The sequence below is a fragment of the Cupressus sempervirens genome, chromosome 3, assembly GCF_028749045.1.
Source record: "Cupressus sempervirens isolate cs-2001-9-10 chromosome 3, ASM2874904v1, whole genome shotgun sequence".
Classification (NCBI taxonomy): Eukaryota; Viridiplantae; Streptophyta; class Pinopsida; order Cupressales; family Cupressaceae; genus Cupressus; species Cupressus sempervirens.
In genome coordinates, this window is record NC_143120.1 from 769,114,324 (window position 1) to 769,186,412 (window position 72,089).

Here is a 72,089-nt window from a genome sequence, read left to right on the forward strand (position 1 = left end):
AAAGTGGAAAATGATCTTGTGTCTTAGTTTGGTTTGGGTATGTCTAAGTCTAGTTCTTTCCCCTAAAGTGGAAAGTTTCTCCATTGAGTTTTTCACCTTCTCTTCTCCAACGTTACATAACCGAGTGGATTTTCCTTGTTGTCATGAGTTTGTGGATAGTCTAGAACCTAATTCAATAGAGATTCTTGGGTCATATAATGATTTTTACAAAGTTATTTTTGAGGATGAACTTGTTCATGGCTTATCATAGTTTTCACATATAGAAAATGAAGTTTTTGAAAAATCCAACATTGCCTTCTCCTCGGTAGACTTTCAACCCATAAAGGCAATTTTTTGCAAAGGTCAAAAAATGAGGTTTACACTCTAAAGCAAGGAAGAAATGAGTTTTTTTTATAGATAGATCATCCCTACATTAAAATATTCCACCTTATGAGTCACTTAGGATTCATCATAGTGCTTAGAATCATAGCTAGTGGAAAACTCTGAAGTAACTTCTCCACAGCGGGCTATCGACCCACGGAGTCAATTTTCTGACAAAGGCATTTGTGAGAGACAAAAGTAAGTAAGTGGGTTCCTTTTTCACTTTTGCAACCCATTCTACATTTTACAAAGCCTAGAGACACATTGGATTAAAGGGTAAAATGAAAATAAAGGCAAGGGTGGAAAAATAGAAGTTGCTTTCTCCTCTGTGGGTTTCCAACCCTAGAAGGCAATTTTCTGCATCCATTGAAAAATCACTTCTACAAGCATGTTGGACTTCTATAAGCATGTTGGGCTCATAGATCAATCACAAGATAAATGAAAATGATAATGGAAGCAAGTTAATCACATTTGGGAAGGTTTTTTAAGAAAAATATGGCTAAGCATATTTTTCCTTATGGAGTACTCCGTTCTTAATTCTCTAGAACTTGGTGAAAATGGGAAAGTATGTAATTAAAGAAAGTTAACATTGGGCCAATGAATATAGTGAATAGACATGGAAATATCTATTACAAACCCCCAAATTTACTAATCTAATGGATTTATCCTTTAATTCACTCGAGTGGCGTAAATCTTGAAGATTAACGGGTGATTTAGGATTTCTATACAGAGATGAACATAACAGATATTCAAATTACCACTTTCTCTATTGAACTATTATGTTGTTGAATTGAATAGTGTCTTAAAAGCTCTTATAGTAGCAAAGTTCTACTCTCTATGCTGCTTCCAATTTTAAGGTTTCAATTAATCTCTATCACATATTAAATGGCAACTAGATTTGCTAGTTTCAATGGGATGAATGGAATTAACTTAATGTTGTAGAATGTTACAGACATATCACTCCATTTCTTTGACATGCAAAATTTTCAAAGGAGGCTAAGGATAGAGCCAATTCACCATATAATAGAAAAGCTCTTGGAAAGCAGGCTAATGGAGGTAGCTGGATTTCCTATGGCAGTTCAAGCTCTTGAACTGATTGTTGAATGCATAAATCACTACAATCCAGACACTAAATTTTTTTTCCTACCTGATCATACAATTTTAATCTTGATTGATAGGAAAATTGTAGTCAATTGCCTCCAAATTCTAGAGTGAGAATAATTTTCTAAATTGACAATAGGAGCCATGTCCAAGTTCTCTTTGAAGAAAATGGTGTGGAAAAAGGAAATTATGAGGTCCTAGTTCCAAAAGCCATGGGGAGCTAAACGTAAGGTTCCTAAGACTCTATTTGGCACCAATCTCAACCCTGAGATTATAGACATTCTGGTTCTTTTACATCAATTGAAAGGTGAGGTAGAAGCACTCAATTTTGTTGAATAGTATTTCATTTTGGTACAAATCATCTATTTAGATACAAATTATGTTTATTGGGAATATGAGGTAAGCGAGCATCTATCCAGAGCCCTTAGTGCTACAAAGTTTTACAATACCTTCTACATGTATTTTTCCTAATTTATATCTTATCCTCTCTACAATTGTGGCCAAGCCTTCCTAGAATAGAGAACTTACCTGATGATGTGAAAAGTTATGAATTTTATCCATGCTTGCAATTACAGAATAGTTATGTAGAATATGTCAAAGTTAATGACTCATTTACAATGAGGATTTGCAGGGAACTCCAAGGATGCCCAAAGAGGAGGTTCATCCTAGAAGTAATGGTGGTCATCAGTTAATTTGGTAGCTACTTTATTTAGTTCTCATCCTTTTCATATTCGCATCTTGCAGTGTTTGATAGATTTCCTTTGAAGCTACCTAGGTACCCAAGTGATCTAATCGTGTTGATAGAGATTGTCAGGCAAGCAATCTAGGTGAATGTGTTGAGTGCAAGTTTGAAGAAGAAAGGGTATGAATTCCCTTTAAAGGTTGGAGCTTATAGTTGCGAGTCTTGGTTTGATGCCAAAAACATGATCAAGGCATAAGAGAATAAGTACAAGTTGGAAGAATATGAGGTTGTGAGACCCATGTTTGATCCAAATGGATATGCAAGAGAGGTGCTACAAATTGGGAGTGTGATCAAGAATGTCATCACTATAGAGGATTATTGAGCATATTGCAAGGATGAGTTGGAGAGCTAAGATCGTGCTTTCACTAGGCTCATGGTGGAATAAATGAAGACATATGTTATTGATCTCAATTATGAAGGATTGGAGGATGATAGTCAAAATATGTATAGAAACACCTATTTGACTAAGTTAAGGGGGATTCCAATCAATTCTAAACCATATGTGCATGTGGAAGAGGATCATGATATCATGATGGCTAGAATCATAAAAAAGAATAGGGAAATGGGTTGAGTTGATGACCAGGAAGAGTTAGAGCAAGGGTGCAACCACTCAAGCTTCTCTAGCCACTGCAATGCCTACTTCATCCCAAAGTGCTTTAGTAGGTGTGACCATAGCTTCCACTCAATGGCTAGCACAACCTTCAAGAGGAGGTGATCACCCTTTGGAGAAGAATGTTTCTATAGACCAAACTTATCATGATGGTTCTCTCCTAGTTATATGAACCCAGGTTGGTACTAAGGAGAAGAAAATGGAGGAACCAAAGGATAGTGTCTCTACTCCAGTCCCATCCCCTCATACTACTTTGGTTCCATCTCCTCACACTACCCCTATTCCTTCTCCACATACCACCCCAATCCCATCTCCTGACCATAGCCCCATTCCATTAATAAGTGCTTCACTATTGAAGCCAAGTGGTTCTCATATATAGATAGTAGACGTAGGGGATGGAAAGAGTAGCAGTAGTGAGCCTACTGAGTTAGATGAGGAGATAAAGAAGACTTAAAAAATGGAGAAGGGCTAGACTTCTTCAAGGTTCATCTCAAAGGATTCAAAAAATCCTTTCTCTTCAACTACTATAATTATGACTCCAGTGAAGAAAAAGATGTTCAGTGTTGAATCACTTGGAATGGCTTCCAAAGTGATAGGAACATATTCCTAATTGGAAGATACTTTGGAAAGGAAGAGAAAGAGAAGGGATGAAAGTGTTTCTACAAAAGATATTGTATCCCTCGCAGTTCATTTGGGGACTAGACTGACAAAGGTTAAGAAGCAAAAGACTTTGTCAATACTTGGGAAAGATCTAGAAATAGGGCACTTGACAATGGAAATAGCCAAGCCAAACAAAGGAGGGAGAATAAAAGATATGACACCTGATGATTTTAATTTGCATTCAATCGATCTTGGAGAGACCAGACATGATACAAAAGTTGGTTTGTGGAGATTAAGTAATGAAGTAATAGAAGGACAATTTGAAATTATTAAGTTATCAAAGATCAAGATGAAAGCTAAGATAGAAGAATCGAACAAATTTATCAAGCAACTAGTAACTCCACTAGAAACTATCTTTGGTATGTCTGTGACCCAGACTCCTATCATAGCTAAAGTGCAATCCCTCATTTCCTAGCTCCAACAAGATAAGCATTATGGCCAGATTGGTAAAGAATGGATTGAGAGACTCAAATTAGAAGGAGTTTCTCTCATACATCAAATTGGAAATGTTATCCTCAGATTGGAGATAGAAAATGACATGTTGTCTAATAGTAATACTCTAGCCAGAGAAAGGGTCAAATCTGATTATTGCATCTCCCTTTTAAAGATGATCATCCAAATGAAAGTGAAAGAAGTAGTTGAAGCAAAGATTCTGAAGAAAGGAAATGAACCTTTGTTCAAATGGCTCCAAAGTATGTAGCTCAAGCTAAAAATGATCCAAGTAGTTGAGAACGGACTCAAGGAAATGGAGGATAAAGCAAAGAAGACTCAAGATAGAGGATTTGAACTTATGAGAGGGCTACACACTAATTCACAAACCAATGGTAAAAGAAAAGCTCTCATTGGAATAGATGAAATGAAAAATAATTTTTCTACATTTCTAGATAGTCTATTTGGAGTGGCTTCCAATAGTCAAAATAGAATTGCAGAACTCTAGACACTCAATGGTTGTATACATGTGGCCACGGAGGAGTTTCCAAATTAGTTGAATGTTGTGAAAGAGCTGGCAAGGGAGCATTCAAAATGACTCTTGAGATTCACTAATAAACACATGCCCAACCATGAGGAGCCAATTCTAGTAATAGTTGCTGCTAACGCATATAGAGAAAAAATAGAAAAGGGGAAGAAGTCTAAATGATTTATATTATGCCCTCTTTTCATTTTCTTTTGTAAATTTTTTAATACGAAAAACTGGCATCTTCCCATTTGTCACTTTTAGAAGATGAACTGATTAAGCTTCCATTGTAATGGTCATCTCAAAACTCTATATGTATGAATTGAAAGATTAATTAAAGGTCAAATTTTTTATGTACTTTTTGTTATAGAGACAATTGAATGGTGTTTTATGTCAATCAGTTTTTGTTCCAATGGATGTTATATTTAGTTTAAGTTTTCTCTTTTGTTTGAATTGAGACAAGGGAAAAATAGAGTTTTACCTCCCCTGTTTTGAGGAAACAAATGAATGTAATAGGTGTTGTTATTATCCATTCAAAGAGAAACCCCTTAAGTATTTTTCAATTTATTAATCATAGTTCATATTCAAATTTTCTTAGTTTAGTATCCACTATTGTTTAGTTAAGTTTTATTAATTCATAAGATGTGTGAGTGCATAAAGCCATTTTGGTATTGAGAAATTTCTATTCGCCTGAGTTAGATTCTATTTAGGTCTAGCTTGGTTATACCTCTTCTATTCTCAGGTTAAGAACATACCCCCAAAGTAATTTAGGAAGAAAAACATAATTCACTACAAATCCATTTTAGGGAGCTATACCTACCAATTAAGAGGGAAGCCAATTCCTTCACAAGTGGCTTTCCAACTTTTTCTAATCAGATATTGTTCCAAATTGGGCATTTAAGAGTTAGAATTTAAAAGAACAATTATATTTACAAACAGAACTGAATTTCAAATTTTTCATAAACTTATTCCTCAATGTACACTAGAAATACCCAACATATTTAGTATCTCGATCTAAAACTATACTCTTCTACATGAACAACATTGCTAGACTTCTTATAAGGAATAAAATGTGCCATCTTTGAAAACCTGTCAACCACCAAAAAAATAGAATGATGCCCACAGTGTGTCCTCAATAACCCAAGAAAAAAATCCATGTTGTCATCCTCCCATGACTTCTTTGGTATAGGTAAAGGCTGATACAATCTTGTATTCTGCTTCACTCCTTTCACCATTTGACATACTTCGCAATTTTGTAAAAACATCTTGTTGCAACTATGGCCAATAATAATTCTTAGCACCCAAAGCTATGGTCCTATCTCTGCCAAAATGTCTAGCCATTCCTCTACTACGATTCTCCTTGATGAGATTCTCTCTCATTGAACTTCTAGGAATGCACAACTAGCTTCCTTTGAACAACATACTATCTTGGATCATGAATTCACACCACTTTGTCATGTCAAGGGTAACATATTTTGTACAAGGCTTCCACACTTCACCAAAATTAGGATCACCTAGATACAAAGTACTGAGTTCTTCAAACACAACCACTTCTATCTACATTTTTATTAGCAAAAGTTGTTTTCTACTAAGAGCGTTTGCATCTCTATTAGATTCCCCACTCTTGTACTTCAAAAAAAGTGTATAACTCTACAAAATCTCAACCCACTTCAAATGTCTTTGGTTTAATTTTTCTTGACTATTCAAATATTGCAAATATTAATGATTAGTATACAAAAAAACTCCTTAGGAAGAAGATAGTGTCTCCACTTCTTCAATGCTTGAACTATAGCATAAAATTCTTGATCATAAAGAAAATATTTTATTTTTTCATCATTCAACTTCTCACCAAAATAAGCAATAGGTCTACCTTCTTGGCTCAAATAAACTCCTATTGTAGTACCACTAGCATTATAGTCTACTTGAAACACCTTGTAAAAATCAAGAAGTGTTGAAATAGGTTTCTTAATAACTTTCTATTTCAATAGATTTAAACTCTTATCTACTACTATAGTCCACTTAAATTCTTTCCTATCCCCTCTCATTGTTTTAGTCAAGGGTCTACAAATACTATTAAAACCTTTTATGAACCTTTTATAAAAACTAGCTAGTCCATGAAAATATCTCACCTCAGTAGCACTCTTTAGAGTAGGCCATTCAAGGATAGCATTCACTTTCTATGGGTCCATTTTTAGACCTTCTTCCAAGACTAAAAATCCTAGGTACACCAAATCCTTTACAAAATTGCACTTCTTTAGGTTTCTTGGTAACTTTTCTTCCCTCAAATTATCAAACACCTTGCAAATATGGATTAAATGCTCTTCTAATGTATTACTAAAGATCAAAACATCATCTAGGTAAACAATGACAAACTTACCTAGAAACTCCTTCAGTACCTCATTCATGAGCTGCACGAAGGTGCTCAATGTATTGGTTAGTCCAAAAGGAATGACTAACTGATCATACAATCCTTCTTTTTCCTTGAAAGTAGTCTTCCACTCATCACCTTCTCTAACACAAATCTAATGGTACCCACTCTTCAGATCTATCTTTGTGAAATACTCAGCTCCACTCAAACAGCCCATAATATCATCCATCCTTAGCAATGGAAATCTATACTTGATTTTTATCTTGTTGATAGTGTGAGAATTTGTGCACATCCTCCATTCTCCATTCTTCTTTGGTGCTAATACTATTGTAAAAAACGTGGACTCATACTCTCTCAAATCAAACCCTTCTGCAATAACTCATGAACTTTTTTGTTCAACTCATTGCCTTTTGCTAGTGACATTCTATGCACTTCCTTGTTTAGAAAACTAGCTCTTGGAACTAGATCCATTTGGTGACTAATCTTCCTCATTGGGGGTAATCCATCAAGCACATCATCTAATACAATATCAGAAATATCTACCAACATATTTGCAACTTCTGCAGGTACCTCCTCTGCTTCTTCTTTACTATCTTTTGGAATTATAGAAAAACACATATGTTCATGCTTCATACCTTTGAGAAACTCTATTCCATCAACAAATTTTTTTTGGAAGCACTACACCCCTTTTCTTCTTTATCCTTCAACATCTTGAACTTATGTTTCACTCCATCCTTGGTTAGAGTGTAGGTATTTTCTTACCTATTGTGTACAACATGCCTGTCAAATTTCCATGGTCTATCCAACAACATATGACATATGTCCATAGGTATGATATCACATAGTACCTCATCCTAGTAGCTTCCAATCTTGAACTTCATTGAGCACTCCTCATTGACCATGACCTTGTGGTTATCTTGCACCCAAGAAATATAGTATGGATGTGGGTGTTTCTATCTCTTTAGCTTCAACTTGGTGACCATCATTTTTGATACTAAATTTTTAGGACTTCCACCATCAATGATCACATCACAAAACTTATCTTCACATCTACACCTTACGCAAAACAAGGTCCTTCTTTGATCAGGTTCATTCTAACCACTCTATTAACTAGGACTTCTCCTCTTTCAAGATCTTCAAAATGTGATGATCTGGCATCTTCATCAACATGTGAAACTCTGGCCTGGTCTTCTATTCTTTGATTTTTTATTTTCTTGGTAGTAGGTACATTCAAATGCTCTATGTCCTTCTTCTCTACAGTGAAAATTTTTCCCATGGAAGCCTCCTCTTCCAGATCCTTGTCCTCTACCTCTTTCTATTTGATCTTTATTGTTTTAATCATGGAAATGATTGGGATTGTTTCCCCTTTGGTTTTGACTACTATTTCCAACCTAATCCTTGTTCTTCTAATCATCATTACAACCACCATAAGATCATTTTCCAGATCATCCATCATGACCTCTTCCACTATTCTTGTTATCAAATTGCTTGCTCAGTTTCTCCTCAACTCTTAGGGAAACTGGTATGACTCCTCAATACTATTCATTATAGCCAGACTTAGCTTGTCCTAAATACTTTTCCTTAACCCATTAAGATAATGGGCCACTTTCTTCTTATCAAATTCTACATGGTCGACTCTAATGAGAACTTGATAGAACTCTTTGGTATACTCTTGAATAGATTTTCATGCTTGCTTCAACCTTTGCATTTTTTTCAATAGATGAAGCTCATAATCCACGTGAATGAATTATCACTTTAGTTTAGCTATCATCTGATCCCATTTGATGATTTTGTCCTTTCCCTTTCTATTTCACTCCAACTAAACCTCTTGCCACTGGATCTTTTCATGTCCCTTTAGTTTTTCCTTTGCAAACTTAACCCTATCGAGATCCTCAATATCTTCATACTCAAAGTACTCCTCTAATTCAATGATCCAATTAATCATCTCCTCTAGGTTAAAATTTAATAAAAATGTGGGAACCTCAAACTTAGGTTTTATTTAAATCTTTGAGATGGTCCTAAAAAGCCTCTCTTCCTCTAAGTTTATAACTGCCTCTACTTAGGCATTTTCTTCTTCTTCATCCTCCTCACATTCATTTCTTATAGGAAGATTTATTCATTTATAGATTTGTTTTTCCAATGCTTGCATTTGTCTTTGGAGGGCTCTAAAACTCTCAAGTGTAACACCTATAACTCTTTTTCCATACTCTCTTCATGGAGACATTTGCATGATTTCACTAATATCCTAGTAAAAACTACCTCTCAATTAGTGATCTACCTATATGCTTAACCCAAACCATGGTCTTGGTGTGAACTACTTCATAGTGGGTGATCTATCCACACACTCAAGAAGTCTAGCTCTAATACCACTTGTTCAAGGATGTTCCCCTTAAAACCATAAACTCATAATAGAACCAAGGAAATAACAAGAAATGCAAGAACAAAATATGGACTTCTTATTTGTGCCACAAATGCTAAATTATAGAATTCAAAAGCATACTATGCTTACCCACATGGGTGCCTTCATTATATTAATTTACAAGACAAGCTACTAACTATCACCCAGAAGTATTCTAGAAAATGTTTAGGCCTTTCTTAAATAGGTAATTTTATGTCCCTTGGGAAGGTTCTAGATGCTCAAACTTAAAATGTGGGGCCAACAGACCCTAAGAATACATATAGAGTTGGCCAAATACATCTTTGATAATTATTTTACAAATTTTGGGTAGCCCAACTTCAGAAGGCCATAACTCTCAAACCATTGCTCCATTTAGCTATTATGACCACATTTCAAAAATGTCAGCTCCTGATCTACATGCTTGATACTGCCCTTATGTCAAGTTTTTAGACCTCATCCGAACACTTTAAGGCCTCCAATTGTAAGCTTGAAGATTTTTCTGCAAATTTTCCCAATGAAAATCTACAATAACTTCTTTGATACTTAAGCTGGATCAATGAGATTTTTATGGCAAGCTTTTAACTCTAAAATGAACCTTCATGTAGAAAATGAGAACATTCCAAGCTCGTATGCCAAACTTACTAAAAATAGCAAGTTCCCATAAATAGTAACCACCCTGTCTACTAGTCCTTATTAAAATAGAAAAGACTGAAAATAAAATATTTTTGGGTGATGGAAAATTTCTCTTATGCATCAAAATCTAGGCTATTATGAGAGTTATTTTATTTGAATCTTGAAAAAGATGAACAATATTTAATGTAAAATAAAGATTAAATGAAACCATGATTAAACTAGGATGCAAAAATTACCATGATTATGCTATTGAATTGATCTAATTAAGATGCAAAAATATTCTAAATGATACTAATACTAGAGTATGGTGATCTATGAAAATGGCATTAATTTGATGTGATGACTTGAATCATACATTGTTGATACAAAAATTGGGATCATTTTCCTTCAAAATAGAGGCATATTTATTTATAGTTTTTGAAGGTGTGAATAGGTTTCATACTTCAACGATCAAGATGAATTTTTTTAGATATAAATCTTTGAGATGCTTCTTTGTAGAGAAAAAAATGTTGTGATATTCCTTCCAACAAAAAAGGTGACAAGCTTAAGTTGTTTAGGCCAATTTGAAGTCACCTGTCCAAAGAGGTTGCAGAGAGTTTGGATTGGAAGACATGTGGCCTTAGAGTACAAATGGTAAAAAAAGTTGGTTGAAGAGAAAAAAATATCATTGTCATGTGTCCTTAGTGATTGAGATAAGGAATCTCTACAAGTTGAAGATAATACCCATTATTAATTAGAAATTTGAAACTACATGTGATAAGGTGAGGTGGTGATGATGATGTGGAAGAAAGAGATGCGATGGAATTTAAATTATTTAATGTGAGGTGGAAAATATTAGGAGATATGAACTTTTAAATTTAACAATTAAATTTAACTATACAATAGTGGAAATTGGTTGGATAAATGGGTATATAATCTTGTTAATGTTCCTTGATTTCAAAATCTATGGATTTTATATTATTTGTTGATTACTTTCTTTATTTTTACATAAGGAAAAATTATTTAGTAAATTTAAGGAACTTATGATTCTTTGTGGATTAAGCCTATAGTGCCTCTCCCATTTGATTTCTATAAGTCATCTTGATGGATGCAACCTTGTAGATCTCTCCTTTAGAAGAGATTGTGAATGGGATGATGAGTGGTCTACACCCTTGAGATGATTGGATTTATGTTACTATATTAGTTGCTTTGATTTTACTTATGGCTAATTATGAGATTATAATGATGTGTTAGATAGTTCACTGAGGTTTGTACTAGTGGTTACTAGGATCGATGTCGTATCATGATGTTATTTCATGATTAACCTAAGATGAGTGTAGAGTTTGCACTATGTACTATCATCTTGCTACACTGGACTAGGTTCTTATAGTAGTGATTAGTCATGTATTTGACTGTGTTCACTTATGTGTTTTAAGTGCCTTTTCATGTTGTTTAATCAACCATTATTAAATGCTTAAATAATTAGAAATGTATTATCCATTTTAGATTAATATGTTGTTCAGTTTTTTATATCTGCATGATGATGCTTTCTTTTAAGATGCTAGTATTTTTCGATGATATTTGGTTATCTACTATTTGGACATATCTTTGATTATGTTAGATGTGGATTTAATGCTATGGTTATTTACTTCATTCTTGCTTTGTGATGCTTTATGCGAAAGTGAATGATGTAAATAGATTATTTTAGTATAATTAAATAAATGGTTAAATTAGGTTATTTAATGCATTTATTACTTCGGCTATGTTATTATATTTAATTACACTTGATCATGTTGTTTAGTGTGTAGGATTTACATCCCTAGAAGAGGCACATAGAGTTAGTGATTCAGCTATTCATATTCAACCAATGTCATCCCTGTATGGACAACATATCCTATTTAGTTGTTTAAATTAAAATTTTTGATGATTTGATAAATCTAGACTCATTTGCATTATGTGATTAGACCTATGAACATGTCTATGCATATAGAGGTTTGCATTATCACAAAATTGTTAAGGCCTTTTGTGATTTTGGTTTCAGGATTTTTGGGCTTTATTTAATTGATTTCTAATTTCTAGCAGGCTTTGTTGTAGATGAATTCCAATTACTTGGGATAGCCTATTTTCATTTTGGTTGATTCAAGGTTTAACTAGGTTACCTAGTTAAACCCAAAATCATCTTTAGGAGGAATTACTATTCTATTTGTTGTGGGAGTTATGGGCATGGGATCATCACAAGATTAGTCTCATTGGATCTAGCTCAAGGAGACCTTGGATTTTCATAATTTTTGGCTGCTTCTATGGGATTTTTTATTTTATGGTTCATGTTCCCATTTTCCCCTTTTGGCTATGAGGTAGGACTCTCCCATTTTAATGTATCAGCTTTGTTTCTATTTTTTTTTTTGGTATCCATTTGTTAGAAGGTTGAGAACTAGCATTCCCCTTCATTTCTAATAGCTAATTCTGCCTAGTTGGTTAGGTATGAACATTTTCCTATTTTTTGAGATAAGGGTTTGGGGTTTTGCACCATTATGCTGGCCATTTTTTCATATAGTGTCTGAACCTAAATTTAATTGGATCTTTATAGCTTTTTTATCCTAATAAAAAATGGGTTTAAGTTTTAAAGTTTTTGAGTTGTGGGGTTTTTACCTCAATTTGTGTGCTGCCCTATTTTCTCAAGTTTTCTTGGCATAATATTGGTCATGGACCTAGATCATCTATTGGGATGCCAGTTAGGTCATTGTTGCACTTTTATGTTTCATTAGGATGCATTCCACATTTTCACTCTTGACTCTTTGTTTGGTTGAGTGATTTATACTTGGTGTTATTGTTTCTTTTGAACCCTTGTTTTTATTTCATGGACAATAGGATTCATTTAGAATCCATACTCTCAAATTGAGGCTAGTTGAGTGAGTTCATGATGTTTGGTCTTGTTGCATCATTAGGATTCATGTAGAATCCATACTTTTAGATTAAGACTAGTTGAGTGAGTTTATGATGTATGATTTTATAATCCTTTGGGATTAATGTAGAATCTATACTCCCAGATTGAGGCTAGTTGAGTGAGTTTCTAATGTATGGTTTTATAGTTCTTTGGGATTTGTGTAGAATCTATCCTCTCAAGATGTTATTCAGTTGAGTGTTATGTTTTACTTGTGTTCTCATTTAGTCCTTGTTTTATGATCTTCATAATGGTAGTGTACCACACACAATCATGTATGCATGCATTTGTTAGGTGACTTAGGAGTCCCGATCTTTTGTGGTACTTCTAGGAGTTATGATCATTTGGACTTGGGTTGGGAATAGGCATGCCTACATGCACTCATCATTGGATGAGCATGGATAGGGTAGGGTAACATATGGAGGGGGATTCTATCTTGTAGCTTAGTGATCATGGCACTATAGGTTGGCAAAGGGAGTTTTAATCAAGTGATAACTAAATAAAATATTGGGTGGTAACAAAATTTAAGATAGTAAAATGTGTGAGCACCCAATTAAGTTTATGGATATAGTGCATGAGCCTTCCATTAGGAAGTTGAGTTCATACAATTTGAGCTTGGGCTTTTTAATTCCAAGTGACTCTCCATGATGTCAATCCCTACATAGTAACGCATTGAGTGTCTAACCAGGACTTGTAGTACTTGCATTGTCTCATGTTCTTGGTTTTAGTCATCATTATTGTCTAGCCTAAGTGTTAGCTATGGACATCTATTTTATATGTGATTTTGGTTGGATCAATATCTCCTTTAGCATGGTAGGAGTGGACCTATGAGTTTCACATGGTTGGGAGGCATAGCTACCTATACCACTACTGGAGACTAGTGTATAGAGACAATCTATTGTTCTAGTGCAACCAGTGCTTGATGTTTCCCTTGGTATTTTAAGTTTCTAGAGTATGTTTCCTTGTGATTTATGCTTTTATTAGAAAGCTTGGATATCATGTTTTAGATGATGTTAGTTTATTAATTGACATATTCCTATTTTGTGATGTTTATCATATGATTAGATGATGTGATTTTATTAGTTGGATTATCTATTGCTTATTGGATTAGCATGTTTGATTTCTATTCTTATGATGTCATTACACTTTAATAGTGACATCCTCATAAGAAAAATTTTACTATCTAGTTGGTAGTTTGGGATGTTATGCATGGAGGATGGCTAGGACCTTCAAGGTCTTATGATGCTATTATGGTTGGGAGGAATTGCACACAATTTTTGGTTGTGTTGGTACTTTATTGTTTATGTTTTTCCTTCTTATGATGTTTGGTTTATGAACCATGTTTGTACATTGTGATGTTTCTTTCCACATGTTCCTTCATATGCTATTATGGATTAGATGCATAGTTTTATTCTACTCCCTATTTCATGGTGTTCTCTATTTCTTGTATTTGAGTATCCAAGCCTCGATTGGTGGATCTAGTACTCCCTAGTGTGGAGGAATTGTCTTTTCTAGATTTTTATCCTTTTTGTTTCTATTGCATTGCTATGGTTCCTCGTGCAAGACTATACTTCCTCATGTGAGATTGTGGAATTTTTGTGCAAATTCATGCATTTCCTCATGTGGCTCTTGGTACTTCCTTGGACAAACCTTAGTACCTATGCAATGCTTTTGACTACTGGTCCTGGCATTTCCTTGCATGAGATGGTGTTTTCTTGTGTGGCTTTGTGTACTTCCTCATGCACAATTGTTAGTTGTAATTTATCTTGCACTAAAAATGAGGGGCATCTCTGTTATTTTTCAGAGAACACAATTTGGACTTTTGAGTCCCCTTTAGGAATGCTAGTTTTTCCATGCTTCGATGGATCAAATATTTTAGGTTTTATTATCATCTTGAATTTTCATCGTCAGCTTGAGTTTGTTAGTTTGATTGTTGCATTTGGAGATTTTTTTCTTGCTAGGATTATTGGTAAAATCCTCCATTATGATCTTTGTGATCCCAGTATGATGTTTTCATTTGCATTCATACTTGTTATATATATATATATATATATATATATATATATATATATATCTTGGCTTTTATTTATCCTTGTTCTAAGGATATTCAAGCAAGACATTACAAAGCCTGTATAGAGATTAAGTGTTTGAAGACTAAAAATGGTGGTGAGTTTTTCTCATGTTTCAACAGGTCTTGTAAGGACCATGGGATTGAGAGCCATATGACAAATCCATAGACCCCTCAATAGAATGGATGTTTAAAAAGATTAAATAGGAAGTTGATGAAGATAAATAGTGTTGGAAGGATTTAATGGGAAACAAGATAATGAGAGGGGGAGTGTGAAAGAGGATCTTAAACTTTTATTTGGAATTTTTAAAACTAATTTCACACCTAATACATCTCATATATTAGATCTAACATCAAAACTATAATTTTGAAATTAAAGCATCAACTCCATGAAAAGATTCAACACATAACAAAAATGATTTGATTACCCAGAAACACTTCAATGTGAAGGTAAAATTGTGGTGGGGATTAGACCAAAAAATCTTCACTATTGCAATACTAAATATAACCTATTAGGGTTACCATGTTTGATCATAATATATGATTTAGTCTTCCCTATTAGAAGCTTTAAGACTATTAGGTCTTATCTTGTTAAAGGATTTTTAAACTGACAAAATAGTAAGGACTATGTTAGGAGATTCTAAATAGACCTTTTAGGATCACTCTGTTAGGAGATTTACCTTAACTCAATCTATTAAAATTGATTCAGTACCTGACTCTCAATTTTCTTTGTAAGCTAATTTTAGATGTCCTCTAGTCAATGTCTCAATCTGATCTCTTACTCTAATATCTTTGTTCTACCCTTCACTACTTCAATTTCTCTGTCTGATCTCCTTTCAAACCTAGACTTGTTTTCTCTATTCTATCCTTGCTCACTCCCTTACTTATGCATTAACCCATTCATTACTCATCCATTTACATGCACCCACTTCTCTCTTGATCCTAGGGTTAGAAATGTTGATCATTTTTGTGCCCTACCAATATTCAAATTTTAAATGCTTACCTGCCAACGGCTAGTTCCTAGAGTTAATATTATTTTAATGCCTAAGAAACATCATAAAAAATTTTAAAAAATAAAAAAATCAAACTTATGATATGTTTTTGTAGGCCCGCAAGTTCCTCATCGTTGGATCAATTTGGATCGATGGTTGGCACTATGTCGCTCTTGAAAATTGCACGATGTTTTGCATTAGCGACATAGCTCCCTTTTGTCATGTGTTAGGTGGGTCCCTCTTTCCTTGATTATTTCTCTAGTGTCAAGTTTTTCTAGTTCCATGGTGGGAGCCATGGCACTATCAAAAAAATTGAGCTTCTCTCCGTCAGCGACATAACACCCGACCAAAAAATGATACAGCGACAACATTAGGCAATTGCGGGTCCTACTTCCCTTGGTGAGCCACAAATGTAGATTTTTTAGATAGGTGGGCTTGTGGCCCATCCTCATTGGTTGGTACACTGATAGGTTAGATCCATCTTGCTCGCTGCCAGATTAAGGAACATCTACGGTAGGTGTTATGTCGCAATGGGAAGTTGCACGAAGGATACCCATAGCGACATAACACCTTGGTGACGCATGTCCTAGGTGACATCATGATAGATGGTTGCAGAGGTTTTAGAGCATGGATTTTGATCACCATCAAATTTGAAAGGATCAGGGGCTAGTGCTTTCCTGCATTATCAAGATGCAAAGATTTTAAATAATGCGAGAATACACTTTATCGTCGAGTGTCCCTGTGGAGCCGGGCTAGTTCCATGGATCATCAAGTGTTGACAAGTGTTGCCCAATGTGGTACAAATTACTAAGGTGGTGCTAGGTGTGATGGGCTTGGGGGTAAGAACAAGTGCAGATCTTCCATGATTTTTGATCTCATGGAGATCAACGGTGGGTGCTATCTCGCTATGGAAAGCTGTGAGAATTTTAACATTAGTGACATAGTGCCTCAGTGACACGTAGTAGGGTGGGGCCAAGTATTATGAACCATCAAGATGGTACCAGTTTGGGCTAAGTTAGATGCTAGGTTGTGCCAAGTGTGCTGATAGTGGTCTGTGGGCCCAGAAGTCTTAAAGGTAATCGCAGGTAACGGTGAGTCTTCACGATCGTTAGATTAAGGAAGATCTACGATGGGCGCTATCTTGCTATGAGAAAGTTCTTGAAAGATAACCATAGCAACATAGTTCCTAGGTGACACATGTCCCAATGGGTCCAGTACAGGCAATAATAGTTTGCAGCTGGCAGTTAGTATAACGTCGCGATCAAGATTTTTCAGAGAAAAGATGCCACAGTTAGTTAAAAAGCATGGTCAACTCAGGAAGACCTTGCGAGGTGGTAGAAAGAAAGGAGGTTCATTAGCCCATGTGCCTCCTCTTGCTTATGGGTCTCATTTGACTTGCTGACTGTGTTGAATCCCAATCCAGTAATAAGGGAAATCAAGAGTTTTGCACGAATCTGATCTTCATGATCGATTCCAGCTACTGAAAGTGAATGTGAAACATACAGGAACACTCTACCCTCGACCCAACCTATCTACTTGGTGAGAGCACAATTATGGTGCCATTTCTGTCTTCTCAAGGAATTATTTGACCCAAAAAAATTAGATTTCTTCACATCCCCATAATTGTTCTCTATAGGACTTAATGGGAGGTGGTTGGGGAGTAATTATAGTTGGAGGGAAAATCTTAGTTATGCTTGAACTATAATTCAATTTTTGTAAGTTTTGAAAAGATCGATCTTTCTCTGTTTTCTCTACTATTGCTTTGTAATTCTAGTGTAAATTCCCCTGTGCCTCTGAACTGTATGATTCTCTACTTTATCTCCTTCAACCATTGGTATGAAAGTGCAAGAACTCTTTGCCTTTGCCATTTTTTTGTGTAAGTCTATAATCTGCATGACTGTATCTCTTTTGGCTTGTGAATGATATATAAGTGAATCTTCTCTTTCCTTATGTCATTCATTTTGGTTTTCTAATTTGCATGTGATTATTAGATTAAAGCAAGTTTGAATGTGTACATCCTTAGTTTCATTCTAGTTCAACAGTGCATATATGGGTAGAGATTGGTCTGAGCACTCTATTTTGGTGCATCACCTCTTTAGATTAGGTTAGGTAGATTTTCTTTCATGCTCTCCTTCTCCCTTTTCCTCTCCAAGAGTAGTTAGATGCACCCTAATAGTAAGAGGAAGCTGACCTTCTCTAGAGACTCAACCTCACAGTTCAAGTCCCACAGCTTGGAGGTTGTTTCCATGTTTCACTAGGTTGTCCTCACACATAGGCTCTGGACAAGGGTGCAAACCTAAGTGACAACAATTTTTGGCACACCCAGTGGCACAAACTTTCAAAAAATTTCAAGCCTATTGGTGTCAAAAGAGAAGATTTCAAGACCAATATTGAGGAGATAGTACTGGCTTTAGTGTTTAAGCCTTCAAGAGGCTCATTATTCAAAGTACTTGGCGACTCTAAGCTTCAAATATATATCTGGTTCCAGACCAAAGTTGCAATGATTTATGCCCAAAATTGAAACAAGGGCATCTTCTAGAGGTAAGTTTTAGTATCAAGAGCTTTCATTTTCAAACCCTAGAAGAAGGAAGACTAGAATATCTTTATCACCAATTAGGAGTGCAATAGTAACAAATACACCTACAAGATCCATCTCTACTCCTCCTGCTATTAGATCTCAGCCTAGACTGCCATCCATACATATTAATAGATCACTTATCTATATGGTGTTGCTTAGAGCTCATACTTTTGCCACCTTTAATGGTGGAAGCCCTCTCCTATTAGCCCAAAGACATGATATAACAGTGGCTGCCCTTAAAAGTATACCAGAGTTTACTGGTGAAACTTCTATCTCCCCCTCAGAACACATTCAAAAGGTTGCAAATGTCTGCAATATCCATGGTATTATAGAGGATGATGTTGCAGTTAGGCTCCCAGCCTCATCCTTGAATGGAAAAGCACTACAATGGTATAGAGGTCTAGCTCATGATTCTATAATAGATTGGGATGGATTAGGAGCAGGATTGTGCAAACATTTTAAGGATAAAAGTGACTATTTGTCACTTTTAGAGCAGTTAACTACTATAAAAAGAGCCCCCCATGAATGTATGACTGATTTTAACTATAGATTTCAAAAGACATGGAATAGAATACCTACTTCAGTGAAGCCTACCCCTTGTAATGTCTTCTTGCATTACCTTAGAGCTTTTAATAGTGATATTGCCATTACAATCCAAAGTATGGGAGGAGATACCTTGCCCGATGCTTATGACATAGTAATAAGGGCAGAAAATATATTGATACAAGGAGCTAAGTTAGCTCCAAGGCTTCCTATGCCTTTCTTCCATGATGTCCCAAATCATCAACCAGCAATGGCTGCCCTTCCCACAACTTCTACATCTCAATCCCTTGTCCCAGTCCCCCAAGCTTCCACATCTTCAAATGGGATAGATGAAATCAAAAAAATGATGCAATCTCTGATGTAGAACATGGAAAAAAGAGAGAAGTACCTTGATAAAAAACTACAAGATCAAGGGAAGAAGTTAGAAGATCAAGGAAAGAGGCTAGAGGATAATTTCTCTATGATGTAGAAAATGAGCAACAAAGTGGTGACTTTAGAAAGAGAGAAAGCTCAAGGTAGTAAGCCTCATCAATTGCAATATCAAACTCCAAGAATTGGTAGGCCTCCAAATCCTAATCATTGGAACAATTCTTTTGATCAGAGTAGGCAGAGTGGCCATGCTTCAACCTCAAGTGTAAACCAAAGTAGGGCCATAGTCGCTCAAAACAATATGGCTCAAGATCAAGATTTTTATCCATCCTGCAATTACTCCTATTCCTATTGTATGTGACAAAAGGCTGAATCTTTTATGGCTTTGATAGTCCAAGAACCTACAACAAAACAATCATACAAGGAGGACCAATTTAAGGATGCCTCAGATATGCAAAGATAGGGTGATTGTTCTTTTATGAATCATCAATTGGGGGAGCATTGTAATGTAAACCAAGATTCCATTGCTCATAACACTAGAAGAAAAAGAAGAGCTATGGAAGATTTTGTCCCTCCTCCTCCTAATCAGGCCTCAACTTCAAGTGCAATATCTCATGAGCAAGAAGCAAATAATCAATCAAGTAGCTTTCAGCAGCAAAGGCAAAACCATGGCAGAAAAGATACAAGTGATCCTCAGGTTATTCCATCCCAACCTCATACAAATGTAACTCCCAAATTTTCTACCAAAACACCTACTATGCCATTCAGTGTGGTAGAGAAAATGAAGAAGACAAATGTGAATATCTCTATGTGGGATGTTGTTGCTACTATACCTATGAAAAAGAGGTTGCTGCAGCAAGAATTGGAAAGAATTGAACCAAATGATTAGACACCTAGTATGGAAAGTGCCACAAACCTAGTACAACCATCAAGGGAGGTAGAAACAAGCAAAAAGGTTAGACCTCCTCCATTCTACATTTCTCTAATTATAAGGGATAAACTAGTCTACAATTGCATGATTGATTTAGGGGCTAGCAGTTCAATGATGCCTAGGTGTGTTGCTGATGCTTTAGAGATGAAATATGATCCCATTGTTAAGGATGTGTTATAGTTGGATGGTAATACTATAAAGACTCTAGGAATCCTTAGGAATGTGGAGATGGCCTTGCATGCATGCCCTAGTTGTACTATAACCCAAGATATCTCTGTTGCTGAGGTCAAGCCATATTTTTCCATCTGTCTGTCAAGAGATTTTACTGCCCAAATAGGTGGTTACATATCTTCTAATTGGTCATATATGTCTTTTAAGATGAGATATGGACCAATGCTTCAATTAGAGCAGAGCCTCAAGCCCTCCATCGCACTGGACCCGACACCCCTAATCTCATCAACATAAATTGTACTATTCTAGAGATTGATGAGAATGACATAGTGAAGGAGCCCACAACTCCCTTGGCAGAGATACCTGATTTCTTCTTGGATGAGTGGGATAATGCATATCAATTTGACCCTATGTTAGAGATCCTTGAGATAGGTCTCAGTACATATTGTATATTGGAGAAAGATGCTCTAGTTCCCAATCTTGTGGGTACTAAAGAAGATATGAGTGGGATATGGAGTATGTACTTTGATGGATTAAGGAATAAGGATGGATCAGGGGTTGGTGTGATGTTAGTTTCTCCTGCACAAGCAAGGTACTACTTCTCCTTTAGGCTCCAATTCAGTTGCACCAATAATGTGGCCGAGTATGAATCCTTGATCCAAGGTTTCCTACTTGCTCAAAAAAGAAGAATTCAAGCCTTAAGGGTGTATGGAGATAGTGACTTGGTGGTTAATCAAGTGAGAAATCAGAATACCACCAAGAATGGTTTGCTCAAGTCTTATAAACATAGAGTATGGGATTTTCTTGAAGGTTTTAATGCATTTAACATTCAAAGCATCCCTAGAAAAGAAAATAGACATGTTGATAGACTTGCAGCAATAGGTGCATCTTATGATGTGCTAGGGAATCTTGAGGAGGAGAAGAAGCAACAAATGAAAGTGGTAGTAAGGCCTGCCATCCCTACTAACAACATCCATTGGTAGGTGTTTGAGTTTAATGAGCAAATTGTCAGCTTCTTGCAGAATGAGGCAAAATTTTTAGAAAGAAATTAGTCAAGGCTTCAGGATCAATATGGTGATCGGATCATTAACCTCAGTTCCAACAAGCTGCCTAAAGGTCTCATTACTCTAGAGAGTGTTTTTAATACTGATGACCAAGAAAGAGGTAGAGGCATGAACCTAGCTACTGATGAAGATGAATACACTCCAGTCATGGTTGCTGATGGAAAATCCTTGAATGTGGGGAAGGTATGTTCTGAAATTTAATAAAAAAAATTTATTCATCTATGTCAAGAATTTAATGATGTATTTAATTGGACATATGATGATTTAAAGGGTTTTGACCCAAGGTTGTTTTAACATACCATAGGTCTGGTTGACGATGTAAAACCAGTAAGAAAAAAACATAGACCAGTGAATCCTAAAATTGAATCCTTAATGAGAAAGGAGTTATCCAAATTGATTGAGGCCAACATAATTTTTTCCATCAAATACTCATCATGTGTAGCAAACCTTGTCCCTGTTAGGAATAAGAATGGAGAAATTAGATTGTGTGTGGACTTTAGGGACCTTAACCAAGCTTCCCTTAAAGATCACCATCCTCTCCCTTCTATGGAGCAGATTTTGTCCAAGGTTAGTAGTTCAAAGAGGTTTTCATTCCTTGATGGATTTTCTGGTTACAATCAAGTGCTGCTTAAGGAGTTTGATAGATACAAGACTACTTTTGCCACTAAGTGGGGTACCTATGCTTATTGTAAGATTCCATTTGGGCTAACCAATGTAGGTGCTACATTTCAGAAGCCAATGGAGATGGCCTTCAAAAGATTGATTGACAAGTTTGTCTTAGTTTACCTTGATGATATCAGTATGTATTCAAAGGATGTATATGATCATTTTGATCATCTCAGACAGCTATTTCTAAGATGCAAAGAGTTTGGGGTTTCCCTTAACCCAAGAAAGTGTGTCTTTACTACTAACCAAGGAAAATTATTAGGACACATTGTATCTAAAGGTGGCTTAACATTGATCTAGAGATAACAAAAGCAATACTTGCCCTCCCTCTTCCTAAACACAAAAAAGGGCTGCAAAGTTTCCTAAGCAAGATAAATTTTGTGAGAAGATTTATCCCAAATCTTGCTGCAATGGTGAAACCTCTTACAACTATGCTCAAGAAAGGTATGGTCTTTGCATGGACCAAGGAAGGGAAGGAAAGTTTTGAAGAGATCAAGATAGCCATAACCTCAGCCCCTACTCTCATGAATCCAAATTTTTAGAAGGATTTCATTCTTTATACCTTAGGTGGTGAGTCAAGTATCTCTGCTATCTTGACTCAAACAAATGACAAGAATGAAGAGCAACCAATAGCCTTCTTTGGTGAAGGGCTCAAGGAGTATGAAGATAGGTACAATTATGTAGAGAAGCAAGCCTTTGCAGTCATCAGAGCTTTAAAGAAATTTAGACACCTCCTGTCCCATAACAAGATTCATTTGTTAGTACCCCATGCCAGTGTGAAAGAGTTAGTTTTAAGCAAGGATATTAGTCAGAAAAGAGCTGGTTGGATTACAAGAGTGATGGAATATGATGTTGACATCCAGGTCACCAGGCTGGTAAGAGGGAAAGGATTGTGTAAACAAATGTTATCATCTTAGGAATCAGATGAAGAAGTTGTAATGGTATTAATAGAAGAAAAAGAAGTGAGAGATGATGGCCCAATGAATTGGATGGATGATATGAAGAGTTTCTTATTAGGGAATGGATACCCTCAAGGATTGGATAGAACTAAAAGGAGACAATATAGATTACAGTTAATTCCTTATGTCATAGTTGATCATGTCCTTTTCAGAAAAGATTTTAATGGAGCCCTATTAAGATGCCTTGATTCAGACTAAGATGAAAGAATGATCAAAGGGCTTCATGATGGTCCTAATGGTGGCCACTTCTCAGCTAGAACAACTGCAATGAAGATCATGATGGATAGTTATTACTGGCCATCTTTGTTTCATGATTTTCATAAGTATGTGAGGAAGTGTGAAAGATGTTCCTTCTTCTCTGGAAAAAAAAGACTTGTAGCTCTTCTCCTTCATCCTATCCAGGTGGATCAACCTTTTTCTTAGTGGGGGTTGGATTTCATAGGCCCTATCAATCCTCCTTCTAGTTTAGGTCACAAATGGATTTTAGCTGCTATAGATTACTTCACCAAATGGACAGAAGAAATTGCATTGAAGGATGCCACTAAATCTGTAGTTGTTGAATTCCTTGATGGAATTGTGACCAAGTTTGGTGCCCCTTCAACCATTATTTCAGATAATGCAAAGTCTTTTGTTGGAGCTCAGATTTGTGCATGGGCAGTGGACCATAATATCTATTTAAGCACATCCTCAAATTATTATCCTCAGGGTAATAGTTTGGTTGAGTCCTCCAATAAGAACTTAAGCATAATCATGAAAAGGATAGTTGAGGATAACCATAGGTGTTGGCATAAAAAGTTAAGGACTGCACTGTGGGCTGATAGACTAACACCTAAAAGGTCAATAGGGAATTCACCATTTGTGCTAGTACATGGCAGAGAAGCAAGGCTTCCAATTTTGTTGGAATTTCCATCCTTAGAACTAGCTCATCAGTTGGAGTTGATTGAAGATGATGCCATGATAGTGAGAATGGCATAATTGATGGAGCTGGAACAAAAGAGAAATACAACTATGCAGACCCTAGAGACACACTAGTAGTAGGTTAAAAGGAGCTTTGATAGGAAGGCTAGGGTTAGAATCTTTAGGGAGGGAGATTTGTTTTTAAAATGGGATGCAGATAGGGAAAAACTAGGAAGACACTCAAAGTTTGATGCATTATGGAGTTGCGCTTATCTAATTATCAGTTGCAAACAGGCCAATGCTTTCTAGTTAAGCAAGCCTGATGGTGAGATTCTGCCCATCCCAATCAATGGAATTTATCTTAAGCCATGTTTCTGATAGGGTTTGAGGTTCCATGTACATAGTAGTTTAGTTCTATTCTCTATTTGTTTCCTATTTTCTAAGAAGTGCATGACCACAGGGTTGTCTCTCTGTGAGATAGCAAGTCCCAAAATTTTGAAGGTTGTAGAAGCAGAGTTTCTTCATTATTTTGTTGTTGCTGTAGAGGAAGAGTTAGGGTTTCATAGTGTACATAGAATCTACATGTTTTTATGACTCTGTAACTCAATGGATGCTTCAAGCCACTGGTCTTATGCATAGCAGGCTAGCATCCGCTGTGAGTTGTCAGAAATGTTGCTCATTTTTGCACCCCGCCAATATTCAAATTTTAAATTCTTACCTGCCAATGGCTAGTTCCCAAAATTAATATTATTTTAATGCCTAAGAAACATCATTAATTTTTTTTAAAAAAATCAAAATTATGATATGTTTCTGCGGGCCTGCAAGTTCATCATCGTTGGATCAATCTGGATCGACGGTTGGCGCTATGTCACTCTTGAAAATTGCACAATGTTTTGCATTAGTGACATAGCACCCTTCTGCCACATGTTAGATGGGTCCTTCTTTCCCTAATTGTTTCTCTGACATTGGGTTTTTCCAGTTCCATGGTGGGCACCATGGCGCTATCAAAAAATTTGAGCTTCTCACCGTTAGCGACATAGCACTCAGCCAGAAAATGATATGGTGGCAACATCAGGCGATTGTGGGTCCTACTTCCCTTGGCAAGCCACAAACATAGATTTGTCAGATAGGTGGGCATGTGGCCCATCCTCATTGGTTGGTACACTGATAGGTCAGATCCATCTTGCTTGCCACCAGATTAAGGAACATCTATGGTAGGCATTATGTCACTATAAGAAGTTGCACAAAGGATGCCCATAGCGGCATAATGCCTTGGTGATGCGTGTCAAGTGACATCATGAAAGATGGTTGTAGAGGTTTTAGAGTGCAGATTTTGATCACTGTCAGATCTTAAAGGATTGAGGGATGGCACTTCCTTGCATTATCAAGATGCGAAGACTTTAAATAATGCGAGAATATGCTTTGCCGTTGCATGTCCCTGTGGGGCTAGGCTGGTTCCATGGATTGTCAGGTGTTGACAGGTGTTTTCCAGTGTTGTATAGATTGCTAAGGTGGCACTAGGTGTGATGGGTCTAGGGGCAAGAATGAGCATAGATTTTCCATGATCATTGATCTCGTAGAGATCAACGGTGGGCGCTATCTCGCTATGGAAAGCTGTGAGAATTTTAATGTTAGTGACATAGCACCTCAATGACATGTAGTAGGGTGGGGCCAATTATTATGAACTTTAGGGATGGTACCAGTTTGGGCTGAGTTAGATGCCAGGTTGTGCCAGGTGTGTTGACAGTGGTCTGTGGGCCCAGAAGTCTTAAAGGCAAGCACAGGTAACGGCAAGTCTTCACGATCGTCAAATTAAGGAAGATCTATGACGGGCACTATCTCACTATGAGAAAGCACTTGGAAGATAACCATAGTGACATAGCACCTAGGTGACATGTGTCCCAGTGGGTCTAGTGCAGGTAGTAACAGTTAGCAGCTGGCAGTTAGTATAACGTCGCGGTCAAGATTTTTTAGAGAAAAGATGGCATGGTTAGTTAAAAAGCATGGTCAACTCAAGAAGACCTTGTGAGGTGGTAGAAAGAAAGGAGGTTCATTGGCCCACATGGCTCCTCTTGTTTATGGGTCTCATTTGACTTGCTAATTGTGTTGACTCCCAGTCCAAAAATAGGGGAAATCAAGAGTTTTGCACGAATCTAATCTTCATGATCGATTCCAGCTACCAAAAGTGAATGTGAAACATACAGGAACACTCTACCCCCTAAACCCATCTATATACTTGGTCAGAGCATAGTTATGGTGTTGTTTCTATCTTTTGAAGGCATTATTTGACAAAAAAAAAAAAATCAAATTTCTTCAGATCCCCATGATTGTTCTCTGCAGGACTTAATGGCAGGTGGTTGGGGAGTAATTATAGTTGGAAGGAAAATCTCAGTTATGTCTGAACTATAAAGGCAATTTTTGTAAATTTTGAAAAAGTCGATCTTTCTTTATTTTCTTTGTTATTGCTCTATGATTCTAGTGTAAATTCCCCTGTGCCTCTGAACTGTATGATTCTCTACTTTATCTCCTTCAGCCATTGGTATGGAAGTGCAAGAACTCTTTGCCTTCACCATTGTTTTGTGGAAGTCTATAATCTTCATGACTGTATCTCTTCTAGCCTGTGAACGATATATAAGTGAATCTTCTCTTTCCTTGTGTCATTCATTCTAGTTTTTTGATCTGCATGTGATTATTAGATTAAAGGAAGTCTGAATGTGCATATCCTTAGTTTCATTATGGTTCAAAAGTGCATATATGGGCAGAGTTTGGTCTAAACACTCTATTTTGGTGTATCACCTCTTTAGATTAGGTTAGGTAGATTTTCTTTCATGCTCTCCTTCTCCATTTTCCTCTCCAAGAGTAGTTAGGTGCACCCTGATAGTAAGTGGAAGTCAACCTTCTCTGGAGACTCAACCTCATAGTTCAAGTCCCATAGCTTGGAGGTTGTTTCCATGTTTCACTAGGTTGTCCTCATGCATAGGCTCTAGACAAGGGTGCAAACCTAAGTGACAACAAATACCTCTTTATATAGATGATCTTCAGACTTTTTGGATCATAATCAATGGTTCACAATTCATCTCTGTTGTTGTTTCCTTTCTAACTTTCTCATTGGTAGATCTACTTTCCTCAAGATCATTATATTCTATAAAGATGCATAAAATCCATCTTAACTATCTCTACAAGCATTAAATGTTACATAAGGGTTGGCCAAAAATAGTTTACATAGGTTTCTATGTAAGTACAAACTCATATGAAAAATTGTTTTGCTCAACATTTGAATATTCTGATGCTCGATCATAAATAACTTTCATGTTGGCACTCGCCTTCTATACACTTGATATTTTCTAATTACTCAAAAAAAAATTCCTTCTAATTTACTTGGTGTTAAGCATAAAATTCAACTTAAATATGCACTCAGCCTCAACTGGAGTGCTCAACAATTTCTGACTTTCTCGACATGTAATGCAAAATAAACAAGTGCTTATGTACTCAACCTTTACTAGACGACTTGATCGTAGTGATGACCTTCCATCCTTTCCTATTAAATGACTAAGTGTTTGGATACTAATAGGAAATGTAGGTGTAGAGATCAACAATCTCCCCCTTTGACTTTAGTGGCAAAAACACTTTGTCATGAATTATCATTTCATTGAATAATACTCCCTAAGACTATAATTAAAATCTGCAAACTAAATTCACTGATGTTGTTCCATTTGATGTCTCTAATTTCTATGACATATCTTTAGTATCTTTCTCCTTGTTATATTTTTCTTATTTTTCCTTTTAATTATACTATTATCTCTTATTGCTTATATCTTATTTCCCCTTTGTGATTGGTTTTCTCTTATTCTCCCCCTTGTTTTTGACACATATGGGTTGGCATTAGTTGGGGATATCTTATACTTTTCAAAAAAAATCTTGTGATTTTCCAAGATTTTTGCAAAGCCTTTATTCCATTGCTCCTTCACTTTCTCCAAAACTTGAATTTGAATTTCTAGCTCGACCACTTGCTCAATTAGGCTTTCAATATGTCGGAAATTTGTGTCTTTATTCATGATATTACGTGCTATAAAAAATTCCTTCTAATAATTTCCAAATGTGGTAGCAACTGGATATGAATTAATGTTAGTTTTGTCCTCATGTCACTAACTTGAGTTGTGAGCTTGGCTAACCTCTATTGTCCAAATGTTAACTTATTGTATGAGGGTGACCTTGAACTAGAATTCTTGCCTAATGAAGTTGTACATGCCCTAATGTCAGCATATATTAAATCAATAGATAATTGATTCTACAATGTGAAGAACTCAACATCACAAAGCTTCATATACAACATATGAATAGTCTTCAAAATTGCTTCTAGATGTGTGACTAAATTAGAAAGCTCTGCTTGTCTACATATAAGTTCTCTAGATACTTTCTCCAATAGTTTATGCTCAAATTTTCTCTTAGGCCATTGCATAAATTTTTAATTGGTCTCTATATATTTTGATTGTACTTTATCAATTATATACAATAACTATTCAAAATTTTGATATCGATTATTTAAGTCAGTTATTCTAAATGCTTCAACAAACATGTCTTTAACAGTATGTAGTACATGTTTCTTTTTGTGCTCTCTCCTTAGTTGTTCTTGATTTTCCTTTTAGATTAACAAAGTTTGTAATTCATGGATCTGCTTCAATGTCAAACTATTTAAGTCATACATGGGTAAAGTAATTACCTCATCTAGACTTACTGACTCATCTACCATCTCTTCTAATTGAGTAAAAATATGAGATCATGGGGTTGTATCACTTGCTAGTGATATTTGTAATTTTTTACCCTTCTCAATTAATCTAGATACTTGTTATTGCTCATGTTAAGTAGATTTCACTTGCTATTTAGGTGTTCTAGTTATTGGTTCTAATGGTTTCACACTCAGAAACTATATAAGAGCCTGGGTAGCTTCTTGCTCTTTTGATTTCTTAATCTCTTCTGCAGACTCTATTTACTTGACCTCTACAATATTTACTCTAGTATGAAGTATAGGAATACAAGTAAATTGTGGAAACACAATTATAGCTTTACTTTATTGCTTGACACTTGTATCCTCAATAGCTGATGTAACCTCAAAATTATTAGTATTTTCACTTTCAATCCTTGAGTAATCTATGATTTGTAATAGAATAGCATTGATACTTGGTAGAGATCTATTAGGCTCAACATTTTTTAAGTTTTCTTCTATTAACACATTTTGATCATGCAGTGATGAATCATGAATGTATTTAATGGTGACAACATCTTGTTGTAGTTGCTTGATCTCATCAGCAAGTTTTGCAACTTCTATTGCATCATCCTCTTGTTCTTTGGTTTATTTATCTCTTTCCCCTACCTCCTCATCTCCTTTATTGATGAATGGATTAAGAAAATCAAATGATTCTCTCCATACATTGAGTCTCTCTTTCTTAACTTCATGAGCTTTATTCATCAATATTCTATATGCCCTTTCTTTTGGCATGAATTTCATTACAAAATCTTTTATAGCAATAGACATGTGTGTCTTCCCTAAATTTGGAATTTTCTATGCTAAAGTGGTCTCCCCAAGCTATCTTTCAATAGATAATTCCCACTTCTACTTAGCATCAACCTTATTATAAAATTTTCCTAGAATCCCTTTTACCAATTCTATAGGTGTAGTCTTAAATTGTATCATCATTTCTATCAAAGATTTTTCAAGTTTTTTCTGATCTTCTTTATTTAAGGAATCAAAAGTGATGTCTTTGAATCTCGTTAAGCTTGCTAGTTTAGTAATTTCCTAACATACCTTATCTACAATTGTAGGAAGTGGTCTTAGTATAAACTACAATTTTCTTAGACCGCCAAACTCGATATTTTCATCATCCTCTTCCTCCTCTATTACAACTAGTTTTCTCCTTTTCCTCTTAGGAATGTTTTGTTTGGGTGAGCTAGCCCCTTTCTTCTTTTCTTGATTTTATATTATTTTGAGAGATGAGGGCTTGAATTTTATCTCATTTGTATTTTTTGTTTAGGCTCCTAAGGTGTAGTAACATTTTGTACACCTTTCTTGAGATTAGCTTTAACCTTGGGATCAACAATTATCACTTTTGTTTTCTTTGATGCCTTAGGCTTGGAAACATCTAGCTCTTTGTCTTTTAATTCCTTGGCTTCACCTATTTTTTCTAATCCTTCTTCTTTTCCATCTTCCTTTTCCTCAAGACTTTTCTTCTTCCTTTTCTTTTCTATCTTGGGCTCACTTGACTTTGTACTCATTCAATCCTTTACTAAGTGACATGTGTCAAATAGCTTGACATTTGCATCAACATCTTCTAATAAAATTGTAGTCACTACTATTGTGACTTCATCAAGATTGACATCATAAGGTATAGGTCTTAACCATGCAATCCTAGGTAGCACTGCCTATGCATAAACAAAACCTATGTCTACCATGAAATATATCTCATCAAAATATCTATCTACAATAGATTTGGTAATCATCATTCAATTTTTCAATTTTTTTTTGAATTCCTTGAATTAGTTATCCATAATTGCTTCAAAAGTTTCTCCCGATTGACTTATCAATTCATTTATCTATTCCAAAGATGTGTTGTTCCCATCCCATACTTTGTACCAATTGTAGGAAAAGAATTATGTACATAAAAGAATATACAAACTAAAAAAAATCCAAATCTACATATTATGTTCTTTTCTTTTCTTATTGCTCCCAAATTATTTTCACTTTTTTCAGTTGCAACTTGGCAAGATCATAAGTATGATCCTTTTTAATAATGTTTTAGCCTTGGTATACTGCAATGCATGGCATATTGTTTAATCTGCTAGACTGGAAGATCTTGTGTGCTATCATACGTACTGCAAATTCAATCATAGGATCTTCGATCCCATCCACTAAAATCCCTTGACCATTCCACTTTTCCTTGGTTGATTTTTAAATTTCATTTCATTCAAGGCTCCTTATGCTATTTAGTATGTCCAAGGTAGGGTATCTAGTAACTTGACATATTAAGGCCTTGTTAATTTTGATTAGACCTCCTTCTAACCATACCTTCATATTACGAACATGACTTAGGGAAATCTTTATCTAGTCAACCTTGAAAACTTTTGGAAAACTTAGGGCATGGGTAAGCCCTTTTTCAGCTATGATCTTGTATTCATCCTTTAGTACTCTATTGCTACATAGCTTCTCATAAGATTTTATTATCTAAAAATCTCCAATTTCTCCTATTTTGCACATGTAATAGGATCTTACATCTCCTACCATCAAAACTCTTAGTGGAATTGGCAAAAAAGTGCCAATATCATCTTTAGTCTCTTCAAAATTCAATAATTGATATTTAGTGGACATTGGTCATTCCTCATGATTTGAGCATTGCTCACTTTCAACATTTCACTTCCTGATGTCATTTCAATCTAGGGTTCATGAAAATAAATTCTTATAGGTTAATCTCTGAAACAATTAACTCAACACAAAAAGTAAAACTTACTGACTTTATCAAATTCACTAATGCTTCAATATGATTCACTTGCTACATCATTAAATTTTACTTATTTTCCTTTGAATCACTTGTGAACTCTTAAATCATTGGGGGTCCATTTGGATCATGGATTTGAGTGCGAATTGGAAATCTCAAAAATTCCTAATCCACTCTTTGGGTCTACAAAATGGGAATTGAAATTTGGGAAAATGTGGATCCTATATCCCTAATTGACCCCCAAAACAAGAATTCCATCTCCCCTCAAAATACTTGTTATATGGAATTCCCATTTTTTGAAAATGAGGATTTCAACTAAAGTTAAATTTAATTGGGTTTGACATACGAATGCCTATTTGGGAGCATCTATTTTTGCACATATTTTTGAAATTTAGTTGAGTTGTAACCAAGAGAGCGAGGCATTTCAAGAAATGACACCATTTGCATCTACTTTGGGCACCCTTTGAATGCCATTTTGTAAAAATTAGCAGGTGTCGCTTGAAGAAATTAGAAAGATTATTGTAAAAATTCATACGAATACAATTTTTTTAAAGTGGGGTAAAATATTTGGCTATTTTTGTACAAGATCGCATGTTTGAATTAATGAATGTCAACATTTTTGGCATGTGTGGAGTTGGAAGCACCATGAAGAGGTCCTTGAACAAATTGGAGACACAAATTTCCTTTCTCTTTGTAACTTTTATATTCATTTTTTGAACCACATATTCATATTTTGAACCAAATATGCTTGGAATAACAATTCAGAATGTCAAATATTTTTGGGTTTAAACCAAATAGTACCAAAATAAATTCTAGAATCTATAATCTAGATTTCAAGTTCCAGAATCCCAAATCAAAGATTTTAAATTCAAATTTATAAATTATATTTTAGCAACCAAATAGGCCCTTAGTGAAGTAGAAATGAATGCCCAAATTTGATAAATACCTTCAATTTTCCATCTTAGGTCTTCAATAAATATTTTTGTACTTGGTAGGTGTAATACAGTTGTCTTAGTCTCCATGCTTACCTACAAATGCTCTATTATTGTTACTTTTCCCGGTCAATACCAATTTTTTTGGTCAATACATCATCTTAGTCAATCACTTGGTCTATATTAAAAGTCTTAGCCAATGTAGACTATATTATTAATGGGGTACTTCATGTTGTAAATGATTCTTTTTCACTTTCCTCTCTATGGATCTATTCTTGCTACATCTTTTCTTATGCAAATATGAACTTTTAGCACATTTATGTTAGAAACTAATGTAAGATATATCATTTAATATACAGTTCCTACATTCCTTCTTCTTCTAGTTAGTTGTGGTGTGATCACTCGATCCATTGGATTGGGTGATCTCAACTTTGCTAGATCCACTACTTCCATCTTCTACTATTTATTTTCATGTTTTATTTACCTTAACCTTTTCTTTACATTTTTCATTTCCATTGTTTGGTGCTAGTGCTCTAGTTTTGTAATTTCTACTAACATCTCCAACTTTGAGACAATTAAAAAAAAACTAGTTCTCCATCTAACCATTTCTTGTAGTTTCTTCTAAAATGTATCTTAATGCAATTCTCTAGAATGTGCCCATATTCTCGACAAGAATGAAAATTGTACCATGTATTGTAATCCAAATGGTGAGAGATTCCTTTTCTTGGTACATGTGCTTGTTTTCAGATGTCTAATTAGTTTTTTTCTTGGATCTACACTCATGAGCTCTATGTCCATATTTTTGACAATTATAGAAATATCCTTCAAATCTAGAAATAGTGGATGAATTAGTTTTCTTTGGTCTGCATTCATGTGCTTGGTGTCCTACCTTCTTGCAATTAAATAAATTATCAATAAACTTAGCTTTAGAAGTTTTTGTACCATTCTTTCTTTTTCAAATGTTGGTTATGTGTCCAAGTTTATCACGATGATGACATGTAGGCTTGCCTTTGGATTTTGCATTTCTTTGTTCTCCACTCTTTGATAATTCTCCTTCTTTAGTAGATGAAAAGTGCTTGTTGTATCCTAGTCTAGAAGTGTCTCTTGTTGATCTAGGTGATCTTATCAATTCTTCAAATTATTTGATAGCTTCACTTGGTTGATTCATTCTTTCCAAAATTTCCTTTTCAAATCTTAACTAATTTCTTAATTTCTCATTTTGTGACCTTAAAGTTGTGATCTCCAAGTCCTTCTTGTTTTCTTCCTAAGTATTAATTATCAAATTATTGCTTGTGAGCTTCTATACTTCAAATAATCTTTCTACAAGTATAGTTCCCATCTATCTTTTATCTTATTCAACCATGATTTTATCTTCATCTACTTCTTTCTTTTGCTATATCACTTCACATAGTCTTAGTGATTGGGTTTCTTGTTCTCTCTTGATTTTTTTTTACCTCTTTGCTCAAAATATTGTTCTCCTCCAATAGTTTTTCTATTGTTTCCTTGCTACCACTAGTCATTCAACTATCAAATATTCCTTCTATATCAACTTCCTGGTGTTGTGTGTTATTTTCCTTAATTGCCAACTCTTTCATTTTTGTCGAGGATTTTATTAACTTTTCTCTTGCTCCTTCAAGTTGTTGCAATATGAAATGGATTTCAATAATTTGGTTCTTAATGAATTTTCCCATTAAGTATTCCTCCATCTCCAATATCTTATCATCTCAAGCTATTAGACTTCTTCCAAGAGAACTATGCTTTGATAACAATTTTTGGAAGTATTTAATGGGAAACAAGATATTGAGGTTGGGGGGTGAATTAGAATCTTAAACTTTTAGTTGGAATTTTTTTTATGAATTTCATATCTATTTCATCTCATATCTTAGATCTAACATCAAAATTCTAATGCTGAAATTAAAACATCACATCCATGAAAGATTTAACACATAACAAAAATGATTTTGTTACCTAGAAATACTTAAATGTGAAGGTAAAACTGGGGTGGGGATGTAACCCACAAATCTTCAATAATGCAACAATAAAGTAAACATATTAGGGTTATAATGTTTGATCATAATATATGATCTACCCTATGAGGGATCTGCACTATCATAAGCTTTAAGCCTGTTAGATCTTACCCTATAAAATAATTGTACACTTACAATAAACTAAGGATTCAATTAGGAGATTCTAAATAGAACTATTAGGATCACTTTGTTAGGAGATTTACCCTTACCCAATCTATTAAAATTGATTCAGTACCCAACCCTTGGTTTGCTATGTAAGCTAATTTTGGATCTCTTATATTCAATGTCTCAATCTAATCTCTTAATTAGATATTTGTTTTCTATCCTCAAATGCTTGGATTGCTCTAATTGATCTCCTTTTAGACTCAGCCTTGCTTTCTCTATTATGTCCTTGTTTTCTCCTTTACTTCTACATTCACCCATTCATTACTCATCCATTCACACACACTCACTTTTGTCTTGATCCTAGGGTTAGAACCCTCTTTAAATAGATGATCTTCAAAAGTTATTGATCATAATCAATGGTTCACAATTTATCTCTTTTGTCATTTCCTTTTTGATTTTCTAATTGGTTGATCTTCTTTCCTTGAGATTATTACCATCTATAAAGATGTGTAAACTCCATCTTAACTAGCTCTACAAACATTAAATATTATATAGAAGTTAGCCAAATATGATTTACATAGATAAATGTGTGATTAAAAACTCATATGACTAAACTCATTGTTGGAATTTGATTGTTTTGATGCTCAGTCATAATTAAGATTCATGCTAGCTTCAGCTTCTACACACTTGATCTTTTCTATTTACTCAGTAAAAAATTGTCTTCCAATTTACTCAGTCTTAACTATATAAGCTTGGCTTATATATGCAATTGGTCTCAACTACAATTCTCGACAATCTCTAACTTGTTTGACATGTAATGCAAAATAAACAAGGCCTTATGTACTTGGCCTTTACTACATGACTTGATCACAATGATGACCTACCATCCTTTCCTAGTAAATAACTAAGTGTTAGGACACTAATAGGAAACTTATGCATAGAGATCAACAATCTCCCACTTTGACATTAGTGAGAAAAACACTTTGTCATGAATTATCATGTTTCATTCAATAATATTCCCCCTAAGACTATAATTTGTATCTACAATCTTAATTTATTGATCCTGTTCCATCTGATGTCTCTAATTTCTATGATATATCTTTACTATCTTTCACCTCGTTATATTTCTATTATTTTTCCTTTTATTATAGTCTTATCTCTTATTGCTTATAGATTATTTCCTCTTTCTGTGTGGTTTTCTCTTATTTTTCCCTTGCTTTTGACATTTATGGATTGGGGTTAGTTGGGGCTATCCTATACTTCTCAAAAATATTCTCATGACTTGCCAAAATTTTTGCAAAGCCATAAATCCACTACTCCTTCACTTTCTCCAAAACTTGAATTTGAATTTCTAGCTTGCAACTAGATTAATTAGGCTTTCAATATTTTAGAAATGTGTGTCTTTCTTCATGATATTCTATGCTATAGAAACTTCCTTTTGAATAATTTCAAAATGTGGTAGCAACTAGAATTTAATTAATATTAGTTTGTTCCTCATGTCACTAACTCGAGTTGCAACCACAGCTAACATTTGTAATCCAAATGTTAACTTATTGTATACGGGTGATCTTGAACTTGTATTCTTTCCCAATGAAACTATACATGCCCTCATGTCAATGTGTACTATATCAATAGGTCAGTGATTCTCCAATGTGAAGAACTTAACATCATAAATCTTCATATACAATGTATGAATAATCTTCAAAATTGCTTCTAGTTGTGTGACTAAATTAGAAATCTCTTCTTGTCTATGTACAAGTTCTCTAGAGAATTACTCTAATTCTTTATGCAGAAATTCTCTCTTAGACCATTGCATCTGTTGGCGATAAAATTTGCATGGAAAATTTTGAGCACCCTTGAGAAATTTGAGCCCTATAAATGCTTTGTGAAGCCTATGTACCCAACTGTACCTTTGAACCCTATGAGGTGTTTTATTTTTCCAACACCCTGTATTCAGCCTGTCTAAGTGTTCCATGAAGTTAAAGCATTATTTTGAACCATTTTGTGAAGTCTTGTTTTGAGTGCATCTCAAATCTACATTCTACCCTAGTATCAAACAGTGACAGGAGGCCGTGTTTGCGATTGAATATCTTGCACCCAGAAATTTTTAAAGACTCACCACTTTGAGAGTGTCTAGTGTCCATATCCAAAAACCTATGTTTCAAATTTTGAGTCTGTTTGACTAGGTTTTGAATCCCTCAAAGTTGGCCAGTTACTGTTTTATACTGATGCACTTTGCACATAATTCTGGGAAGCCCTGTTTGACGAATAATAACTTTTGAAAAATTGACTTGAATGCTGAAATTCCTTTTACGTTGCATTGTAGATGTCAGAGACTTTCTATGTTTCAAGTTTTAGCTTATGAAAAATCCGTTTGGTCAGTTTTCAAACGCGATTCCAAATGCAATTTCTATCCTTTTACTGGTGTCAGTACCTGCAAATTTATCAGTACCCCAGTTCATGATGTTATAACTTGAAATTTGTGATTGGAAAGATCGAATGGATTGTACCATTGGGTTGTCCACCAAAAATACTTTAAGTGCGCCAATTTTTAATTCATGACAAATCCATATGCACACTTTTCCAGGTCAACTCCATCTGTAAAAAAATGCTTTCTTTCAACATGACCAGTCTACAAAATTCTGAGTAGCCTACTTTGAACGTCCGCCATTTGCGTCCTGTGATTCGTCCTGAGCCCAAATCACAAATTTATAATGTCCTCATGAAAGAGAACCAATTCCCTAGTTTTCGTCTTTCCAAGTGTCCATTTGCCTAGTTTTCCAGGCCAAATCCAAACCCAGTATAGTGTTTTCTAACATGTTTTTTGTGTAGGTGATTATGAGAAGGAAACTTTGATGGTCAGTATCTTTTGACCTCAAATTTGTCATAAGACGAGATTCAACAGGCTGAAAGTGTGCGAAACAGAGATTCAATGTGCTAGTTTTCAGAGCCTGGTCAGTTGTCCGGTTCTATTTTTAAAGGCAGTCAACAGACCTCCTGACATCAAATTGACAACTTGTAGAAAAATGAAAAAATACGTTTAAATGATCAAATCGATGCTCAAAATAAATTTTAGTGAGTATTAGAAGGTCACTGGGCTAGTTTGAGGATTCAGTTGCCTGAGAACTAAATTTTTTTTTAGTCGGACCCACTTTGGGGCCCGACTAATTACATTAGAATGCTGAGATGTGGATTAGAAGTGGGAAATGCTTGAGTAGTAATAAGAATTTCTTGATCATTACAACATCCATGTAAGAAATCAGAGTGAATTGTATAACTTCTTGATTCACAAATGATCATAAAAGTAATCTCCGAACATGCATATGGGAATGAGCCCAAACACATAAAAAGGGATCCTCATGTTAAATGCAAGGCCACACAATGTGTGAGCAAAGAAAGAGGTACTTTATATTTAACAAGCTGGCACATTGAGAAAATAGAACCAAAGCATTGAGTGGAATAAGTTCCAAACTTTGGAGCAGCAGAGCATGATTGAAAAGGGAAGCATGCCACAATGAACCACACCTTAAAAAAGGAATACATAGTCAAAGTTTAAGGACCCTGTCCCAAAAGGAATGAGTAGACCAAACTATTATATGTAATATGCATACAGTATTTTCATTTGACTTCAATGATGAGAAGAGTGTGCCTATGGAAACTTATGAGCTTCACAGATTGGGAAAACGTTCACAAAAGACTTAATTAAGTCTGTTTCCTCTTTTAATGAGAAACCTATTATTTTGGCTCTCTCCAATCCGATTAGCCAGTCTGAATGTACTGCAAAGGAGGCTTACACTTGAAGTGAGGGGCATGCAATCTTTGCAAGTGGAAGTCCATTTGATCTTGTAACACTGAATAAAGAAGAGTTCACATTAAAAAATGCGAAATCCACACAAAATAGAGCACTCCCTTGCATCATACAGGTAGATTGGGAGTGCACTACTTAAAAGAAAGCCCCACATTTTTTAGAAAAGCGTTGCCAGTTGAGGGGAGGCATCTTCTTTGGGGAAGACATGAAGTAGAAGGCATCAAATAAAGAAGACAATAACAATATAAATGAAAGACCCCACGCTGTCAGAGAAAGTCACGTCCAAACAGGTAGAAGCCATGAGCAGGCCATGGCATGTTAGAAGAATCCACACCCAAACCAAAACCAGTCAACACATTTTCAAAGCAAAATCCGCTGTAAGAAATGATGCCCATGCTGGAAATGGGAGCACCCTAGGCCATAGAAAGCCATGATAGTTAAAAATAGAGGCCACACCTTTATAAAGAAAAGGCATTTCAAAGCATATAAGCCACAACATTTTTAAACATAGTCAATGTACTGGACAGAGAAACAACCTGCGTTTTGGAACAGAGGATCACACCAAGAACATATAGTAAGGTTTTGCCTCTTGTTTTGAAGAAAGAGGGCTCACACTATGCTAAAAGGAAGACACAATACATTCCAGAGAAGGCGGCGTGTTCAAACCGTAGACCATTAGGGAGAAGCCGCAGTCCAAACAAGGCAGGGGTGGCATTACAGTGAAAGCGATTATTCCCACATTGCCCAAGCGGGGTAATTTTAAATGTTTAAATACAATATTAAACTTCATTTGTGGTGTCTAAAGACAAAGGCCTTTTGTAAAGGAAATTGCATGGGAGGTGGGCCCCTTGAAGCTGACCAAGTGGAAGATGTTAACACTAAGTTTTGAACTAATGCATAGATAACGAGTTGATGACATCAGCATGCATTGAGAAATCAAGAAAACCTAGAAATCCAGGGAAGGCAGATTAGCTCGAAAGGAGGAGATTTTGCCACATGTCTTGATCATGTGGTTGTCATTAATTCACTATGCGGAAGATGCAAGGAAGTTACTATAGCGAGTTTGCGAGGAGGCAACATGTGGCTTTGTTGAACAAGCCTGAGCCAGTAAAATAATGACATGTGGCACTATTCAGATGGTTTGAAGAGGAAAGAGTAATTTCAAATTTGTTTTAGAATATATCTTTGATGTGCACAGTCTGCAAAAGAGTAAAATTTGGGTAAAAATTATAACTTTTCTATAGTTTAAACTATAGAATATTTAAATTTTTCAATATTATCCTTTTGTGTGGAAGCCATGAACAGAGGGCTGATCTTCAGAAGGACATAAATGGAGCACTTTTTAGGCTAAATAGGCACTCCAATATACCGTTGGAACCACAAGAACTTGAACTTTTCGAATCTAAAGTTGGTTTTTTCACAAGTATTCAATGGTTCATGTTGTAGGTCATTTTGTGAAAATTAGGAGCATTAGCAACAAAACAGGCATTTTTGATCATGAAGTATCAAAGTGGATAGAGGGTAGTCCTGGAGGCTTGTTGGGATCTAAAGGTGAATAAAATCAATTCTGAAATATTTTCTTGATTTCTAAAAGGCCCTTTGTAACTGATTTGTTACTTTTACCCAGTGAATTCTTTTTAACATCAGAGTCAGTTTTTTTTTATCATTACATTTTGAGATTTTTATGCCTCCGAGGGCCAAGGTGAAAGGATTTTGATTTTCCAGTCAAGGAGAGAGAAAAGAAAGGTGTTTTTGATCTTCTCAGGAGTGAATTTCAAGTGTACACCTGTCAGTTGTATAATACATCCGGGAATTCATCTCCCTCCTATATCTTGCTTTCTTTCTGACATTTGAAGGGTTCCAGTTCTTCGGAAAAAATCTACTCATGACTGTGATACCAGATTTTGGATCCAGTTCTTGATGCATTTCCAATACTGAGACACCATATTCTTCAGAATTTCTCTATTGTATTGAGCAGCATGTATGTTTTATGCAGATAGTTCTTTTCTATTAGGTGATCTATGAGTTATTTTCTGTACATCTTTCATGTATTCATTTTCAAGGAGAATGAATAAAATACAACAAAGGTTTCCAAATTCAATTTGAGTCTTGTCTCCTATTTGTGGATCTATAATCTTTTTAGTCTATGATAAAGGATCATAGATTAGGTTGCATCTCACTTTGGAATGTATGTAGCTAAAATGTCTTGCATATGGATCAAAGACCCATGTAATTGCTTGGTATTTATCACAAGGTTTTACAAATTTCATGATGGGATATTTTGAGTATGAGATTCAAATCTGAAGCAAATGTCTGTTCATAAGGTGAAGGATAGACTAGGGATATGGATGTAGTAATGTGTCTTAGATTTCCAAAAGATGTACGGTTATAATTCATTTAATTTCCCAGTAGATAAGGCACTGATCAGAAATAGGATCACTAGATTTTGTTGCTCGTATTTGGGTCTTGCTGATATCAACATTATTAATCAAACGCTTTTCCCCTTTCATGTTGAAGAGCTATAATAGAATGCCCTCACTCAGCTTATGAATATCCTAAATCTGCATTTAGCTACTATAGATTGATGTTATTTCATGAGTTATCAGGAGAAATAAGGGTTTTATCTACTTCATAATAGATTCAATGTATGCTTTGACAACTGGTACCATATAAGGAATCTATAGGTTCACCCACCTAAGTTTTGCAGAGCTTGAAGTGCAGAAGGAGAATAGCCTTATAGTTGGCCTAGTGTTTGAATGGGCATGTTGAAAATGGGAGTTAGCTGCCCCTAGATGTGCTTTGTTCTCATTAGGATAATTGGAAATGGGTAACATTTTCAAACACCAACAGCATTAATTTTTCATTGGTCTCTATATCTTCTCATTTTACCTTGTCAATTATATATACTAACTAATCCAAAATTTGATGTTGATTATTTAAGTCAGTTATTCCAAATGCTTCAACAAAAATGTCTTTAATAGTATGTAGTACCTATTTTTTTATGCTCTCTCCTTAATTGTTCTTTCTTTTCCTTGTAACTTAGCAAATTTTTCAATTCCTACATCATCTCCAACATTAAATTGTTTAAATCATACATGGTTAAAGAAATTACCTCATCTAGAGCTACTAACTCATCTACCATCTCTTCTAATTGAGTCATAATCTAAGATCATGGGGTTGTATCACTTGGTTGTGAGATTTGCAATTGTTTACCATTCTCAATTGATCTAGATACCTATTGTTTCTCCTATTGAGTAGGTTTAATCTCTTGTTGAAGTGTTCTATTTAATGGTTCTGATGGTTTTGCATTCAACAACTATATAAGAGCCTAGGTAGCATCTTGCTCTTTTGATTTCTCAATCTCTTCTAGAGACTCTATTTTCTTGACCTCTACAATCTTCACTTTAGTCTGAGGCATAAGCATACAAGTAAATTATGGAAACACATTTATATCCTTGCCTTGTTTCTCAACATTTGTATCTTAAGTAACTAATGTTACCTCAGAATTATCAGTCTTTGCACTTTCAATCCTTGGATAATCTATGATTTGTAATAGAATAGGATTGTTTCTTAGTAGAGATGTATTAGGATCAACATTTTGTAGATCTTCTTCTATTTACACGCACTGATCATATGGTGATGAATCATGAATATATTTAATGGTGACAACATCTTGTTGTACACACCCTTCTACTAGTTGCATGATCTCCTCAGCAAGTTTTGCAACTTCTCCTACATTGTCCTCTTCTTCTTTGACTTCTTCATCTCTTTTCTCTACCTCTGCATCTCCTTTATTGACTGATGGATTAAGAAATTAAAATTCTTCTCTCCATATATTGAGGCTCTCTTGCTCAGCTTCATGAACTTTATTTATTAATATTTTATATGCCCTTTTCTTTTGGCATGAATTTATTCACAAAATCTTTTAGGGCAATAGACATGTGTTTCTTCCCTAATCTGGCATTGTTTGTGCTAAAATGGTCTCCCTAATTTGTTTTTCTATAGATAATTCCCAATTTTGCATAGCATCAATATTGTTATGCAAGTTTTCTAGAATGCCTTTTCCCAACTCTATAGGTGTAGTCTTAAATTGTATCATCATTTCTATCAGAGATTTTTCAAGTTTTTCCTAATCTTCTTTATTTATGGAACCAAAATTGATGCCTTTGAACCCTATCATGCTTGCTAGTTCAATAATTTTTTAAGATACCTTATCTACAATTGTAGGAGGTGGTCTCGACACAATTTGCAATTTTCTTAGATCATCAAACTTGGTCTCTTCATCATCTTATTCCTCCTTTGCTACAACTACTTTTCTCCTAAGGAATGTTTTGCTTAGGTGAGCTTGCCTCTTGCCTCTTTGCTTGATTTCCTTATGTTTTAATATCTAGGGTTCAACTATCTTTGATCTTGTTATAATTTTTCTTTTATGCTCTTGAGGTGTAGCAACCTTCTACATGCCTTTCTTAGGATCATCTTTAACCTTGGTATCTATAATTATCAGTTTCTTTTTCTTAGATGCCTTAGGCTCGACAATTGCTAGCTCTTTTCCTTTTCCTTCCTTGGCTTCAGTTGTTTGTTCTGATCCTTCTTCATCACCATCTTCCTTGACCTCAAGACTTTTCTTCTTCCTTTTCTTTTATGTCTTGGGCTCACTTGACTCTACATTCATTCAATCCTTTACTAACTCAAATGTGTTGAATAGCTTGACATTTGTAGCAACATATTCTGATAAAAGTGTAGTAACTAATGTTGTGACTTCATCAACATTAACCTCATAAGGTATAGGTCTTAACCATGCATATCCTAGGTAGTAGTGCCTATGCATAAGAAAAATATATGTCTACCATGAAACATGTCTCATCAAAATATGTATCTATAATTTTTTTTGGAATCCTCATTCTATTTTTCTTTTTTCTTTTGAATTCCTCAAAGTAGTTATCCATAATTGTTTCAAAATTCTCTCCCAATTGACTTATCAATTTATTTATCTATTCCATAGATGTCTTTTCTCTATCCCATACTATTGTACCAACTATAGGAAAAAAAAATTGTTGATAAAAGAATATAAAAACTAACAAAGATCCAAACTTACATGATGTGTTCTTTTCTTTTCTTATTGCTTCTTGATTTTTGTCAATTGTTGCAGTTGCACTTGACAAGATCATAAGTATGATCCCTTTTCACAAATTTTTAGCCTAGGTCTACTGCAATGCATAGTACACTGTTAAATCTACTAGACTAGAGTATTTTATGTGCTATCTCACATACTACAAATTCAATAATAGGATCTTCAATCCCATCAATTGACATCCCTTGACCATTCCATTTTTCATTGGTTGATTTTTCAATTTCATTTTGTACAGTGTTTCTTATGCTCTTTGGTCTATCCAAGGTAGGGTATCCATTAAATTCGTGTATTATGTCCTTGTTGATTTTGATTGGGCCTCCTTCTAACCATACCTTCATATCATGAACACAACTTAGGGCAATCTTTATCCATTCAACCTTGAAATTTTTTGGAAAACCTAGGGCATGAGTAAGACCTTTCTCAACTCTGGTCTTGTATTCATCCTTTAGTAATCCATTGTTTCATAGCTTCTCATAAGCTTCTCTTATCTAGAAATCTTCATTTCTCCTATTTTACATATGTAATAGGATCTCTCATCCTACATAGTCAAAACTTCAATTGGAATTGATGATAGGGCATCAATATCATCTTTGGTCTCTTCAAAATTCACACTATTTCCTCACAATTTGAGCATTTCTCACTTTAAACATTTCACTTCCTAATGTCGTTTCAATCTAGGGTTCTTGAAAATAATTTCTTCTAGGATAATCTCATAAAACAATTAACTTGACATTGAAAGTAACACTTATTGACTTTATCAAATTTTCCAATGCTTCATTGTGATTCACTTGCTTTGTCACTAAATTTTCCTTGTTCCCTTTTGAATTACTTGTGAACTCTAAAATTTCTTCTTGAAGTAGAAATGAATGCCCAAATTTGATAAGTACCTTCAATTTTCCATCTTAGGTAAGAAATAATTGTCTTTGTACTTGGTAGCTGTATTACAACTATCTCAGTCTCCATTCTTACCTATAAATGCTTGATTATCATTACCTTACTCATCCAATACCAATTTGTATGGTCAATACATCATCACATTCAATCACTCAGTCTATAGTGCAAGTCTTGGTTAATATAGACTATATTAATGACGCTTAGTACTTCATGTTGTAAACGATTCTCCTTCACTTTCCTCTCTATAAATATGTTATTGATCAATATTTTTTTATGTTGATATGAAATTGTAGTACATTTATGTTAGGAACTGATATAAGAAATATCATTTAATATACAATTCTGACAAACTTTCTTGTCTTAGTTAGTTGTGGTTTGATATCTTCTTTCCTTGATCCACTGCTTCCAGCTTCCACTATTTCTTTCCATGTTTTCTTTACCTCAATCTTTTGTTTACCTTTGTAATTTTTATTTTTTGGTGTTGATGCTCTAGTTCTACAATTTCTACTAACATGTCCAACTTTGAGACAATTAAAAGAAACTAGTTCTCCATTCAACCATTTCTTGTAGTTTTCTCTAAAATGCATATTAATGTAATTCTTTGGAATGTGTCCATATTCTCCACAATAATGACAACTGTACCATGTATTATAATCCCAATTGTGAGAGTTTCATTATCTTGGTACATGTGCTTTCTTTTCATATGTCCAATTATATTTTGTCTTGGATCTCCACTCATGATCTCTATGTCCATATTTTTGACAATTATAGAAATATCCTTCAAATCTAGAAATAATGGGTGAATCAATTTTCTTTGATTTTTATTCATGTACTAGGTGTCCTACCTTCTTGAAATTAAAGAAATTACCAATAAACTTAGGTTTATAAGTTTTCATAGCATTCTTGCTTTTGCAATTATTGGTTGTGTGTCCAAGTTTAAAAACAATGATGACATGTAGGCTTGCCTTTGGATTTTGAATTTCTTTCTTCTCCACTCTTTGATGATTCTTCTTCTTTAGTAGATGAAAAGTTCTTGTTGTATCTCTTGTTGATCTAGGCGATCTCATTAGTTCTTCATAGTATTTGATAGCTTCACTTGGTTTGTTTGTTCTTTTCAGAAGTTCCTTTTCAATCCTTAACTCATTTCTTAATTACTCATTTGTGACCTTAAACTTGAGCTCTCCAAGTCTTTCCTATTTGCTTCCTGAGTACAAATTATCAAATAATTCATCATTTCCAACTGACTATTTTTTAGCTTCTATACTTTAAATGATCTTTCTTAAAGTCAGGTTCCCATTTGTCTTTTATCTTCTTCAGCCATGATTTTTTCTTCATTTTATTTCTTCTTTTACTCTATTACTTCACATAATCTTATGGATTAGGTTTCTTTTTCTCTCTTGAGTTCTTTTACCTCTTTTCTCAAATTTTGTTCTTCTCTAGTAATTCTTCTATTGTTGCATTGTTATCACTAGTCTTTCAATTGTGAAATAGTCCTTATGTATCAACTTCCTAGTATTGTGTTTCATTTTGTTGAATTGCAATCTCTTTCCTTTTTGTCAAGGATTTTCTTAACTCTTCTCTTATCCCTTTAAGTTGTTGTGATATGATCTAGATTTCAATCATTTAGATCTCAATGACTTTTCCCATCAAGTATTCCTCCATGTCCAAGATCTGATCCTCTTAAGTTGTTAGAATCTTCCAATAGACCTATTCTGTTATATGAATTGTTGGAAGGATTTAATAAAAAATAAGATACTAATAGAGGGGTGAATCAAGGTCTTAAACTTTTACTTGGAATAGAAATTATTGATTTCACACCTAATTCATCTCATATCTTAGATCTAACATCAAAACTATAATGTTGAAATTAAAACATCATGTCATGAAAAGATTGAACACATAACACAAATGATTTTCTTATCCAAAAATACTTCAATGTGAAGGTAAAACTAGGGTGGGGATGAAACCCACAAATCTTCATTGTTATAACAATAAATGTAACTTGTTAGGGTTATAATATTTGATCATATTATATGATCCACCCTATGAGGGGTCTTCCCTATTAAAAGCTTTAAGATTGTTAGATGTTACCTTTTTAAAGGATTTTACACTTACAATAAAGTAAGGACTCTTTTAGGAGATTCTAAATAGACCTGTTAGGATCACTCTATTAGCAGATTTACCCTGATTTAATCTATTAAAATTGATTTAGTACCTGACTCTTAGTTTTCTCTATAAGATAATTTTGGATCTCATTTATTCTATGTCTCAATCTAATCTCTTAATCTAATATCTCTATTATGTCCTTCACTGCTTGGATTGCTTTGTCTGATCTCCTTTCAAACTTAGTCTTTCTTTCTTTGTCTTATCCTTGTTTGATCATTTACTTTTGAATTCACCCATCCATTACTCATCCATTCACACACACCCAATTCTCTCTTGATCATAGGGTTAGAAACCTCTTTGAATAGATGATCTTTGAAATTTTTGGATCATAATCAATGGTTCACAATTCATTTCTTTTTTCGTTTCCCTTTCTGATTTTTTGATTGGTTGATCTACTTTCCTTGGGATCATTATCTTCTATAAAGGCATGTAAATTCCATCTTAACTATCTCTACAAACATTAAATGTTATATAGAAGTTGGCCAAAAAAAATTTACATAGGTGTTTGTGTGATTACAAACTCATATGACAAAATTGGTTTTCACAATATCTAAATATTTTGATGCTTGGTCATAAATAACATTCATGTTGGCACTTGACTTCTACACACTTGATCTTTTCTATTTACTTGCAAAAAACTATCTTTGAATTACTCTATCTTAACTATATAAGCTCGACTTATGTATGTGCTTATAAATTTCTGACTTGTTTGTCATGTAATGCAAAATAAATAAGTCCTTATGTACTAAGCTTTTACTAGATGTCTTGGTCATAGTGATGACCTTTCATCCTTACCTAGTAAATGAATAAGTATTTGGACACTAATAGGAAACTTAGGTGTAGAAATCAAGAAATTAGGAGTATATTGAGGGTGCTATCATTTTTTAGCTAAAGTTTTTGTCATGTATTGCTATCGAGGAAACCAATCTCCTACATCTATTAGCCCCAGGTGATCTAACTAAGAACTATATGAATGTATGTGAAAGAGTCATATCAATTGTTATGTTGTCATTGATGTATAAGTCTTAGTTATCTAGACATTATGCTAATTCAGTAGAGTGCCATATCATTTTCTTGATGAAGAGTATTTGAAGAAAGAATGAAGATGATAGAGTTGATAAGTATGGTATTCAAAGGGCACTTGTTTGAGTTGGATAGTGATAATGTGTTATTGGTTTTCTTTTTTACAATCCTATAATTATGTAATGTAATGATGAAGTTTATGTATTCACCAAGGTATACAAGCTAAACTGAGTGGAGGTGAATGAAGGAGTATAATATTGATCAAGCATTTAGAAATGACAAGTCAAAGTTCAATATTAACTAAGTGATGTATTACCCAAGTGCAATGTAATGTTCACCAAGTATGACCTACCAGAACAAGTTAATAAAGATGGTATTTGAGCTTGGTTTATGGTGAAAACTAAGAATGTTCAAGAAGTTTAATGACCAAAGTAAAAAAAATTTACAAGATCTATGACTAGAAAAATACAATGAAGATACGATGATGGAGATTTAAGAAAGATAAGAATGAGAAAAAAGTTCAATGAAAGTTCTATTTTCTAAGTGACTAAATCTATTGAATCTAAGATCAATGGATGTAGTTAAGAAAAAAAATGTGGAAGAATATAGAAGCATAGATTTTACTATTTAAGGAGATGTTGGAACAAGTTTTTGAATATTGATCGATATTGTTGAGTTGGAGATTCGTGTGAAGTGGGGACATGAAAGAAGCAAGGTGAACCAAGAAAAGAAAAAGGAATATCAAGAAGAGTTAGAGAAAAATGAAAGTTTAAAGAAGTGAATCAACCAAACAATGATTAGATAGGTAGAATATGTAGAGCAGAAAAGATTTAAACAAGGTAGTGCAAAATATTATAAATCATCTGATTGTTACTTTCTTACCATTGTAGAAGAAAAATATCTTAACTGAGTGGACCTAACAAGTCTATGCAATCCTATATGGTAACATTGATTAGTTGTTGGTCTGAGATTGGTTTTGACAATTGAGTGTCAACACACTTAAAAAATTTCTAAGTTGATGCCGAGTATAATATAGATGCCGAGCTATAGTATGTACTGAGCCAAGAATTCAACAGGTACCAAGTTATTCAAGTGTTGAGAAAGTGTCAAGTGCTAAGTGACAATTGATGTTGAGCTAGTATCTGTGCTAAGAAAGATAGAGTTACTATAGGAGCTAAGCAAGACATAATTCCTATATGTGTCAAGCATCAGTAATTAGTAAGTATCGAGTAACACAGAATCAACATAAGTGTTTGAGCTCTCAAAAACTTAGATGTAAACCATGTTTGAGCCGACTCAAGATGAATCTCAAAGGGTCTAAAAGATAAGATCGAATCTATTACATTCCCTATGCAATCAGCATGTAACCAATCAAAAAAATAGAGAGAACATGCAACCAATCAAAAAATGGAAAGAATTGAGTGGGAAATATGGATGAATCTCAATCGTATATTCATACCTAACCCTAAGTCTCGAAACCTTTATAAGGAGGTTGAAACCCCATAATTCAAGTGTGTGAAAGAGAGAGTATGGTATGAGAATGCAAGGAGAGAATGCTAGTGAAGATTAAAGGGCTGTAAAGACTTAGAGGAAGAACAACATTGCAACATTAGTTGGTCAAAATAGAGTATTAGCACTACAAATAGAGTTATATCAGATCAAGAAGGATCATATCAGATTAGAAAGAACAAGGATTTGGAATCAAAAATTAAAGATTATAAGTCATCATGTCAACACATTCTATAATACTTTCTAACCATTGTATTAGGAGAATGAAAATCCTATGATGATAGGTTGGTTTAACAGCCATTTTGTAGAAACTTTAACAAGGTGTTAAATCCTTAACATGGTGACATTCCAAGCAAATTTTTGTAAATCCTTTAGGTAGGTCACTTTTAATAGGGTGTAAAGCCTTTAAGAGGGCATGCCTTTCATAGGGAAAACAATTGATGGTGGTCAAACTTTGTAACTTTAACCAGTTACATATTGCTATAGTGATAAGTTGTGGGTGTCATCCCCACCCTAGTTTTACCTTTTCATTTTGGAGGGTTTCTGGCTGATCAAATCTTGTGTTATCTATTTTCATGCATGTATTTACTCTCATGTTAATTAGATGTGTTACATGCATGTGTATGATTTCAGTTAAATAGTTTTAAAGGTTAAAGTTTGGTACTTTTGATTCACCCCTTCCCCCTCTCAAAAGTATTCTTCCCACCTATAGATTCTAACAATTGGTATCAGAGTTGAGTTCTCACAAGGAGAAGCCTTATAGCTTGGAGAAAAAGATTTGGAAATGGAATTCTACAAACTTGGGAAGATCATAAAGAACCAGGAGATTGAGATGCATCTAATTCTACATTCTCTAGAAGAAGCTAGAGAAGAATTGATGAAATCCTTAAAGAGAAGAAGAGAAATTGCCATAGCTAAGAATGATACATAGTACAAGGATATTGACACCTCAAAAGTGTTTGTAAATGGAGATTCCAAGGAGTTTGATGCAGCAATAGAAGATTTGAAGGAGAAGAATAAAGCTCAAGCAGAAGAGATTAGAACCCTCAAGATTGAACAAGAATCTCAAGCCATGATGCTTTGTGAAGTGACCAAACAGAAGAAAAGATCCATTGAAGGTAAGGCTATGATAGAAGATGACAAAATAAATCTTCCCAATAGATTGGAGGAAAAGTCAATTGAGCTTGTAAGAATTTCCAACATTCAGCTAAACACCCTAAGCTAGATGATGAATGCACATCATGAATTGAATGTCAAGGACATTGAGGTCTCCACATTGAAGATGCAAAATGAACAACCAAAAAATGGCTTGAGAAGAGAAAAGGAAATTGTAGAGAGCTTTGACAAACCTAATGAAGCCATAAAGTACTTTGAACAACTTCTAAAATCACCAAGATCAAGTAATGACACTTCAGGACTAGGATACACAAACACTGAAAAAGGAGAGTCATCCAAGACTATAGAAGAAAGAAGTGACAAAGGTAAGAATACTAAACCCACTTGTCACTATTGTGGTAAAAAGGTACATACATCTAATGTGTGTAGAAGCAAGAATTCTATTCAACATGACAAACCTTAAAACATGGGTCATTGTCACAAGTGCAATAAGCAAGGACATCAGGCACATGACTGTAGGACTAGAACCATCAGAACAACAAGATTTGAAGGTCACTGCTACAATTGTAAAAAGTATGGACACAGAGCTTTTGAGTGCATATCAAAGCCTATGTGGACATCTAACCTACCAAAAAAGACCAAAAGTTATGGACATCACTACAATTGGGACTACAACACTAGGCAAAGTTGTTACTACTATCAAGAGTATGGACACATCCCTAAAAATTGCATAAAAACACATTTTAGTGAAAACTAAAATAGATGGTTGAGCCAAACTACATGCTTTAGTTGTTTGAAGATTGGTCACATCAGTAAAAATTGTCCAACAAGGTCAAAGGCACCCAACTTAGAGTTCAACAAAGGAAAATGAAAGGTAGATGTTGAACACATTAGAGGAGAGATGAATAAAACATGGAAGAAGAAAGATGGAAGTAGCACATCCAATGGAGGGATCACTTCACCTAAAAGGTCAAGTGGTCACACTTCATCCAACTAAGAAAAAGGTGTATGAGACTAATATACAAGTGATTTATCACACATCAGTTCCAAGACAAGTAAGTACTAAAAAGGATAGATCAACATGAATAGAGAAGAAAAGTTAAATTTCAAGTTTTCACAAGTGTTTTCAAGTTTCCTTTAGATGTCAAGTAAAATCCTAGTAAATGTGGAGTTGTCTACCAAAGTTAGACAAAGCTAAGTAATTAGTTGCAGCTGAGTTAGTAGTCAATGGCGAGTGTAGGAAAATACTAGTTGAAGCTGAGTAAGTAAAACTCTAGTGTATGCCAAGTGTTGGAAGGACAATGGAAGCTAAGTAAAGCAGAATTGCTTAAGGAGCCGATTGGATAGTTGTAAATGCACTAAGCATTAAATGCTATGAAACAAGGATATATATGATTGCATTTTGAATCATTTTCCACTATAGAAAACAAAAAGGATTTCAAAGTAGAAAATCAAGCATTTTAGCAAATTTGAATAGAGATTCAGCATAGTTTCTTTGAATTCAAGGTATTTTACTTGTGCTGAGCTATGCAATTTCAAAATTTCTTTGTGTTGGAACCCTAGTTTGAAGAAATGGCCTCCAGCTCTAGAAAACCCTAGGATAAAGAGCTATTCAAAGTCTAGTTAGTATCAAATGAAGTCAAACAACCTGATTTCAGACCTATCCCTGAAGTTACCTATAAGAATGACCCTATTGTAGCCCTATCCATAATTCTTCCTAAGGTTGTAATGGTCTATGATGTTAGGAGATACTACAACTACAAAATAGGTGCTATTGGAGACATGGAAATTAAGGAGGCATATAAAAAATTGTAAAAAAATGGAGTCTTGAAAGAAGAGTTCCAAATTGTTGAAAAGAAGGGCTTAACCCGTACCCTAGACTTTGCTACCATGTTTAACTCCGAATGGATCAAAATTGTGTTAAGTAGGATATATGATAGCAGGTTTTCATTAGAAGATGGGCTAGTTAGAACACAAAAAAGGATTATTCATAGGGTAACAGGGTATCCAACCCTAGAATGGCCTAAAACCCTTAGGAGTGACTCCAAAGAAGCTATTGAGAAGAATATTGGAGCTAAGTGGAACAAGAGAGGCATGACCATTGATACCATTAAGGATCCTCTTGTTGATTTTGTTGTTAGAGTCATATCCCAAAAATTCTACCAATATAGCAGACCCAAGAATGTTCCCTGTATTGCAGTAGATGTTGGTTATAAACTTGTTAAGAAGGATCATACTTATGATCTAGCTGAACTACAACTACAATAGATCGATGAGAATTTGGGAGCTATAAGAAGAACAAAGGGAGCTCAATGTAAATTTGGAGCAATTTTGATATGTATATTCTTTTATGTATATAATTAATTCCCCTCTTATGGAAAGATAAGCTGGAAAACTAACAGGTCTATAGTAGCCCAGGTAAATGAATACATAGAACAAATGGGAGCCAATTTTGAGACTATTATCACTGGTTATTTTGAAGATTTCAAGAAATCAATGAAATAGAGACTTAGGATTCTAGTCTCACTTGTGGAGTAGGATATAAATGATATTTATTTTCTTGTTGATATTGATTACAACTACATCCAAGTAGCCATACCAAGGGTAAGGTAGCTTAACCCACTTGTTTATGAGATAAATATTGATGAAGCATCTACAATAATTATAACACCACTTGTAGAAGAAGTAGATAAAAATGGCCAACACTTTGGCACATATGATGTTGTAAGATCTAAAGTGGATATGGAATTGAAGAATGCTTCTACATTCAAGAAAAATGACAAATTAGTTAAAAAGATTAAGGCTAAATTTGGTGAAGGCTTAGTAGAGGTAGAAGAAGAAGAAGAAGAAGAATAAGAAGAAGAGAAATAGGGGCAAGGACCACTTGCATTAACCCAAGGAATGGGTGAAGATGTTGAAGAATAAAAAGGTCTCAAGGAAGAAGATGAAGCACCTAAGGCAGTGCCCAAGAAGAGAAAAGCATAGAAACAACCAGGTACTTAGCCTAAAGGAAAAGAGAAAGCTAAGCCAAGCCCTAAAATACCTACCACTAGAGAATATACAAAGGCTACAACAAAGGTGGCCAAGGAACAAGAAAAAAAGAAAGCCACAGAGCAAGGAGGACCAGGAGAGAAGAAGCAAAGAAGAAAGTATGTGGCACCTCCAGAGTTAGATGAGGAGAGAATTGAGTCTGATGATAATAGCCAATTTAGAGTGGTAGTCACACCATTAAATCTGATTTGGAAAACATTAGGGACAATGCAGACTTATCAGGAATCAAAGGCATTAATTCCAATAAGTTGATAAGAGAGGAGAAAAACATGGTGGAAGAATCAATATACACCATGATGGCAAAGTTCAAGAATGCTCCACTTGAACTAGATAATACTATACCTAAGGAGTTATACTATATAGTAGAAAATAAATAACATTATTTCCTATACATGGAAAAGGAAATAAGAGAGTCAAAATTGGCTTGTGTGATGCCTAAACTTAGAAAAGGCCAAATAAGCAAGGCTAATAAGAAACATGGGAGAAAATTTGCACCCAAGTATAAAGCATTCAGTATTTTTCAAAATAAAATTGAAGATGTTGTGAAGAAGTCCACTCTAATGTGGAAATTAATCTATGGGTTCACAATTGTAAAGGAAGGATAGGAAGATCCCTTTGAGGGTAGAAACAATGATAAGGAAGAAGAAGGAGAAAAGGAAAAGGAAAATGTTATAGTGGAGAAGGAAACACAAAAGGGTGATATGGAAATTGTTGAGGAGAAGCAATAGGAATAGAGTGTGCAAGACACACAGATGCCACCACCAAGTCCTCCACATGTAACACCCACACCTGTAGAGATAGTAATTATTAAGGATGTTCCTGACACCTCTGGTCAAAACATTAACCCATTGACTACAAAAGATTCTTCACCAAACTACTTTACAATCACATTTATGTACCAATCTAGTTTTGGTGAGTGTGGAGGAACTTCAAAAATCTATAGTTGAGATAACAAAGGATAAGGTGAATCCATAAGAACCACCTTCACATACTCCAATAGCTACAAGTGGACAACCACAAGAGCAAGCATCACAAGATGCATCAGTTAGGGTTGATCCCATAGTTATAGTCATAGTACCTTCAACTACTGAGGAGCTAGCAAAGGAGGAAATAGGACAAAAGGATACATTTGTCATTACAGCATAAGGAAAAGGTGTACCTCCTTAGATTACAATCATTGATCAAGGCAGAGTTGAAGAGAACAAGGAGATCCCTAAGGACAAAGAACAAGAGGAAATTCAAACATTGATAAACTTGCCTACAACAAGGACTCCCACAGGAACAACACAATATTCAAGCACTAATGTAGTACCACTCCAGATATTAGCACTAGGCTCGATCTCTACCAAGGTAGCAAGGGTACTTCACTATGGAGATGTTGCACTTGATGAGGAGATAGTCATTCCAAGGTATGACTATAAAACAATGAACATAGATTAGATTAATGAAGTGCAAGAGGCACTAGAGAAGAAGAAGAAGCAAGAGATACTCAGGAATGAGTACAGGTAAAGGCAAGCTTTGATTGAAATTAAAGACATCTTTTTAGATGCATTCAACTTGCAAGAACGTGATGAAACTAAGCCCATAATGGAGCAACTATCCAACATAGTGGACCAGGTACAAAAAGTAGACCTTGATACTAATGCCAAATTGTTAGAATGGTTTGAAAAGAAATTCCAAATGAAGGTAAATGAATGCATATCTAGTGAGATAGCACTATCATAGGTGGAGCTGGAAAAGAAGGTAGAAAAGGTAAAAATAGTACTTGAGAATATATTCTCGCTATACTCAAAATTGTGTGATCCATCTATTTTCACACAAGAGACTAGCCAAAGAATTATGAGCTTGGAGAGGAATTTGAAAGTATCAAGCATGTAGCTACCTAAGGATCCAGCTCAAAGTGAGAAGCATTTTGCTATTATGCTTCACACTCAAAAGGAATTAGCTATGCTCATAACAGATGAGGCTAACATAAAGGCCAAGTTAATACACATACAGTCTGATATAATCCTACACATGGAAGTTTTGCACAAAGAATTGGCCTATGTAGAGAATGTCTTGAAGAAAGATCCCATTATTTCTACATTGGAAGGCCTAGTACACCTTACAACGAAGACAACCATCCAACTTAAAGCATTGGAAATTGCATTAGACAATTGGGATGCTACTATGAAGATCATAATGGAGGTAAACAAATATTTTTGGCTAAGTATTCAGTTAATGCATAGAACCCTTTAACATAAGTGTCAAAAATGGGGAGATAATAAATTAGGAGACCCAAAAGGGGGAGATACCCAAAGGGGGAGTTAATAAAATTTTGAGTTTTGAGGAGATAATGCCAAAAGGTTGCAAAAACTACAAGGGAAGATATGAAAAAGGGGGAGTAAAAATAGAGTAGATAGAAATAGGGTAGAAAAGGGAAGGAATGACAAGGCAAAGATAAAGAGTATTAGAATAATCAACATGAGATAAATTCAACATAAGGAGTTTTGGATACAGAAATGGCACATCAGCTTAGGGGGATTTCTAATTTTGAGTTATCTTCACAAAATTTTGAACAGTTTTGAAGTTTTATACATATGCTAAACAAGATGTATATTATACTCATAGAGATCGTATTCATAATGTTTAGTTAAGTTTTTTTGACACTCATGTCAAAGGGGGAGATTGTTGGTCTCATATTGGTTTCGACAATTGAGGTTCAACATGCTTAAGAAATTTCTAAGTTGATGTTGAGTATAATATAGATCCCAAGCTATAGTATGTGTTGAGCCAAGAATTCAATAGGTGCTGAGTTATTCAAGTGCTAAGCAAGTGTCAAGTCCTGAGTGACGATTGAGCCAAGCCAATATATGTGTCGAGCAAAGTATATGTGTTGAGCAAGATAGAGTTACTATAGGAGCCAAGCAAGATAGAATTCTTATATGTGTCAAGCTTTAGTAATCAGTAAGTGTCAAGTAACACAAAATTAGCATAAGTGTTTGAGCCCTCAAAAACTCAGATGTAAACCATTTTTGAGCTGACTCAAGATGAATCTCAAAGAATCTAAAATATAAGATCGAGTCTATTACATTCACTATGAAATTAGCATGCAACCAATTAGAAAAATGGAGAGAACATGCAACCAATAACAAAAATGGAAATAATTGAGCAAAAAAGATGGATGAATCTCAATTGTAGATTCATACCTAACCCTAAGTCTTGAAACCTTTATAAGGAGGTCAAAACTCCATAATTCAAGTGTGTGAAAGAGAGAGTATGGTACAGGAATGCAAGGAGAGAATGCTAGTGAAGATTAAAGGGGTGTAAAGACCGAGAGGAAGAACAACATTGTAGAATCAACTGGTCAGAATAGAGTATCAACACTACAAACAAATTTATATCAAACCAAGAAGGATCATATCAGATTAGACAGAACAAGGATCCAAAATCAGCAATTGAATATTGTAAGTCATCAGGTCAACACATTCTATAATACTTTCTAGCCATTGTATTAGGAGAATGAAAATCCTATGATGATACGTTGGTTTAACAACCATTTTGTAGAACCTTTAACAAGGTGTTAAATCCTTTAATAGGGTGACATTCCAAGTGAATGCTTGTAAATCCTTTAGATAGGTCACTTTTAACAGGGTGTAAAGCCTCTAACAGGGCAAGCCTTTCATAAGGAAAACCATTGATGGTGGTCAAACTTTGTAACTTTAACTAGTTACATATTGTTGTAGTGGTAAGTTGTGGGTGTTATCCCCACTCCAGTTTTACCTTCTCATTTTGGAGGGTTTTTGGGTGATCAAATATTGTTTTTTCCCTCAGATCCTAATGATCATCAGAGCCTAATGATTGAAATAGTGTTTTCCCTAATTGATCTTGAGTTTGATGATGTCAAGAATTGTGTTGATGATAAACAAATGTTAGACAAAGTGGCACTCGTACATGGTGGAGATCCAAATGTGTTGAGAGATAAAGCATAATGTTCAAGAGGCAAGTATAATGACATGAGAATGAAAGAAGGTGAGAATGCTAAACAATATGTGAAATGAATCAAAGAATTTTTTAGTGTAATCAGAATTGTTGGAGGAGTTATTAGTGATCATAATATTGTAAGTAATGTTCTCAAAGCTCTTCCACCCATCTATGCTATATACATTTTTTAATTTCAAGAAGTTAGAACTATGCCTAGTAATGATTTCACAATTGATAATTTAGTTGTTTAGTTGATAGAATTTGAGTTAAGAAATTAATGTAGGAGCATCTCAGTTTTCCTTGTTATCTTGCTCATATTTGTTCATTTTTCCTTTTAATGTCGAGTTTCAGTGGTTGCCGAGCTATAGTTGTTGCCGAGTTGTTTAGTGTTGGCTAAGTTGTCCTATGTTGGCCAAGCATTTTTGTATGTACCAAGTTGTCCAGTATTGGTCGAGTGTTCCTTCATGTGCTAAGTGAACCTAATGTTTGATGATGTTTGGTTCCTTCTTTTACCAAGTTTTTCTATGATTGGTTCTTAGTTTGAGCCAACTTATCTATTTAATTTGGATTATGAATATAATGATAGGATCTTGTCTTGGGATATGTATAGATAGGATCTAGAATCTTCTATAATCCATTTTGGCAAGTATAAGTAGAGGTAATTGATTTAAGTTTTTAAAAAAAGACTTAGAGAGTATTAGGGAAAATGTTTTTTCGAAAATCAAATTTGAAGTTGGATCATGGATCGTGAAGTTGTATTTTGTATCTGGTCATAATCAAGAAGGCCTTACAACTAGGCATGTATGTTCATAGCTTGATGAATCAATAAAAGTGTTTCTCTCTCTCTCTCTCTCTCTCTCTCTCTCTCTCTCTCTCTCTCTCTCTCTCTCTCTCTCTCTCTCTCTCCCCCCTTGGTGTTGGTCTTTATGTGATTTCTTCCATTGTGTTTTCTCAACAAGGTGTTTCAATAATTAGGTGTGTCTTTGGCCCTAGAAATTCATTCACTCCTTACATCAGGTGGTATTAAAGATTGTGGTGCATCCTTGTCAATAATAGTACATGCAAAACACTTAATTAAATTTGGTTATAGGGTTGTTGATCTACATATTTGACCTATAACTTGTAGAGGGTTATGATCTTGTAGGAAAATGTTTTTAAAAATGGTTTGAGGCAAAGGAAATATTGGAACTGCTATTATGGACATGTTGAGACAAATTGAAATAAAATTCGATGGTGTGAAGACAACCTAGATGAGAGAAGCACATCTTGATGATGTGAGTGATGATGAAGCAATAATACCAAACCCTAATCTAGAACCCAAGGAAGATTAAGATGAAGAAAGATTGTGTATAGTATTGTCTAGGGTTCATTCAAAGCTTGTTGTAAAATTTGTTCCTTATGATGGAAAACTTGACACCAATGTTGTCTTGGATTTGATCTCTAACATGGAGAAGTTATTTGAGTTTGAAACACTCCTAATAATAGGAATTTTAAAATTATAGCCACTAGGTTGAAAGGTCATGCTTCATTATGGTGGGAGCATTTATAAACTAATATATAGAGAAGAGGCAATGTGAGGCCTCACCTCAACCTATCATAGCATGGATATTTTACTTACATTTTGATATTCGAGACCTTGATATTTTGATAGGCTTAGATGGATAGTGGATTTGCCTTATCTATGGATTTTGATACTTTAGTAGTATTTCACATTGTTATATGCACTAAGAAACTATTATTGTGTAATAAATGTTCGAACATATATGGATGCAGCTCTATGACATGATATTATCAAATTTTGATGCAATGAAAATGTTAACTTGATCCTGATGATTTCTAATTTATAGATAAATGTTAAATTGATGTTTTATGACATGCAGATGAATAATTAGGATATGATGTTAATTTGATAATGATGACTTATGGAATGCATATTTTGATATCTTAACATTTCAAATGGAATAATTGAAAGACTAGGAAAGAAATCTAATTTTAATTATGTTAATGTGGATATTATTATTATGTGCACTTATGTAGTATATGTTTAATTGATCCCTTGGACTATTGATGCTCAAGATTGATGTGTAGGAAGAGGAACCATGGATATTTAACGAGGAAACAAGGTATAGACACATGTTTAAGTGACTTTTCCAAGGCAAATCTTTGTAAGATTCATAAACCTCATTATGATGTGTTTATTTTGTTAACGTGTGATGTATATGTATAGTATACATTTCATGAGTGGGTTCTAAACGTGTCATGTGTGATGTATAGTGCATTTTGTGTGTGTGTCACTTGACACTTGTATTTGTTATGTGAAATGACATGTTCTTTGATGATGGATCATGTGGCCACCTTATTCTGAGTAAAGGGCCTTAATTGAGAAATTTTATTGTTGCCAAAATTAGTAATGAGAACAAGGTTATCACCATGGGAAAATTTTGAAATTAAATTACCTAGCATTGGGAGGGCCATAAAGTAACTCTAAGGTAAATGTGTGACAAAAATAAACCCTACCTATGTTAGTACCTTAAGTTAGGGGGCTAATCATGACCTCTAGGGTGCCTAGTTGACCTAGGAGACAAAAAAAAAAATTACATTCTTTATTGAAACTAAAAATGAGTAGGAAACATTGGGGGTATGGATAAATTGGAAACTCACATGGCCACTCTCTATCTTTAGAGAAAACTAGGGTTTGGAGGAAGAGGAGCTCTACTATAACTATCCATTGCCATTTTCTTGGAGGGATTTTGGTATCTTTGATCCATGGTGTTCATCATTTTGCCTGTAGATTACATGTGGTGTTCTTCATTTCATTGTGAATTTTTTATGTATTGTAGTTGTGTTTGTGGAAAAAGATCTTGTTATAGTTTTGCATGTGAGAACTTTTGTGTGAATCCTTCCTTTAATCTTTTTGTCTTCATGTTATGTGTTTTGTGTAAGGGATGTGAAGCATCACTCACCCTTGGGAGGGAAGAGATGCTTGGGTGAAGGGGTTAGTTGGGCTCACACATGTAGTTGAGGGACTCTCCATGTGTGGAGATGATTTTATATGTTCAATGGAATGTGTTCATCTTTCTTACTTACATTTTGGGAGGTATAAGGAGGTGTGTGATTGAGGAACTCTCCCATGTGTGGAGATTATTGTATATATTCAATGGAATGTGTTCATCTTGCTTGCATTTTGGGAGGTATAAGGAGGTGTGTGGAGGGAAAGATTTTGTAAGCCTGAAGGGCATGTTGATAATGAGAAGAGGTGTATATTGTGAATCATATCTTGGAAAACCTCCTCATGGTGAGAGCCCACCTTCACCCTATATTTGATTCAATTGTTGAATCTTTGTGCAAAGCCTTGGGATGGGATGTGTTGTAATGTATTGTGTTAAAACTTGTCATATTGTTGTGAGTATGCATGGCATGTGAATGTGTAGTATGCAACCATTTATGTCTTGTTTCCCAAAGCTCATTGGGTGGCCTCCTCAGGGCCTAGGTTGGGAGGTGAGCCTCCATGGTTCCCATTTGTCTCTCTTTTGTAGGTACTCACTTGAAGAGCTTGGAAGTTGATGTTCATGAAGTTTATTCTTTGCATAGGAGAAGACTCAATACTATTGTGTAGGAAATGGAGAGATAAACTCCACTTATTATGTGAAGAATTGTATTGTAAGAGTGTAGTTATTGCTCCCAATTCATTGGTCCATAGAAGAGAGTTTTGAATAATGTATGTATTCAAATGGTCCTTTCCATTGTGCATAGCTTGATATGGTCATTCCACCACCCTATTGTTTGCTTGGTATTGTGTTGAATCTAAAATTTGGAAGGAACTTGAAGGAGAGATTTCATTGTGTTGATGTTCCCTTATCAAACATAATTTTAAAATGTGATGAAGAAAAGTGTTTGTATTATGTTATACCTTAGAAGAATGAATAGAACATTAGTATAATTTGATATTCTTACCTCCTCAAAATTTCATAAGAATAATTTCATTGAATTGATGTTCAATAATGGCTCTCATTTAGTTTTATAGTGGTAATCGATAGCTGAAAGATTTGTAGAAGGTTTAATTATGAAATCTTATACCAATAATGCACATGAAATATTGATGTTGTGATATTAGTTTCAAGAAATATATTTAAGCTCATGCTGGTGTATCTTGCAATTAGCCTTGATAGGAATATGATAATTTTTAGCTAATATTAGATTTGTTAAGCAAGATAATAATTGATGTATGATACAATGTTAACGACCATCAAACTTAAATCTATATAGCTTTGGAGATCATATGAAAATAACTACACAGTGAGTAAAACTCAAACAAGACATGTAGATGCACATTTCCATGTTTTGGAAAATGTATGGGATTCAAAAAAAAAAACTCTTCCAATGATGCAAACAATAAAATAACTTTACTAGAATATAATAATACATTTTCCTACCTATGACATATCAAAAGAAATCAAATTCATATCACATTTATTTTTCTCTATGCAAGCTAGCCAACAATACCTAGTACCCTGACAGTCTACCCATAAACCTACCCAATATCCCAACACCCAAACTAATATAATTAAATAAAAAAAAAATCATATCCAAGTTAGTGGGTGGCCATCAACATTAATGGGACAAGAATTGTCAAAAAGCAACAAGTAAATCATCACAAGTTCAAAAGCATTAAATATTTTGACCTGGCCATAAATAAGGATACAATAACCCATTGCCACCCTTTCCTCATGACCCCCACCACTTTAGGCATCATGAAATTTGGGGAGCTGATTTGTTAAAAAGGGGTATTAAATGTAGGTTGACATGACCATTATGTCACTAGGTGCCTAGCCTTGAGGAGAGTGAAACCAACATTAAAAAAAAACAAGCCATAATCATTCCTATCTCCTAGAAAGATTGGAGGAAGCTTGGGTAATGTGGCAAGCAAGTTGGAGAATCATTTTTGTAATGTTGCAGTTTGTACCCACGATGGGACTAATGTTAATACACATAAATGTGGTTGGTGGGAAGGAAAAGCATGAGAAATTCTCTTGGTAAAGCTTGGTGACATTTTGGAAATAAGGGTAGACTAGGAATATGTTGTTTGAAATGGTTTTGATAATGTCAAGTGCACGTGGACTTAGGCTATCTGAGATTTTAGGCGGGTAGAATAGCATGGTTAGGGAAGTGTGTAGATGTTATAGTTTTGATAGATTAAACATGGGTAGTGAATGCATATATATTAAATTTTAGTTATGTTGAGTATATTTGTCTATAATTCATTAATAATTTTGTGGGTAATAGATACTTGGTATTATTATTATGATTGTGGTAAATTGAATAAATTGTAAATATTGTTATAGAATAATTGTTAAGGGTTGCTTAGGGAGATGGGTATTTAGGATAGACTTAAGTTGTTTGGAAATTAATTGAGCACTATTTTACTATAGTAGTCTTAACATAACAATAATAATAATGGTGTAGCAATCAAGTTAAAAGTTATATATTAGGTATGGAAGTTGAGGTGTCTTAGAAAGGATATATATAGTTATATTAATAATTAAATAATCATGAAAAAAAAAAAATATTAATATGAATAATTTTTAATTTTGTTTAAAATAATAATAAAAATATAGATATAATAATCATTCTAATATTGATGTAATGATAAATCAATATTAATGAAAACAAATGATTAATTTATAAATCAATTTTCCTTTGCATTCTAGAATCTTTCTACTCAATAGCGACACAAAATGAGTTTGTACTATTACATCATAATGTTCCGCTTTTGGTGCAGTAGAGTTGAGCTCACAACCTTTACACCCCAAACATAGTTTTGCTTTCAGTATCTAGCAAATCAAGTATCCTCCATTGGAAAACTTGAAATCCAATTCCAAGAAAACCAAAATTTGTACCTTTATATTCTTTATCCTCTCTGAGTTTAGGGTTTGACTAAGTTTTGCCTTCAGTTTGTGAAAAAAAAAAAATAGTTGTGTTTTTATCTCCTAGAATTTTGGGCATGACAGGAAATGAGAAGATTAGGACTTGGCTGAAAATGGTGAACAAGGTGAAGAACAAGTTCCTTCCTATTGATTACCAAGTTAATTTTTTGAGGAAGATGCAAACTTTGAGAGAAAATGGCATGAGTGTGAAGGAGTATATTGAGTAATTCTATAGATTAGACATCAGATCTAGACATGTGGAAGATGAGGTTGCAAAAGTCTCAAGGTATCTAAATAGATTGAGATTTGAAATTCAAGATTAGATAATTTTTGTGAAATTGGAAACTATGAAAGAAGCATATTAATATGCTTTGAAAGTTGAGGAGATCTTGACAAAGAAGCATGAACAAAGACAAAGAGGTAGAGGTGGTAGATTCAAGAGAGGTAAAGGTAGATCTTTGGAGAAGGTGGTAGGTCTAAAAATTTTGTGCAAGATAAGGGAAAATCTGAATGAAAAGGTGATGACAAAGGCAATACCAAATGGAAAGGTAATAATTCTTATCAAGGAGGTACTAGTTCTTACATAAATCCTTTGATTGTAGATCCTCTAGTGAGAATGAACAAGGTAATAGAAATGATATGATTCAAGGACATCTTGAAGGTTCACCTAGTGGACCTAAGGCTAGAGAAAATCTGATGGTGAGAAGAAATATTTGTAATAAGGGAATTGATAAGGAACCTATCTTAAGGAGAAGTCTTTTCAAGACCAGATGTAAGATGGGTGGAAATTGCTACAAGGTAATCAATAACAATGGAAGTTCAACAAATTTGGAATCAATGGAATTGGTAACAAAGTTGCAGTCGCAGAGACTGAAGCATCCTAAACCCTATCATGTTTCCTGTTCAAGGATGAACATAAGAGATTGGTAAGTGAACAATGTGTTGTGAAGTTTAAGATTGGAAATTAATTTGACAAAGTTTTGTGTGATATTATGCCTATGGATTATTGTCATATTATGTTAGGTAGAACTTGGCAATATGATAGATATGCTATGCATGATAAAAGATTTAATTAATATACTCTTTTGGTGAATGGAAGAAATAAATTATGGTTGTCTTTAATTGAAATTCTAGATGAGGTTAATTGTACTACTATTCAAGTTTGTGTGGTCGATGGGAAGCAATTTAAAAAGTAAATGAAGAAGAATCAAATATGTTTTTTCATGATTCCTAGAAGATTGAGTTGTACCAATAGTAATCAAGTGAAATAAAATAGTAATGATCAAGTGTCAGAGGGTAGCAATAACTGAGTGACAGGAGAAGCTAACAGTGTTAGTCGAGTGCTAGTAGAAATTGAAAGCTTGTTGAATGAGTATAAAGAAATTGTTGTAGAGGATATACCTGATGGTTTACCACAAGTAAGAAGTATAAATCATTGTATGGACCTAATTCTTGGAACTAGTTTTCCTAATAAAGAACCATATAGATTGAAACCTATGGAGAATGAAGAACTTAATAGACAAGTGCAAGAGTTGTTGCTATTAGAAATAGATAATATTGGTGGGGGGCTGAATCAATATTTTTAATCTTTTTTCCCACAATTGAATATTATTAATTACTTTTCCACAATCATAAGAGAGAGAACCAATAGTGCTAAACAAAATAAACAACCATACATAGAGTCAGCTCATAACACCATATTTTTTTACTAAGAAACCCTGGCCAAGGGAAAACCCTGATGGGGATGGAACCCACAAGACGATTCACTATATAAAGGATCTGGCTAAGGATATTGATCCTGTTAGGAGTCTATGAAGAATGTATAGTGTCTCTAGTCCCTGTTAGGAGACTAGGACTTGTTAGAAGCCTAAGCCTTGTTAGGAGTTGGTAGATCATATATAAATGTGTGCAAGAAGAGCCCACTGCCCTAACATGCAACTATACAATAAATTCTTCAAGAGAATAAGTATACATACAATAGAGGATTACTTGTTGTACTTTGCAAATCTTCTAATTTTCAATTCTTCATACAAAGAGTGACTGCACACATATCAATCTGCATCATATCTTGTATAATTCTGCATTGTATCACAAATCATAACATCACATTCACAGGTCACTTATATTTCACAATGTTTGCATTACTTTGCAATTCTTAGTTTCACTGTAACTTCACAAATATAGTTCTTTATTTATACCAAGCATATCAATAATTCTTCCTTTGTTGGCTCACATATTATCCTTAGAGTTGGTTCATCAAGAATTAATAATTAAAAAAATTATTCAAGTTGTTTGACTCATTCTATTGACATACTCTTTTCTACATTGTATCATTATTGTATCACTATTTCCTTCATAACTTGAACTCATTTGATCATATAGACATGCACACAAGTATGCATTAGGATGATGTCATGCACCTTTGGTTAACTGTGCAAGAGAATATTCCAAAGGAATATTTTACTATCATAAATCTTGTCATGTTGCTGTAATATTATCTAATACTTAGACAATTTTCCTGCAAAACAAATATGTTGCCATAAATGACAATCGCATAACTCACCTTATTTGATTTATTGGTCATATTGCCAACAATCTCCCCCTTTGGAATTGATGGCAACATTTTGGGAAAATTGGTTAAGTCCAAAACATGTTTTCATACCAATCAAATTAAATGAAAGGATTACATCCCTTATAACTTCGATTTCAAAGTTTGCATGAAGCAAAACTTACTACTATACTTCAAAATATAACTATCAATTATACTTTTCCTTATTTCTCCCCCTTACTATTACAATTTTTCATATTTCTCCCCCTTTGACATCAATGAAAAAGGTACCAAAAATAAAATCTGTCAACATCTAGTAGCTACATCAAAACTTGGAAAAACAACCACTGAAGTCGATCTTCAACTGCACAAAGTGTTTCTTCCAACTATATTTTAGTGCATCAAATCCATTGATTAGCACACATAGAGCATATGCAGCTAACTCTATTGTATTCAAATCTATAGCCACAAATTTTTCATAAGAGGACTTTGCTGTCAAGCATTCCTCCAATAGATTTTCTAGTAATGTAATCTGTGGGGATAAGTGATCTCTCAAAAGAGTGAATCTTTTTAGAACTTTCTCTTTTTCTACTTGAGTATCCCTGATGTTGTCATGAAGTGTCTACATTGTATGCTCAATGGTTCCTGACTTCTGATTCTATTTCAAAAATTTATTAGTGAGTGTCTAAAGCTCAGTTACCTTTTCTTTGATTTGCTCATCGAAACTTGGAAGATGGATGTATGCCAAATTTTACTTAGCATAAATTTGTTTCCCTTCTTCTATACTCTGTCTCAATTCCTTAATGCATATATTTAGAGTTTCTATATCATTCCTTATATTTGGACACATGGTATTAAGAAGTTTATCATCATGCTCTATTTGCACTTCAAGTGTAGCCATAGTGGTAAGTGTTGTATACTCATTATCAAACTCTTTACACAAAATTTCTACTCTTTGTTGGATATTTGTAAGTGTGTCAATAGGGCTTACTATCTTTTCTAATCCATCCAAAACTAGAGTTAAAGTCTTTTCAATGGACTTGACTGATTGCTTTTTTTCAATAAATTTTCTCAAAGAAGATATGAGATTTTGCACCTCATCTTCTTCATTTAACTGAACTATTGTTGTTATGACCACTGCTACTTAAGTAGGTGGTGTAGAAGGTGTTACTATTTTTGATGCAAAGGGAACACTTGAAGTAGCTACTTCAATGCTAGATTCAATTTTTTTTCCAGAAGGTGCATCTTCTTCCTTTGGCTCCTTATCTTCTTTTTCATTAGATGAGCTACCCTAATCCACAATAATGCCAACAATGCTAGCACCAAAATCTTTAAATGGGTCCTTAGTTCTATCAACTATCACATTAGTGTTATCCACTTGCATAGATTCATTTCCAATGGTGATATGGGGTGAATCACTTAGAACATGTGTTCTAGATGGTTGCTCAAAATTTTGAGGTGGACTAACTATAGTAGGACTTGTTTCCTCTGTCTACACACTGTTTTTTGACAAAGAGCTTGTCTTCCTTGGTTGTGCACTTATAGGGGTTCCCTTCTCTGGCTACACACTCTTCTTTGGCATAGTAGACATGTATGTGACTATAGCCTTTTGAGTTTCTACATTTACTTCTTCATAGTTTCCTCCCATGAGGAGAATGGATCTCTTTTAATTTCTTAATAGTAGTGTTATTCCTTTCAGAATTTCTATTATTTCTTCATCATTTTTTACAATGCATAACTTTTTCACCATATTAATTCTTGTTTTCTTGTCTTCCTCTATCACTCTTCTTTTTCTATTTCTCAGTCTATTGTACAAATCTTCAAGTATCTGACCTCTTATGCTATCAAACCTTTTATCTTTAAGGATCATATTTCTAACTACAATATTCTCTAGCTATCTCCTATCCATATTATCATACAAATCATAGTATTTATTTAATTGTAAAAAATTATTGTCATTAATAATTTGCATGTTAAGATTATCTACCCTGGGCTTCCATGCCTTTCTTGCTATTGAGGTCTTTGCTTCCTAATCTACTGGCTCTATAGGTCTGTCACTAATTTCTTCTTCAAATTTAGAGGAACTAATCTACAAGGTTCTTCTCTTCTTGCTTGGACCACTTGTAGTCTACTTGAATCTCTTCTTAGGAGGGGTTTTGGTCTTTTCAAGCCTTGTAGACTTCCTAGGTGCTGGCGCTTCCTTATTCTTCACTAGATCCTTTAGAGGTTCTGACTACACAACTACTACATATGGCATAGAAGGTGCTTGCACACTTTTTTGGGAAATTTTGACCTCTTCTGTATGTCCGGCCACTTCAACAGGTGTAGGGGTCAATAATTCAGATTGACCAGTGGCCTTCATTTCCATGGCTATCCCTTTTACCTCATCAAATTCCTTTCTAGACATTCCTAATTCCTTTAAAATAGAATCAATCACCTTTTCCACCTTCTTCTTGGAGTCCTTGATTATTTGACTTGTCTTAACTTCTCTCATCTTTTCAATATATGTCCCCCATCTAAGACATTCTTGTTGACATATCAGCCAATTTTGTATCAGCCAGGAGAGGCAGTTCAAAAGTTTAATGAAGATACTGATGGGTAGGATAAGCTAGTGCAGAAGGTAGAGAAGAAATTTGAAAATAAAGTGTTGGAGCACATCGCTCAAAAAATTTCTATCTATCAAGTAGATCTTTCTACAATTTTGGGTCCTCTAGAAACATCTTGTACAATTGTAACACTACTTTTTGGAAAATTATGTGATGTTTCTAATTTTTCTAAGGAAATAAAGGAAAAATTTTCCAATTAGATGAAGACTTTAAGGCAAGCACTCAACTATTGCAGCTTGACCCTAGTTCAAGCTCTACACATTACAAGAAAATAAGGTTTTTGACAAATATGCAAGCAGAATTGCTTAGAGAAGAAGCAAGGATAAAATCTACACTAGTAGATATATGGAATATGATTCTTCCCAACATAGATGCACTATAGAAACACATTGCACTCAAAAAATCTTATCCATGAAAATAGCTTCTCCATAGCAGATCATATGATAGAGTTGTCTACAAAAGTGGCCTTACAAGAGGATTGGGACAAGAGTTTAGCAATAATACTCAAGGTACATTCAAATTTTTTATCTCATTTTGGCATTAACATGTAAATATATAGAATAAATCTTTGGCATCAATGTAAAAAAGGGGGAGAAAGATACATGTATAGGGGATTTAGATGGACATAGATGTAAAAAGTTATGGGGGAGAGAATGCATTGTTGAGTTGATACATAAGTTGAAAGGATAATCGAGAAAATAAATGTAAGTATGAAAAGAAGAGTGTACAACATGTATAGATGCATAGTATACTATATAGGAACCTCATCATGTATAGGTATATATCTTACAAAATCAATTTTAAGAAAAAAATCTCAAAAATAGTATACTCTATTGAGCTAGTATCACAGGGTGATGAGTAATGGTATTCATGAAACTTTTTGAACTTAGTTTTTGTTGATAAGTGTTTTTGTGACTAATGCCAAAGGGGGATATTATTGATAGATCAGTCAAGTTTGTTATTAGTGACACACTTATTCAGATTATAAATATCTAACAAGCTCATTGTATAGTTAATATTGTTTACCAAGAATTTTAGTTACCACTAAGGTCTATAGTTTCTACTAAGTCCTTTGGACAAATTCTAGTGCATGTTGAGAAATTTTAGTTTGTGTGAAGATTAGCAGAGTAAACTGAGCATCTCAGTGTATGTCAAGTTTACCAATGTAAATTGGGTGCAGTGCTTACCGAGTTTGTAGTTCATGTGATGTGAGTCCAGTGTTAACTGAGCTACTTTGTGTTAACCAAATGATTCAATTTATATAGATCTCATAGAGGAAGCATTGATCGAGTCACTTAGCATGAATCAAGTGATTTAGTTTATATGTCGAGTTGCACTATATCTACCAACGCACTACTGTAGACCAAGTTCATGACTACTTGGAAGTGATCAGTATGGACCAAGCTTCTATGCCTACCAAATGCATGATGATGTCAAGAATTGACAATGGATGTTGACTATCAAAACCTCACCGAGTCAGTTTTCAAAACCTAAGTGTCTTTATTTGGGCCAAATTTGTACTATTTGTGTAAACTTGTATTATGGCCAACTTTGTAATTGTATAATTGGATTGGTATCTATGTAATTTATGGTATCATATCCAAGTGTGTGTAAGTTATGAAATGTAATTGAATGCTTTCATGTTTTCAATTTCTCATGCATGCTTTCAAGATCAAAATATATGCAAAGTTAAAAATTGTAAAGTTACTAATTTAGCCCTCCCCTCTTAGTAGCTTAGCCCTTCTAAATATTTCCAATAGTTCTAAATCAACTTCTAAGTGTAGGATTATTTGCACAAATCCTTCAATTAATTCTTCACTCATTTCATAACTCATAGGTTCAATGAACTTAACTTGATAAACTATTTCCTCCATACATGTAAAATCTATTTCTGCCAAGAAACATAGTTCATCCTTATATTTCTCCACTAGCACAGGAGGTATCCTATACCTTTGCTTCATTTCAACTTGGAAAGAATTCATTATTTTGTCAATATCATTGTCTCTAACTATTTTAGGTCTAGCTCTATATGCATGAGTGATTGTTTGCATTGTGCACTCACTTCCATCCCAATTTATGATTCTAGAAAACTTCTTTGTTGCATAGAAGAATATATGAGTCAGTAGGGATTCAAACCTAAAGACTGTGCTCGTATACTTCTTGATTCTTGATATATTATCCAACAACTATGTTTAGATAATGTCACATAGATTAACCTCTTCTCCCTTAATTGCTAGGTAAACTACATGAAGAAATCTTACAAGGACTAAATCTATCATAGACCCATGGTTGAACATGTATCCCAGAGTTTTACTAATCAGTCTCACTCCATCATCTTGAATGTTGTTAACTTTCATGTTTCTACCATTAAAACATGTGTTGAGATTTATTTCAACTATCTTGCGCACATTCTTTATGTTCACTAGATTGCATCCTATATTGACCTTTTGAATTAGGTCATTATCAATACATATGATAGAATCTCCTAACCATAGAAGATCATCATGTAATCTGCTCAAAATTATCCTTGTCCATTCATGATTGTCGAAGTCCATATAGAACATATCCTTAACTAGGTTAAGTTGTTCTAGGTGTCCATGTTCTAGTTTTAATGACAAATCATTTTTGCACATTTTCTCCAATTCCTTATGAATCTCTATATCTCCTAAGCTTTCAATTTTATAATGAATATAACCTCTTATATCCTCAACATGAAGAACATTTTCTAGAACTTGTGAAAATGCTCCAATAGGGTCATCAAACAAAGAGACAAATGGGTGTTTCTTGAAATTGTATCTAAGTCTATTGTTGACATTAAATACTTTTTGTCTTGTCATTTTTAAAAAGTATGCTCAAAAAATACCTTAACGTCATGTATTAGGGTTTTTGACAAATTAGCATGTCTATAGACCTCTTTAACACATCAAATCTTGCTTCAATCTTGCATTCAAGAATTTTCACAAACAAATGATGTTTGCAAATCACTTCATGTCCTTTAAATCTTTCACAATCTATACTTCACATTAAATGCATATCTACCACTAGTTTTGTATACTATCTATATATATAGAGAGGTTGTTTTTCTTATATAACCTTGTACAGACCATATCAAGCAATGCATACTTCACTATAGACTTCTCTCAATGTCTAGTACATACCATTAACTGCATAACCTATGATATTCTCTCTGACATTAGTTATCAATAATTGATGCTCTATTTCACTGAGAATGCTTAATTCTGGTAGGAGGAGTCACAAACAATAAGTTACTTTACTATCTTGTTAGGTACATCTTCTAGAACTATATAAGGGCTTTTAGGTTCCTTTGCCTTTACAAAAGTTTCCTTGAATTCTTCTATTTGCTCCTTCATTTCTTCCTTTAGATTATCATTATTTCTTCTATTGTTCCTTCTATAATTTTGAATCCTCTTTCAATTTCTTCTATCCATTCTATAAAAAAATTTTGTGTGTCCAAAGTTATTACATAGTTGGCACACAGGTACATTCCTTCTTTATTACTTCTGTTGGTCATCAAGTGTTCTGTAATTCCTTGCAATTTGTCCAAGATTGTTGCATCTATAACAAATAGTTTGTCTTCTTTCTCCACTTTCACTATTGTGAGATCTTCTTTTGTTTCCTGCATGGTTAGTGTTCCTAAACATTCTACTATTTGAATTATTACTATTAAATGTAGGTTTCTTACAATCTACTACATAACGTCCATATCCATGCCAATTATGACAATAAAAATTTGAAATAGGTTTAAAAGGCTTGCCTTTGCAATCATCTTTAGTATGCTCAAGTTCATCACACT